The following is a 72,089-nucleotide window of genomic DNA, read 5'->3' on the forward strand; positions in this document are numbered from 1 at the left end:
CAGAACCAGTCAATAGTTGTCATATCTGGACCCCTGACCAGATCCAAAAATGTGCAGGAAACATAATCTCCTCTTATATGTGCTATCTGAAATAAACTACCCTATTAAGTTTATATTCCATCTAAAGTATTGATTGCAGCTGTAGGTGAAGTAAAGTCAGGTGTTCTTATTTCTTCATGCATAAAAAGTATGGTTACCCATCCCCCAAACTGTATATAGCCCCTCAAATGCTATCTATAAATGCTGCTTACAGTAAAAAAAAAAAAGAAACTAATTTATTTTCTTTGCCTTTTCACTCACCAATATAGTTTGGTCTAGGAATTTAGGCTCAGTTAGATTTAAACTATTAAATTTAAATACTTTATTTGTATTTAAAGTTAGCCACATTTGGACTATTACACCACAGAAGCAGACCTAAAAATAAGTGGTTCATTTATCAAAATAATGATGTTTTCCTTTGAATTTGAGCAGGTAAATAAGATTATCAGTTAACGAAATTAGTAATTAAGTTGTTTATTTTAACATAACTCATCTTATTCCTTTGGTAACTTATTTTACTTATGTGCTCTAATCAAGGAAAAATACACTTTAAAGAAAATATAACCTGCTTGTATTCAAATTTTTGCAGTTCAAAGGAAAAAGTTGAAGCAAACACATCTTCTAAAAAAGAATCAACTTTAATGCAGTTTTCATTGCAGTCACACAGTGCCGTAGTAAACTCAAAACACAAACTGTTCATTCCAACAATCTATATACAAAATATTAGTTACAGACTTCAAACAACATTACTCATTCATACACATCATTTCAGCATATTATGGGAGCACATTAGGGTCAAATAAATACAACTTCAGCTTTAAGTAAGTCTGTACTTATGACACAATAAAGGGGTTATTAGTTCTGTAATTAATTGTAGCTGACGGTAGAAGAGGCTGATAGCTGCGATTCCTGACGGGACAGACATTCAGCTTTCCCCTCCTCCACAACGGGACACACGATTTTCCCGTTCTCACTTCTTCCATGCTCCTCAGAAATCCCGGAAGGGATGCTTGCGTCTTCGGTTTCAACTGGAGTCTTCTCCAACATAAGCTTTGTGGGATCTTCCTTTGGTTCAACTTTTGGTCCGATACATTCCACACACACCTGTGTGAAGAAAATCAAAAACTATAATCTGCTATTAAAGCAATACATAGATCCAAGACGCAGGCTAAAAAAAATAGCTCTGAAGATTTTTTTCTATTTTACCACATTTCTTGGTTGAATATTTAAGGTGTTTGTACGGTGGCACTGAAGTGCAAACTGCAACTACAAATCTAAAAGCGCAACTACATTAAGAAAAACAAAACTACATAAAGCAAAACGCAACTACATTAAGAAAAACACAATTACATTAACCTACCGGAAAAGGTAGGTACCAGTGGGAAACATGAGACATCGCTGATTGGACGACGGCGCCGTTTGACCCTTGAACCGGAAGTCATTCCGCCTGCCGCGGCTTTTGAAAACATGGATATTGTCGGCGCCCCAAACATAGCTGCCGTTATCCAGGAATATTTTGAATCAGGACATACGTACGAGGTGATACCGGATATGCTCAAGACTAATCACAAAATTTCAGTTAGTTTGCGTACACTGAAGACACACTTAAAAGAAGCTGGACTGTTCAGACGACGCAACTTTCGGTTCAAGGGTCAAACGGCGCCGTCGTCCAATCAGCGATGTCTCATGTTTCCCACTGGTACCTACCTTTTCCGGTAGGTTAATGTAATTGAGTTTTTCTTAATGTAGTTGCGCTTTGCTTTATGTAGTTTTGTTTTTCTTAATGTAGTTGCGCTTTTAGATTTGTAGTTGCAGTTTGCACTTCAGGGCCACCGTAGCATCATCTAAAGAAACTTTTTTCTGAGAGTTCTGACTTTAATTTATTGACTTTTTTTATTGTCAGAATTCTGACTGAATTCTGATAATAAAAAAAGTCAGAATTCTGAGATTAAAGTCAGAATTCTGAGAAAAAAGTCAGAATTCTGAGATTAAAGTCAGAATTCTGAGAAAAAAGTCAGAATTCTGAGATTAAAGTAAGAATTCTGACCTTTTCCCCCATACTATACTGAAAAAAAAAAAAAAAAAATCAGTTAACTTTTTTTTTTCAGTGGCCCTAACCCTCTTCCGTAGAAAACAGCAGAGCTGCTCTAAAAACATTTTTTTCCATCAAAAGTATTTTCAAAGTTTTATTTCTGGATTGCTTTTTTTAATCATCTCAATTTACAACATAAGTATTTTCTAAATGTCTACTACCAAAATGTATTCTTTGCTTTAAAAAAATATATTGGAACCAAATTTACTCAATGGGTTTCTTTTAATTTAAGCAAATCTGTTTTAGTTTTTTTCTTTATCGGAAATTAAAGCTTGTGCTAATACTTATCATTATAGCGAGCAAAAGAAAACAAAACTTACATTTACCATTTTTTTCCTGTTCTTTAAGCATTTCCTACCTGTTACAACAAAAAGAAAAACACGTTAAGTGGCGAATTACACATAATCTGTGTAACTATTCAGAGTGGAACTTACTTTTTAAATAGAACAGAACCCCTGCAAGTATTAAAGCTATGATGACGACGGTCAAGACAATGGGGAGTATGACATGGCTACGCTGGATCTCTGTGAGCAAAGCAGACAGAGAAACGATTACATCCCGACACACAAAGTCATCCCACAGTCATCTCGGTCATTTACATTTTATCATTTGCTGTAATTTTACTAACAAAGCATAAGAAAGATATTAAAAAATAAGTAAAAAATAAACAAAATTAGGGTTTTCCATTTCATAAAAAGATATGTATTTTTATTGTCGCCTGTCTTGTGCATGAGTAACACAAACATTGCTGCTGCTTTCACACTTGAAACCACACAGCAAACAGGTCTACGGGGCGGTCACGGAGACAGTTTCATTCTGAACAACACAGATAATTTCTAACCGCAGAAGCAGCAGATGAAGGAAAGGTAGCGGTGACTCACCGCATACGGTGTCGGTTTGGGCCGTCCCAGGTACCGTAGCGATGTATCCCTGCGGACATCTGTAAAGAGTTTCACTGAGTTAAAAGTTCCTGATTTCTGTAGTGAGTCATTAAAAATCACATGAATAAAAAACATTTTCACAACCAATGAAATTCATCATATTCCATCAACATTCAGTGTTTGTTTTTGGGATGTGATATAATGTAAAATTGAATCTCCAGTTTTTCGTACCAAATCCGAATACGTGTTTTTTGTAAAACTACGGAGCTCCTAAAGGGACATGGAGGAAAAAACAAACTTTACGAGATTCCACAATACTTTTGCGAGATCTGGCAAAAAATAAGCTTTTGCAAGATCCCGCAATATTTTCGTGAGATTTCGCAAAACGTTTTGCCATGTCCGCGAACTGAAAGTAAAACAAACACACAACAGCAGAGGTGCAAAGTGTACTGCTATGGGAGGCACGACATTATATGAATGAAGAGAGACAAGGTCAGTATGGTCAGTACGCAATCCTGAGGAGCCCCTAAAGGGACATGGAGGGAAAAAATAAAGTTTTGCGAGATCCCGCAATACTTTCGCGAGATCTCACAAAACTATTGCGGCATTTCCCAAAACTATTGCGGGATCTCGAAAAAGTTCTTTTTTTCCCCTCCATGTCCCTTTAGGGGCTCCGTATAAACTATGTTTCAAACCAAACAATAAAAAATATAACAAACTAAAAATGTGCAGCTTGTGGTATCACACAGAGAGGTAGTTTATCAGTTACAAAAATTCATCTAAGAAGAAAAAGTCACTCTGAGCTATGGAAGCTCAAGAGGTCCATTGGTGGAAAGAAATCCAGATATTTCAAAAATTTCATCTTTATAAAAAGAAAAGGTGATTAATCAATATTATCAATTGATCACCCAGCCCTAATTTGCGGTTAAACTCAATATCAATACCCAGAAAATGTTCGATAGTCGAACCATGGGGATAAAAAGATGACATTAAGGTAAACAAATATCTTTATCCACAGATTTTTTTTTTTTTTTAAATCTCAACATGCTTTCTCAACATAATTAAAAATTATCTAGTTATATATATGTGAATAAATTCAAAATAAACACGAAAAGCCCTAAGAGAGCACAGCCCTGTTTTATAACCAAAGTTAATTGCACTGAGAAACATTTTGTAAAAGCGATCTGCTCAGGGACTTTAAACATTTTTTTTTTTACCTGGGGCAAAGCCCCCCTAAATATACGGTCCCAGTGACATCCCTGCCTAAAGCGTGCTGTGTCACTCAGTCACCGAAATTCAGTCACACCCATTCCAGTTATACTGTATATTTTAGGGTTGAAACAATTAATTGGATTAATCATGATTAATAATTATTGAAATAATCCTCAAGTTATTTTGCAATAAATGAATTGTTAACTGGACTATAAAGACTGTAAAACATGCCTTTAGCTGACAGAGTGACCCACTTAGAACAACAATCATTTCAGCTAGCAATGACAAGATAGCCTCGTGAGACCATCCTGATCTCGCCAGCTTTCAAGGTTTCACTCGCTAATCAGTCTGGTGTCAGAGTCTTGGTCTGTTTGTTCCTGTTTTTCTTGGTTATCCATTTGTTGTCCTCTGCTGCCCTCTTGTGTCCTCCCTTGCTCTGTTTCTCTGTCCTGCCAGCACCTGTTGCCAATTTCCTCGTCAGCTCTCTCTTTGTCTCTGTCCCCTTTAAAAGCCCTCCCTCTTCAGTTCCTGTTTGCTGGATCCTCGTCCAATATCTCGTCTATCATCTGCCTGCCTTGTCTCGTCTCTCCCTGGCTTCTGGTTTATGTTAATCCCTGATGTCTCCTTGGTCCTGGTACGTTTGTAATTTTCAGTTGGACTCTGATTCCTGCCCCTGGATCTGTTAACCTGAATAAACAGACTTTAATTCACCTCTGCCTTCTGGTCTCTGCATTTGGATCCTCCATATAAACACCGCTTCATGACATCTGGAGACTTTCCGTTAAAGAAAATTAAGAGCAGTTCACCAAACGAACGTCCAATCAGCGTTGGCTTTGAGGCGGGTTGAGGTGTGACGCAACGAGAAGCGCGACAGTTCAGTCTAAAGAACATGGCGGCTTCAGCGATGAAACTAGCGTTGGCGTGGCTATCGAGCAAGTTTTATCGGAATTAAAGAGTATTTCTTCACTGAAAGAAGAGCAAAACACTGCTCTGGAGGCTTTTCTCAGAGGAAAAGATGTTTTTGCTCTTCTCCCGACTGGTTTTGGCAAGAGTAGCCTGGCTTGTGGTTGTGTTTTCGTCGTCGCTCTGTTAGTACATCATATGCTTCGTTGATCTGATTGTTTTATTTGGGCCGTCTATCACCAACATAGGCCAATCAGCTAACCAGTATTTGCGCCCCTTCCCAAAATTTCTTCAAAGGAAGGTTTCCAGATGGATATGCGGAGCAAATCCATCTGCCGGAGTCAGGTTAATGACAAGATGCATCTATGAACTCACCCAACTTAATAATTCATAGCTGACCTCACAACAATATTGTTAGGCTACTACCATTAGCAATGTTAGCGGAAGATGTATTTGGGCAAAGATGGCCGCTCCCAGACTCAAGTGATCGCAACAAAAGTTATTATTATTTTTTCTTTACAGATTAATGATGAATGCATTAAATCACCGCAAATGTATTCGTTTTAGGTATAGATTAAGATCCATTGATTATTCCTTGCTGACCGGACTTTTCCTTTAATAGGTCTGGAGTTTCGCTTTGAAACTTTGGGTAGCTACATGCAAGCTGGGTTACCACACTTCAATGTTGTTCTTTAAAAAGAGCTCAGCAGCTTTGAGTGGCTGTAATATGACAAAGTGGGAAAAGTTTCTGTAATGAAAACCAGCTAAACTCACCAGCTATGACATTTTTTTATGGAGTAAATGAGGAGCTAATTCATATTAAAAAACATTTGTTCAGAGTAATTTCTAAATAACTTAAAGAATGACTGGAAACTTTGGTAAAACTAAAGACTACAACTAAAACTCAATAAGTTTAAATCCTTTGTGAAACTTCAGGACTTACTCTGTGTGTTTAACACAGCCGTCATTCATGGAGGTCTCATTGGAGAATGTTCCCTCAGGGCAGCTTTGGCACTCAGTGTCATGTGTTGGGCTCCCTGAAAGAAAAGAAAATTATTTTTTAATGGTCTAAAGAGAACATAAAAGTAAAAAGAAAACGAAAGAAAGCAAATCGATGTAGAAAACAGACATCTGTGGACGCACCTTTATGCAGAACTCCCTCTCCCGGCCCACATGTTTTGTGAGGCAGACAGGAAAGGCAAGCTTTGCCCGAACAGTGGAACCCTGGTTTGCACGTGCAGTCTGTTTTCTTGTCTATTTGATGGACCGGAACCACAAAGTTTTTGTCTGAAAGGAAAACAAAGTAACACTCGTAAAAGACAATCAGCAAAAGGAAACAATTAACTAACTAAGCAAAGCTCTTACTTGGGTCACAATATGGCTGCCGTTCACATTTCGCTTTAGTGGAGTATGTGTCCAGGTATTCATCCTTACCACACGGCTCGCACTTCGGAGCATGACAGTTGTTATCTATCATTTTTTTCCCTGGAGAAAAAATGATAATGAAGCGGTTTTAAAACATGAACTGATTCTGATGTAGAGCAGAATAATCTTTTTCTTGCCATATCTGAGAAACTCCTCCCAGCATCTCCTCGACAATTTATCAGTTACCAAAAGAGCAATTAAGCCTTATTTTGAGCAGAATCTCTCCCCTCTAAACACATAATCATCAGCATAACAGTGAACTCTCAGCCACATGGGGTGTTAGCTGGAGTTTGGTTATTACTTTTAAACGCAGAATGAAAAATGCTGATATCTTAGTGGAAAACACGACCATTAAGAGCGGCAAGGGGAAGTTCTGCAACTGTGATTCCATCCATCCATCCATCCATCCATCCATCCATCCATCCATGCAAAAAAAACAGAAATGCCTTGTACGAGCCAACAGAATTTACAAAGATTCCTGGATAGGTGTCCAAATTTCCATTCAAACTTTCCCAAAAAGGACATTTTGAATTGTAAAAGCTCCCTTCAAAATTGGAAACCAAGTCCGGCTGATTGTTTTCAACTTTTTTGGAATTCCCAAAAAAAAAAAAAAAGAGCAAAAGTCTGGTTTGCTTCAAATTCATGTCTGTTCGTGGACTAACTTTGTTATTTTCTGCATTTTACACATCACATTTTTTACACTTCAAGTCCAATAGAAACGCTCGCTGTTGACCAATAAGAATGCTGGTCCTAACATCCATGCAGACTAGGGATGGAATGGTTTATGAAAACCGTCCGAACGGTTCGGTTCGACTGTCTCGGTTCGGTTCGTGCGTGTTGCGTTCGGTTCATGCGCTGCTCCTTTTTCTCATAGGCGAAGCGATTACACTCCAGAGCAGAAGGTGGCGGTACTGCGACCAAAGCCAACCACCAGTAGTAAACAAGAAGAAGAAGAAGCGAAGCAGCTTAGCCGGGTGTAGCAGAAAAAAATAAATAACAGCAACACGACCAACATGTCAGGCTAACCATAAACATATACCGAACCGAAAACCATGACCACGAAACGGTGAACCGAACCAAACCGTGGATTTTGTGAACCGTTTCACCCCTAATGCAGACCAATAGAAATGGGTCTTTACTCCTCAGTCCAGAGGAACGCCTGCAGCCCAGAAGTGAACAGAATGAAATGAAAGAAGTTAAGAAAGAATGCAATTCGTAAAACTGATTCTGAGAAAGAGAAATTTGAAAAATGTAAGTTTAAAGGGTTCATAGAATGATTCTATAGGGTATTTGGTCCTTAAGGCCTCTGGATACGGTGTGTAACAATGATTGGGCTGAAAATGGCATATTTGCTGTTCTATGAGCCCAAATGCAAGCCTGGTTAAAAGCCCTAGAATTAAACGACAGGTTTTCTTCCTTTTATGGTATGATCATGGATATTTATATTTTGCGCTGATTGGTTGGTTTACAACGAGCGAAGCTGCTAGCAACAAGCACTCACTCACTGAAACATCAAATTGTTGATATGGTAGGGTGACCAGATGTCCTCTTTTCCAGGACATGTCCTACTTTTCATACCTAACAAAAAAATGTCCGGGGGGGGGATTTCAAAATTTTCCTTAATTTTAGTCGACTACAGTGCAGCAGAAAAGAGCCGTGAGCTCCGGGGCTGGTCTGGGAACTTTGACGGACGGGGGGAGGGAGCCATGGGGGGACGGAGCAACCGAACCCGATCCGGTGACGGTAGCCTGGGTTTGGATTTCGCCCGTTTTATGGTGGAAGTTTAGAATTGTGAGATTTGCAGAGAAAGCATGTGTTGATGGTACAGAAGAAGATAAGGGCCACTGAAAAAAAAAAAAGTTAACTGATTTTTTAATTTTATTTCAGTTTAACATGGGAAAAAAGTCAGAATTCTGACTTCAATCTCAGAATTCTGACTTTTTTTTATTGTCAGAATTCTGTCAGAATTCTGAGATTAAAGTCAGAATTCTGAAAAAAAAGTCAGAATTCTGAGATTAAAGTCAGAATTGTGACTTTTTTCCCATACTATACTGAAATAAAATTAAAAAACTTAACTTTTTTCTTTTTTTAAGTGGCCCTTATCCTCTTCTGTACGATGGGGTTTGAACTTCATTCTACGTCCATTTTTTTGGCTGCTCAGTGGCACAGTGGGTAGCACTGCTGCCTTGCAGCAAGAAGGTTCTCGGTTCGATTCCTGGCCTGGGGTCTTTCTGCATGGAGTTTACATGTTCTCCCTAAGCATGTGTGGGTTCTCTCTGGGTACTCCAGCAGTCCACAAACATGATTGTTAGGTTAACTGACTTCTCCTTAGGTGTGAATGGACACTCTGTTTTGTATTCCTTGACCCCTTTAAATAATTTACGTTAGAAGAAATACAATATGAGAAAAGACGAAACTTTCCAAATACTTTTTTGATGAATACAGTTTTTCTTTTTCAAAGTTTCATTTCTGTTTTTTTTTTTCCCATTTACAAAGCTTGCCCGTCGGTTGCAACAAAAACGGAACAAAATACCCTCCGTATGTTAATGGTAATTCTAGTACAGTTCAGATTGTTTCACTCAGAGGAACTCTGCTCAGCCACCTCATCCTAAACATATCAACTTTTATGATTCTTCCTCTTAAAATAATCAGAATCCAGAATCAATACCCAAACCTGGAGAATATGGATTGATCCACAAGCCAGGAAAGTGAAAGGGAAGAATTCCAGGAAAAAATAAGTGAAAGCAAAAGTTAAGGGTCCTCTCCCTCCCTTCTTTCTCTTCATCTACAGCATTTGTTTAATTGCCTCCTACTTATTCACACACCTGGTTCGCACATCTGGCAGCACTGAGCACCTTTCTCATACTGGGTGAGGGTGTCACATAAATGCTCTGCAGCTCCCACCACCTGCAAAGCAGAAAAAAAAAAACAATATATCAATGAAGCCCACGCTAGTTATTTACACGCGTGTCCTCATGTGATCTCTGGCGCAGTTTCTGTCAGAGCTTCACTTCCTCAGAAGGATCTTTTCTGTGCAGATTGGAAAGTCCCAGAAATTCAGCATGCGTGGAGCTCCAGGCGCGGCAGGTGGAGGTGGTTTCTCCTGTTTTTCATCTTATTATCAACGTTATTTTACGTTTTGGGTTTCAAGTATCGAAAGTGAAAGTATGAAAAAAAAGGACGGGCTCTAATGCGCCTTAAACATATAAAGGTAATTCTTTACATTTCAAGTTCAGTTATAATAGCCTGTAAATCTCATTTTATATACATATGATACTGGAAAAAAATATATATATGATGTTTTTCATTTAGGTTAAAGGCTGCCCTCTTTTTTTTTTGCTTTTTATCTACGCAAATAAATAAATAATGGATCCAATAATGGACTCACCATCAGAGCGCTCAGTAAGAGCAGCAGGGATCGGAACATGTTGACGGAAACAGACGCGGTCCTGACAGACGCTCCTGCTGCAGACAGACGCTCCCAGACGCTCCTACTGATCTACGATCAGCAATGTTCTGCGAAAGTCTTTTCTGTATGAGTGGGGAGGAGTTGAAACTAGTCCACGTGACTCTCTGATTTCTTGACCATTTCCTGTAAAAGCGACCCCAGCATGACGGGGTTTTTCCCTCCTCACATCCTAGTTTATTCTCACTATGACATCAACCATAACATGGATTTACTGGATCCCAGTGTGACGTAAACACTATGATCAAATTGTTTATGTAATCCTCTCATATGCTTCTATGTCCAGCTTTACTCCATCACTGTACGTTATTTATTTTTATTTATAATTACTATTTTTGTTCAAACCCCTGGCGAGGCGTTGGAAATTGTACTTATATCTTCTTGTAGTACAAAAATTCTCTAATAAAGCTAAAAAAAAAAAAAAAAAAAAATCCGAATGTGACGTCATCCTTCCCTTTTTTCCCCCCTATGTGTGAAAATATGTTATTTGAGGATTTAAATAACTGAAATCCGCCTAAAACCCGTCTGAAGCTGGTTTTAGTTTGTCTAAAAGTCTTTAATCGTGTAATAGAGCGCAGTTTGTCTCTAAACATTTCGCTTCTTTTCTCTCCTTCAAAAAAATGCAACTTGTCCTGACATGTCTGCTTCCTGTTTGGATGAGATTTTCAAACTGTATCATGTTTTCTACACTGCAATACAACATTATAGTGTTTGAAATATATCTTTTTAAATGCACCAAAACGTCACAGAAAGTCTAAAGTGTCTAACTCGTTGCACTTGCAGCCAGATTTAAAAAAATAAGCTTTAAAGTTACTTTACAGTTAATTTATGGATAATAAAGGAACCTTAAAGTGTTTACAACGATATAATCATTATTTATCAGAAATAAAGATGTCTTATGTTATTTTGTCTGAACTTAACTGTGTAAGGATGAAGGGATTCCCCAAAAACTTTTTATTAGGGGGGGTTTCCCAGCTATAGCTGCTGTGAAGGATTCCCCATCAGTTCCTGATACAAGCTTTCTAAAATGCACTTCTGTAATTAACCGGATCATTTCAACAAGCCCAGTTAAGGTCTGCCTTTTCTTTTAGTTCGAGGGAAATGCAGAGGGAATAACTTTTTAAGCACAAGCAAAAATAATCAGGGCTGTATGGAAGTTTCCAGTTTCTGTCCTCTTGTTGCTTGTGAAAAATGAAGTCATTACTGTAGCTGAAAAAATACAATTAAAGTATTGTTTTATTTAAATTTGTGCATTACAAATTCAAGCAAACTGAATGGTTCCTTATAAGCTATTAGCCAATAAATAGAAGCAAGAAAAACATGCTAAACTATAGTGTTTAAGGACAATTGGTATGATGTGTTTTTAACTTAACATTTGCTGTCAGTAAAATAATAATAAAAAAAAAGTCTTATAGGACAAATTAATTAGGATAGAATTTAGAAATTTGATGAATAACCTTGTAGGGAACGCTTAACAAATTAACCTGCATCAGAGATAAACCTCCTTTAAAACAAGGGCATTTAAAATGTGCAATATGTATGGAAGGTCATTTCTGACATAATTAAATACAAAGATAAATATTCAACAAAAAAAATACTAATATGTACAATTAAACATAAAAAAATACAGGAAATACTTAAATATGTCATGTTTGGTTTCAGGTTCCTAACACACATGCAGAACACTCAGACAGGGAAAAAGTTCAAAGGTTTATTAAATAATTAGTACAATAAACAGGTCAGGGGGTTATCAGATCCAGGACTGGTTACGAGTGGGTTCACTGCAGAGGGGGACAGAGGAGTTAGCAGATGTCCAGGTAATTTGCAGGATGTGAAGGTGCAGGTCTGTACCTGTTCTGGAGTTTGAGCAGAGCGGCAGAGGGGGGGAACCAGGAGGGTCCAGAGGCTGTCGGCAGGCTAAGGGCTTGGTTAGAGGCAGAGCTTGGTTTAAGTGCTTGCAGATCACCAGGTTTGAGTTTCCCTTCCAGATTCTTCAGAGAGCAGGCAGGCAGATTTCCAACAGAGAAACTCTTCAGGGTTTCAGACAGGTTCAACCTGGGAAGCAGAGAAGACAAAACAGATCAGGTTCTGGTTTTCAGGGAGTCAAAGATTCAGACAGGCAGGTTGGCTCAGGCTTGCTAACCATATCAGGCAAACACTCTGGCACCGGGATGATGTCCTCTGCCTCCTATTATACAGATCCCCTGATGAGCAGATGAGCAACAGGTGGAAGCAATTGAGCACAAGCCCTCAGGAAGGGATCCTTGGCGCCCTCTGGTGGGCAAGCCTCAGGATCCCAACAAAATATAGACAACAATAAATTAGTAAAATAAAATATAAATATGTAACTCTGTTAACTGGCTCATTCATTTATTATGATTTATTTAAATTTAATGTTAGATTTTAATAAACCCATCACCTCTTTGTAGGGTTTGATATTTTTGTATGTTTTTTTATTTTTTTTAACCAATTTTATTTTTTCATAACTAATTATTTTTCTATGTATTTATTACTATGTATGCCTTATAATGCAAAGGAGAAGGGGGGCTCATAAGGGATAACCTCTGGCTGTTGGTCTAGATACTAGCAGCGCAGCCACAGTCACAACCAAGATGGCTACCGTCTATCAGTGAGCTAAGCTGAGGTATTTAGCTAATTTATTCGAAAACAATGCTTTAATTCCTGACTTTATTTGCCGTGTGTGCGCTCTTGCCAAAATGGATGCTGCAACAAATACTGACTTATAACAGGGTTAAAAAAAATAAAAAGAAAGTGTAAAACACACAAAGCTATTAAAAAAATACAAACAAATGTATTTATAAAAAAATAAGTAATCGATAAATAAAAAGGCTGCGCATTTTTAATAATAATACATAAATGGGTTAATCATCCTAAAGATGAAAAAATTAAATAAATTAATTAAAATATGGAGTGAGTTTTGTTCCCTTTTGTTGCAAGTAAAGAAAAACTTTGTTTAAAAGAGGTTTGGAGAGTATATTTTTCTTTTATTTCTAAACGTACTGTTCATGTTTAATTTTCTTAAATGTATATATATATATATATACATATATATATAGTAAAGCAAGCCACAAGGCCAGAGTAAGAGTTTGCATGCATGTTTGTGATATAATGTATCAAATTTGCACGTACAAAATGTTTAAAATGCGCAGTGAAAAAGGTTTACATGCATGTGTTTTAAACAAAGCTGTGCTGCATTTTAGCAGAATTCTGGCTTCATACTTTTGCTCTAATTCTCCAGTGCTGCAAGTTTGGTTGGGGGCCACAGCATTCCTGAGGATTGCTCCACCACAGCTGGGTTTTCTGAGCCTAAACGGGGTTTGTTGTTCTGACTATAATATGCTGCTAAGTTAATTTCTGGAATGGGTTGAATTTTAGAATTTCACATCCACATGTTGCTTCAGTATGTAACAGAAAATTGACCCAACATTTGGCTAACTAATCAGTCACACACAGAGAATTTAATTTAAAAAATAATGATGCACAACATCTTAGCATTATTCATTAATGTTTAACAATCAATAAATAAATTATTAAGTTTCTGTCCAAAATAGGAAAAATAAAATGCTAATGTAAAGTGTAATAATAACATTGATTGCAGGCAGGGGCGGATTTAGGAAATTTGAGGCCCTAGGCAAAGACATGCATAGGGCCCTCTGAATTGAAAAGACAACACATAAAACAGACCCGTTATACAGATACAGAATTTTATCTTAAATTTTATTATTTATAAATAAGCGCTTTAAAAAAAAAAAGTGATAGAGGGGTCTGAAAAGTTGCTAAATAAAGCGACAAAAGCGCATAGGGCAAAGCTGGCAACAGTACTCTTGGCACCGTTTGTTTTCAGATGCTTTGCTGCTTTGCTGCACTTGCCCAGAAAATGGACTGATCCAATGTGGTGGACACTAAGGGGTTGTTGGGGGGGGACTTACTATTACAAGCATTCTAATGGCATATTAGAGACAGGATTTGCATCAAAAACATAATTAATGTGCACAAATGAGTAATACCTGAATTAACCATACATGTAAAAGGAGGTTTATGGGGCCCCCACGAACTTGGGGCCCTAGGCAGCTGCCTAGTTTTGCCTAATGGTAAATCCGCCCCTGATTGCAGGAATATTTTCCTCTAAACTTGACTAAAATGTCTTCATTTTATCTAGAGTCGTTGACCTCTGCAGCCCCTTCAAAGTTTCCATGAATTCCTGTCTGCTTCTCTCCTCCCTCTTCCTGATTGGCTGGATGGGCGTGTCAATCAAACAGTTTATGGTTTATAGTTTAAAAGACGGCTTTTTACTTTCTGCAGCCTGATCAATGACCTGCAAACTAATATGCTTTATTTATGTCTGAAACTGATCCTACTTGAACTGTAGTAATTATAATATAACTTTATTTTCAAAATGCTTTCAAACAAAGCGCTTAAGAGCATGTGACAGAAAATAATCAAATAAAAAAACCCCAAAAAGGAAAATAAGTCTGCCGAATGTGAAGAGGGAGATTGATCTATAAAGGTAAGGGAAGGAATAAACACTGCCTATAGATTTACTCCTATCTTTAAATTGAGTTCCCACTGAATTTGTTTTTAAAGATTGACGTTAACCCTACATAGAGGGCAGCTAAGGAGCGCTGGGAGGTGAAGTCAGGCGAAGGAAAGGTTTTCTAGGGAGGTGAAAGGTGTGTTTTTGCCAATAACAGCTACGCTGGATCTGCAAAGGTCTCCTGCTATGTGAATTGCTGTCGCTCAGCAGATGAAAAAGCAGGTGAAAAGCACCTGGAATTGAATATTTTTTCACTGGTTTCCAGTTTTATGCAAACGCAACATTAGGAACTTTAAGAAAAATGGTGCACTGAGATCAAATGCACAGGGCGCAGTGGCGTAGCTAGACTTTTCTGTAAGAGTGGCAAGGGTAAGAAGCCACCAGGTCATTTAGGGCCTTTTAGGTGAGTAGCATTAGCAGATAGATTTCAAAATCAGCTTCAAAGTAACTCAGCCACCAGTGAAGAATGTAGTAACTGTGACAAAAAGTTCATATTTTCCTATTGTGATCATGATACAAGCAGCTGTGTTTTTGAACCATCTGCAGGACTCTAAAACTGAAAGGGTCAATGTGCAAAGAAGCAAATGCATGGGTAACAAAGTCTGCATTTATGAAAGATAAACACTCCCTTTTTCCATTTCATCTTTTTACTTAAACAGGGACCGTACACAATAGGCATTAACCTCAGAACGGAGAGCTGCATTACAATAGGTTATAACACATTTATTAATTTCCCTCTCTAGTTCCCGAGCAGGCTCATGTTAGAAAAAAAACATGTCGCACATTTCTCACAAGAGCATAATATTGTAACATATACATCCATTCACAATGACACTATCTTGGACATTCATTTTCAATTAAGGGAACATTTCTGACTTGAAAGAAGTGATTTTCCAACATCATTTGAAAAAGTGTGAACATTTAAACAGGTGGTGAGTTATGTTGGTCCCATATTCTACTCTGTAACGGCAACACATGGCAATGCTGAGTTTCTTAAAGCTGTCTTTAGGTACACTTCACATGCCCTGAGCAGCTGGCTGAGCAACACTTATTAGAATATGCTTTGCAAATAAATGACAATGATGAAATAAGTGAAATTTCTTGTCATGACATACACTAGTCAAAAAAAATGAAAGGAACACTTTGTAATCAGAGTATAGCATCAAGTTAATAAACTTCTAGGATATTGATTTGGTCAGGTAAGTAGCAGAGGGCGTTGTTAATCAGTTTCAGCTGCTTTGGTGTTAATGAAATTAGCAACAGGTGCACTAGAGGGACAACAACGAGACAACCATCAAAACAGGAATGGTTTTACAGGTGGAGGCCACTGACATTTTTCCCCCCTCCTCATCTTTTCTGACTCTTTTTCACCAGTTTTCCATTTGGCTAGGGTCACTGTCACTACTGTTAGCATGAGGTGCTACCTGGACCCTACAGAGGTTGCACAGGCGGTCCAACTCCTCCAGGATGGCTCATCAATACGTGCCATTGCCATAAAGGTTTGCTGTGTCTCCCAGCACAACCTCAAGAGCATGGAGGAGATTCCAGGAGACAAGCAGTTACTCCAGGAGAGCTGGACAGGGCCGTAGAAGGTCTACAACCCATTAGCAGGACAGGTATCTGCTCCTCTGAGCAAGGAGAAGCAGGAGGAGCACTGCCAGAGCCCTACAAAATGAGGTCACTGGTGTGAATGTCTCTGACCAAACAATCAGAAACAGACTTCACGAGGATGGCCTGAGGGCCTGCCCAATGAAGGCCAAGCGGCTGCAAATAAATGGAAAATAGCAAGAGGCCGAGCACACACCCCTGGGGGACCTGGTCTCATTTGACCCGTCCATGTGAAGTGATTGCCTTACACCAACTTCAAGGCCTGGTCATGCCCCTTCCAAATAATAATAAACTCACAGTTTGGATAACGTTTGATCTCATGTCATGCTTTACTGCATACTGACCATGTTTGAAGCTGTTGGCCTTAGGAGTAGTTTGTGAAATTTCCGTATGAATAGAAAGGAAAAATGGCAAAAAGTCCTATGTCTCTTTCTTATGTTTATATTTGATCACTGCTGCACTTTAAGATATGTCCTGAGAACTGTACAATACGAAATTTATTTTCTATACACCCTATGTGTACAAAATGACAATAAAGGTTGTCTAAGTCTAAAAAAAAAACTTTTGACCCAAAATGAACGACTTCCTGTGGTTTTTAGGATATACCTCCAGGAGACTTTTTTATGATTTAGGGAGATCTATTTCTGCACCAAATGTGAAATCTCCATGGTTTCCCACGTCTTACTATAGAACAGATCTACCACGGCCATATTAAATTCCTTTAAAATACATACATTTTTGTCTGGAGAACATTTTCTGTAAAAATTGGTTGTTATTGTTATGGGACTTCTTGCCCCACAGCACTGTTTTTTTCCATCTGTTTTGTTTTTCTTGGCCTCACACAGATTATTTTTCTAAAGCTTACACTTTTGGATCTTCCAGAAGGTTATGATCTCAGCCATAGCAGGTATTATTGCAGGTACAAAGTTTCAAAACTAGTAAATAAATCCTCAAGGTTATGTAGTTATTTAATATTGAATATTTGACAGATCATTACCGAAATTAATGCTGACATTATTTAGAAAGATAAAAAAGGAAACACCATAACACCATAACAATATAACGAGTTTGTTATGCAAGTCAAGACATGTTAGCTGAAAGTTCTCCAACTTCTGTCTGTAGGTGTGGCTGGACCAGTAGAGAAGCTCTCATCTGAAAAAAACCTGTAACCTGAGCTGAAAGAGGGCGGTACTAAAAAAGAGTGGTAGAAATCAGTGCAGTTTTCCTCTTGTCAGGTTACTGAGGAAGATCTGTTGCAGGACAATGAAAACAAAGCCAAACTCTGCACCATTGGAGAAAAAGGAACCTTGATCTGTTGCACTGATATTCGTTTGCGATGCCTGGTTTAGGATCAAAGAAGAAAGACTATGTGTCCAAACCAGACAGACCTATGGGTGACTTGCCCCAGGTAAGATAATAATGCAATTTTCACTTACAAGATCTACCAAACCATTTACAGATTAGTTTCATACTGTTAATACAGTATGTCTAGCTTTGCAGAAGGCAGTCAGCCCCCTGGCTTAAATGTACGTCACATCAACGCAGCAAGTCTTGGTGAAATTTAAGGAGTCCTTTTAGACATTTCTTACTTCCTCAATTCAACCTGACTTCCCCAAGACAAGTACTTTCCCTCAACGGGACCGTTTGCCTACTGAGAAATGTGTCACATGAGGACATTTTTTGAGAAAGGTTCCTGGTAACCATGAGTTTTGTTTTGTTATCTGGTCATGTCATATTGATCCTTCCACAGAATAAATGACTAAAGAAAAATATTGACATGAAAGATGTAAAAGTGCGATACAAGGTCAGTGACTGACTGCAAGTGTTGGATGTTTGCAACCTTGTGTTACAAGATATTTATGGAAAAACAAAGGAGAAATAGTAGTGATGGCGGTGGCCTCATGGTTAGGGCATAGAGCTGGGAATCAAAACCCACACCCCCAGACTGTCACACTGGCTCCCTGACCCTTAACCCCCGCTAGCTCCCCAAGGGGATGGGTTAAATGCAGAGTGAATTTCGTTGTGCTGTATTTCTGAGTGTGTAATGACAATAAAACACTAGAAAAAGAATAAATAAATGTGGAAATCACAATAATTACTCCATATCTTTGCTACTTTGTGTTTTTAATCCCATATTTATTTCTCTGTGTATTCATTTCAGCTGAGCAACGAAATGCAGCTCAGCATCATGAACAGAGTAAAAAATGGGGAGATATCCATCGACGACGCTCTGAACCAGGCAAGAAAGGAAAGGGAGCAGCTTCTCCATGTGAGTAACCGGGCTAATCACTAACAGATAGAGAGTGTCTGTGGTTATAGAGCCATAAACATGAATTAAAAATACTTTTTTTTTTTTTATTCTGCCATATAAATAAAGCAATTCAAAGGCAACAGCAGCTGTGACCAGTGTTGGCCATGTTACTTTGAAAAAGTAATTAGTTATAGTTACTAGTTACTTCTCCCAAAAAGTAACTGAGTTAGTAACTGAGTTACTCTACAATAAAAGTAACTAGTTACTAGTAAAAGTAACTATTGCGTTACTTTTGCGAGTGTATGAAATTAATAACTGGGGATGTCTAAATCTGAAATCCTGTGTTTGGGTTGTTATAGATACTGCAACATGTAGCTATATCTATTCCATCCATCCATCCATCCATCCATCCATCCATCCATCCATCCATCCATCCATCCATCCATCCATCCATCCATCCATCCATCCATCCATCCATCCATCCATCCATCCATCCATCCATCCATCCATCCATCCATATTTCTCTCTTTCTCCATATAGGCTAATGATCGTTCATGCTCTCCATAGTTCCCCTGTGGCGCGAGCACAGGGCGGCTGTTACGCGCCTTTAGCGAGCATGCGCGTTTCCTGTCGCTTGCGCGGTGAATCGTGCCGCTGCACTGTGCGGAGATGCAGGGGAAACCGTATCTGATGGGGAAACGCAGCTCGACGTAACACAAGTATTTCCATCTGGAAAGCGCTGTTTTGCCGCTGGAGTCCTCCTCAATCTCCATCCTCCCCTCTCTCATGACGCGCGCACGAGTCATCTCCCCCCCACCGCTTCTCCCCCCAACAGTACGGCGAGCGTTACGGGACAAAATCTCTTCCACGACGTCCGCATCACATACATTCTCAAGTGATGAGGTTTGTTTACATAGATAATTTTACAGATAGTATTTCATTAGTCTGTGTAGGGTATAGATTTCATGTAGACTTAAGATAATAAATATACCCGTTATTTTTTCTACATCGTTATGACGTTTTGGCGATCTCGCAATCGCTAGTTAGTTGGCTCTGCGCTGCCGTAGTGCAAAGATGTCTGCCTCCATGGCTGAGAGACCCGCTCCTATGTAATTATAAATAACGAATTCTAAGGCAACGCAAATATTAAGGTTAAGAGGCTGAGCTCGTAGATGATGATAAATAACATAGTTGTGTGTAATATATTACATTTCTGACTGTATATCCCTGTAATTATTACACACTGTAGCTTTAAAACCTTATTTTTTAAATGAATTTTTTTTTTCAAAGTTTCATTTTCTGATTGCATAACTTTTTTTTTTTCATTTTAATATACAAAATATGTTTTTTCAAATGTCCATTTACAAAAGATGATCTTGCTTGCAAAAAAATAATGGAACAAAATTCACTCCATACAGTTCCAGTTTATATTCACAAAGAACATCTAAAACAGGAAGGCAGTTTAACAAAGTTATGTTGAGGATTACACGGGTCTTTGTGACTGTGGATAAAAGGGATTGGATGGTTTAACTTGTCGTATGGGTTAATTTGCAGGCAGCATTGTACTGAGACTGTGATCAGATTAAGATGGAGTTCTAACAACAACAAAAGGGATATAATACATATAAAATATTTGAAGCATTTATTAAAAATGAAATAATATAAATTCTAGTTAGGCTTGCCTTTGAAAAGCACCTGTTATAGTGTCTGCAATATAAGCCTGAATTACACTTACCATAGTTTGTTTTCAGGCAAAGGTTTTAAAATGAAGCAACTTCACATGCAAACAAAGTTCTGGCTACATTATTTCAGCAGAAAAAAGCACCAGAACCTGTTTTTGTTCATTTTATCCTCCTGCTAAATTTGTTTTTAACATTGTCTTCTCAAGTATGCAGCTCATCCTGCTGGATCAGTTTGAAACTTTTGGTTTGGATCGTTTCTCCTTTAGCCAGATCTGCTGTTGCGGTGAACAATGAAGAGTCTATGTTGATCATAGCTGTTAGGGTGACTTCCTCTATTCTCTATCATTTCTGTTTCAGGAACAGCCTCAGAACAATACAAACCAGCAATACAACTTCAGTGTTCATAAACATGGCCGCTACAGGTGGCAGAAGCGGGTTCTACAGGTGAGTTTGAAAACCACAGAGGCTTTCCAAGTTTAAGCTGACGCACTTTGCAAAAGTAGCCTTGCCTCTTAAACCTTTTCACATTTTGTCATTTTACAACCATAAACAGCACAATATAGAAAAGCACAATCCCAATAGTTTTCTATCTAAGCAAAACCAGTTGATTGCATTTTCTTATTGACTTGAAGGCAATCCCTCACACTAGGCATGCTCGTAGCGACAGTGGAGAGGAAAATCTCCCTTTTAACAGGAATAAACCATCTGATAAATTAATAAAAATAAAATAAAACATTTTGGTGTCATCTGATCTAAAATGGCAGAACGGCTTGAAATATTAGGATGTTTTCTTTTTTCTCCTACTGGTTCCCACAGTATGTAGGAACAATGTATGTATCGTATGCTTATAAGGATTATGTCTTACTTGTTTTGTTATTCAAACTTCTGTTCATCTAGATTGATTTCAAGACAAAGATGTTGTGCAGTATAGAGAAAGGCATCATCAAACGCCAGCTGCCTTTCATGATTGTCAAGAGCTGTGATGATGGAGTTGGTTCTAGGTTCTCCATTTCTTTTAAAGGACACCATGACTATGAGCTGGAGGCTACATCACTAGAGGACAAACATAAGGTAAACTGTTAGCTTAATCAGATACTTTTAATTAGAGCTGATTAGAAGTCAGTGCATTAAGAGTTTGTATCCTAAAGGTGTCTTCTTCCGGTGCAGATGATGCAGCTTGTGAATCAGATCATTCATGGAAACATATACAGCGGCTCTGAAGATGAGAGTTCAGAATCACAGCAGGAGCCTCAAGCATCGCAGAGCCTGAAAACAGGTGTATTGTTATTGCACAGAGGAGGACTGGCATCTTTTAAATGGGTGAAGTACGGCTGCATCTCGTTTTAACTTTCAATGAAACTTTCTATGAAAGAGCAAATGACAGTTTATTTAGATTTTGATTCAACTTCCTGAAATGGTGATGACTTTTTCCCCTTTGTGAAAAGATACTGTAAATAAACCTTAGCTGATTTTTCTTTTATTTGTTCTATTACGTCTTATATGGAGGGACATTTTTTCCTTTATTTTTCATTTATTGGAAATTAGAAAAAAAATGCAATCAAGGAAGGAAATTTAAAAAAAGTTCTTCATTAATTTTTCTTCAAAAATTTCTAAATGATTTTCATTTAACTTCTTATTTTATTTTATTAAATGTACAGATTTTTTTATTTATTCTGTTTATTACTTTTTTTTCAGATTGAGTTATAAAAATTCCTTCTTTTTAAACTTTTACAAAGTTTACAAATCACATTTACATACACATGCATATATACATACATATATATATATATATTAGGGGTGGAACGATTCACAAAATCCACGGTTCGGTTCGATTCACGGTTTCTGGTCACGGTTTTCGGTTCGATTCCATACATGTTGATTGTTACACCGAAATTCCATAAAAAATTATGAAATTAATGAAAAAATCCCCCCAAAAATAATGGATTGTAATTATTTTAAATGATCCGCGGCCACCCTGGATCATTTCCGCATGTTTTGCTGCTTTGAATTTAATCATCTGGCGCATGCTCTCTAACCTGACAACAGCCAGATGCATGTCTCGCTCCGCCACATGCATCTGGCTGTTGTCAGGTTACATGCTCTCTAACATCTCCAAGGAACTCAGAGGGGAGCGGACGAAGCCACAGTGGGGGCTGTAGGCTTTGCTTTGAGCAGCCGGTCTGGAGCGCAGCGGGGGTTGCTGACGGAGTATGTGGGATTTCGGGGTTAGCATGACATGTTGCTGTTAGCATAAACAAAACGTGTTGCACAATGCTTGCACACTGTTGCACTTTTATCCACAACTTTCTTTCCGCCGTCATCGTAGGTCACTCTAAATGCAAAGTGGTCCCATACAGCAGACCTATAAAGTGCTGCTGGCGCGTCTTCCAAATCCTGTTCTTTCCCACTCGCCAGTCCGACACAATTCTCCACAACAAATGATTTTTTTCCCTGCTACACCCGGCTAAGCTGCTTCGTAGAGGTGGGCGGATCGATCCCAGGATCGATACTATCGATACCAACGCTGGTATTTATATTGAACAATATTCGTTTAACAAGATCGATACTTTTTATCCTCTCTCGCGCGCGCTGACTGCTGCGGAGTCACCAGTTTCCCCATATGTGTAACAGCACTTTGCTCCCCCTCCCCTCTCCTACAGTCACATGGCTCAGCGGCGCCAGCCAATCAGCGCGCAGGCTTAGCTTGGCCTGCCCACTCAGCACTACGTCACACAGACAACCGCGCTGCCGGTTGCTGGGTGAGTGCTCACTCAGACTTGGATGGAGAGAGAGACCAAAGACCCGCCTCCAGCCTCAGACAGACATCTTTGACCCAAGCGTTTCAGTCCTCCAGAGAATATCCAGGTAGATAACAGTGGTCATCGTCTGCAGCACTTCATTATACATCATATATTACTCAGAAAGTGTAGTTAAGACCTTGAAAAAACCCAGTACATTTATCCCATTAAAAATTGTTAGCTAAAATAAGCTAACATTAGATAATCTCTTATTTATTCCACGATTGAGAACTTTATAGAAAAAAAGCAACAGGCAAGTGCAGCTTAAATGTAAAAAGTATCGGTATCGGTATCGATATCGGCGATACTGACCCAGTATTTACTTGGTATCGGATCGATTAAAAAATCCCGGTATCGCCCACCTCTACTGCTTCGCTTCTTCTTCTTCTTGTTTACTACTGGCGGTTGGCTTTGGTCGCAGTACCGCCACCTTCTGCTCTGGAGTGTAATCGCTTCCTCTATGAGAAAAAGGAGCAGCGCAACCGAACGAAACACACGCGAACCGAACCGAGACAGTCGAACCGAACGATTCTGACGGTTTTCATAAATTGTCCCATCCCTAATATATATATATATATATATATATATATATATATATATATATATATATATATATATATATATATATACTGCATTGCACCAGTTAGCCTCAGAGCAGATGCTCTTAGCTTCTCCCTCAGAGAAACAATAGATTACCATGCATACACTTGCCGAGGATCTTTGTTTAGACCAGCGGTCCCCAACCTTTACTGCACCACGGACCGCTATATGTCAGACACTATTTTCATGGACCGGCCGAGTCGGGGGTTCGGGGGGTGGGGGTGCCTGTGTGTGTGTGTGTGTGTGTGTGGGGGGGGGGGGTCACGGGGGATACGACTGGAATAAAATCAAATACAAACAGCATAAAAATAAAACAACAAGCCGGTCCCATCTAGGCATAATCGGAGACAATAACACATGAAGTGTGCTCCCGATTTCCAGTCTGCTCCGTAGCTTTGTTTTGGTCGCTGTAACTGTAGAAAATCCCGCTTCACAAATAAAGGATGTTATAGATAGGATGAGTCTTGAACTGAATTAACCTGATGCACAGACTGATGTAATTGGGAGAGAATACCGCAATTTTTTTTATTTTTCAAAATAAAACATCACTCAGACTATGATCGTCCATAAATTATATATATACACTTTTTCTGTGCGGCCCGGTACCAAACGACCGACCGACCGGTACCGTTCCGCGGCCCGGTGGTTGGGACCGCTGGTTTAGACATTAGGTTTGCACTGGTACCATAGCTACTCTTCCTGATCATATATTAAACAGACATCAGTTCCTCCCCTTTTATTCCTGACCTCTTTGCTCTTTCTTAGTGTCCATGAGGTTTTTTCTTCAGGAATGCTCTGTCTGGGAAATTCACAGAAAAAAAGTATTCATACTTCAGTTGAAGTTAACAGAAAGCCTCTATTTACTAGTTTGTTAATTCTGCATTGCATATAAATATCCTGGAGCAATGAAGCTCTGTTTAGATTTTATTTTTTATTTCCTTTTGCTGTGTTGTGTTGGTCTCTCACCTTAACAACCAATAAAATGCAGAAAAAGGAAATCTGAGAAAATAGTTTTATTGTTGTGATAAGTTTTCAGGGAACCCGATGTTTTCATTTTGCTCCTTAAAGCTACAGTGTGTAATAATTACAGGGATATACTGTCAGAAATGTAATATATTATACATAACTATGTTATTTATCATCATCTACGAGCTCAGCCTCTTAACCTTAATATTTGCGTTGCCTTAGAAGTGATTGCTGCTCTATATGTTTGCCATGAAAATTACAACACATTAAAACATCCAAAAGACGTACAATTGGTTCTTGAAAATGTCTGATCCTCTAGGTTCCAAGGATAAGAGCCATGAGGGGCAGAGCAACAACATATCTAGGTCATAAAGCATCACTCAGAAGGGAGTCCGTTATGTTCGGTAGAGCCTTAAATTACAGATAAACTCTGTATCTAAAGTTCACTTAAAGTCAGTTTATCTATATGGCACCAATATAAAAGGCATGCAATTTCATGGCAGTTTACAGAGAGAATTTAATCAGATCATACAGTCAGATTTGTGTAATGTTTCCCAAAGAAAACCAGCTGGATCCTGTCAAGGCAAATGTCTATGCAGGTAGGGTAAACTAGCTACCAGTTAAACATATGAACTCTGAGTCAGTTTACATCTCAAAAGCTATGAAATAGGGCACATATACAGTAGATAATCACAGTAAAAGCTGTGAAAATTTACCTACGTCAACTGGACTAAACACTTAAAAACTGACCAAACTCCATCATCTGTGATGGGAATTCTTGATGGCAGCAGCCAGCTGGGCTGGATGCCCCCTTCAGAATGGTGTCACAGCTTACCAGGCCAGATAAAGCTACTATAAAACGAAAAAGTAAAGAGAATTTAAGGTTAGAGGCTTAACTAAATATTGTAGAATTGTATAACAGAAGAAGACTGAAACAGAGTGAGGAAAAGTTGTCCCCATGTCCTCCAGCAGCCTAAGCCTATATCAACATAAGATTAAGATAAGACATAACACATTAATTTCAGCTACTTTTTTAAAGAAGCATTAAAGCCTCTTCCTTTAAATGGTTCTGGAAAAAAAAATACGACCATGTTTTTACCAACGTTAACAAAGGGTGAAATTTGTTCAGGATCCAAAGGGTATAAAGTAAACAAAGTAAAAGTGATAAATTAGCTTGGGAGATACCACATAGTTATTTTTAAATAATCTATTATATACAGGTACATGAATCAAATCTCACAGCTTTAGTATGAAACAATAGAGTGGATTTTAATGGTGGCTGTTTTCCCAGTGCATAGCAGTTCGTTTAAGATAATAAACTGGCGGTATTGTTTTGTTGAAACTTACAGTTAATCATTTCACCGCATATTTCCCCTTGTTGTGTTTCAGATACACAGCTCAGCTGCACCCAGGGGAGCTAACACTGCTTCCAGTCAGGCAGCAAAGCAACATAGATGGTGACGTGACATCCTCGGTTCCTCTTTCCATTGTAATTCATTTATCAGACGGTCACACCAGCGTACAGAAACCGTATAGCCCTGACACCTTTGTTCTCAACACCCACAAAAATGAGTACCAGTGAGTAACAACATGAGCGCCTTTTAATTCTACCCTGACATTTCAGTGTCACAGATTGAGATATTTTTTTTTTTGCATGTCCTGTTCTGTGTGATTTAGAGTGTTATAAACAGGGTGTAATTAGTGTTACTTATAAGAGTTTCAGCTAAACAGAGAAGATGGGTGAAATTTTATTGATATGTTTCAGGTTTAGAGTCCCTGCCTCGGAGGAAGCAGGTTCTTCTAGCACTGTGCGTGAGCGGGATGCCTGGGTCAAAGCCATCCATAAACTGTGTTCACATTGGAAGAGGAAGTCCAGGTCTGAAAACATGTTTGTGGAGTCCAAGACATTACAGCAAATCAGCATACCGGAAGATGTGGATGACGACGACTCAGATCTAGAGACGAGTGACCATGAAAATTCAGATCCCGCATCCAAAGGGAAAGACATCTCGTTATCAGGGGAAGCAGGTCACAGTTCTCCCTCGGCTGAAACAAAGCCGGTCCCCAAACCTCGCATTGGAAAGAGTGCTGTTCAAGTTACTGCTGGGTCAGATCATTTGAGTCCCATTCCGTCTCCAACCTCTCCCTGTGCCTCTGTCCCAAACTTACCCTCCTCTCCTCCACCCTCACCCTGCCATGTAGGGGTCACTTCCTTATCGTCCGGCCCGGAGTCTCAAAAACCACCCTTCCCTGTTGTGAAAAAACCTCCACCCTCAGTAATACCGGCTCCACCACCTCTGCCTGTCAGAATAAGGAAAACCTTTAAAAAATCCCGGACAAAGGCTTTCCACTGGGACCTCATCGGCTCTGAAAAGGTAACAGTCATTTTTTTACTTTACCAGATACTGAGGTACCCCTAAAATAAATCGAGTTTCATTTTAATTCAATTCATTTTATTTAAATAGCACCTACTCACAACACATGTCATCTTAGGACACTTTACAGAGACAGATCATCCTGTCAGACTGATTAAACGTTTCTATCCAAGGAAAGCAAGATGATTGCGTCTAGTCATTGACTTTACAACATACACTCTTTCTTGATGAGCAATGTAGCAACAGGAGATATTAGATTGCATTACTGACATTGTTGGCATTGTTATTGACTCAACAACAATCCCTCACATCGAACTGCATGCAGTGATAGTGGAGAGGAAAACATGAAGAAACCTCCAGTAGAATGAGACTAAGGGCCGGATTTATCAAGATCCAATTTTGCGTGCAGTAATTTGCGCTCACAAACTGGAATTTTGCACGAGGGGCTGAACCATGGTTTGCGGGTGATTTAACAAGAGCGATTGCGTAACTGGTGGCAGGTGCAAAACTGTTGGAGACGCCCTATTTAAATGATGGTTTTGTGCGTTTTGTGGTTTGCGGCAAAGTAGTTTGTAGTTTGTGCAAGGTAGTTCATTAAGAAATTTTAATCTTACAGTGACCCCCCCACCCCCTCCAAAAAAAAAAAAAATATATATATATAAACTTTGGCAACCTTTATTCCCTAAGGTGGTATGTGGCTGAATTTCTACTTCACTGCAGTAAAAAAAAACAAAAAAAAAACAGGTGTTTTGTATTGGCCTGTAGAAATATGCACATACCAAATGGCTCACAAGAAGTGACTGTGGATGAGATTACTGTACGTACGCATCCCCGCAGCATTGGCATGTTGCTCCACAGGCGCAAGTGGGAGGTCGGGGTTCTGCGGTAGGGCGTCAGGGCGACATGGCATTTAGAATGTCGGACAGCACTTCTGAAAAGCGAGATTGGGAGATCCCAGATGCAAAAAAGTGCAACGTTGCAAGGAGTTTTGTGATATCTGGTATTGCGTGGGTCCTCCTTGTGGCTGGCTCCAAATCCATTCGGAGTTCCCCCAACAGCTCCAAAATGGCAATGCTGGATAAACGATATGTTTTGATGATCGCTTCCTCGTTCATTCCAAAAATATTCACACGGAGTGAAAAAATGCGTTCTCTGCGTCTCCTTGCTTCATTTCCATGTCTCCTTCTTGCGACAATAACCGCTGCCATGTGTGCGCAATTACGCATACAGACCATTTGCACCTTCTTTTGAAACGTGTTAAATATAGAGTCAGATACCGTTAGCAAAATTGCTTTCAGGTTTAATAAATCACTTTGCGAGTGCTAAATTAATATATTTACATGTTCTCCTCCCACAAGACGCACTTTTGCGTGTAAATGCCCCATGTTGCATATTCATTGCAGAAAAAGTACTAAATGGATAAGAGGCGCTATTTAGCACGTTTTGAAGACCAAATCCTTTTAGCACGCTGTTGATAGATCAGTTTGTACATTTTTTAAGCGTGCGCAGTGAAATAGCTCACGTTTTTATACACGCAAACCTTTGATAGATCCGGCCCTAAGTGTGAGAAATCTTATGCTGAGGCCAACAGAGGGTTCAAGGAGAGAGAAGCAGACACACAAAATGAACATAGGAACATTATCTATACAAATTTTCTAATTTATTAAAATGAAGAATAAACTAGCACCATAGGCTCTTAAGAAGAAAAGCCATGAGCCAGTTTTAATGTAAAAATGGATTAAAGAGAGAACATACAGCTAGTCACATTATAAGCTGAGCCCATAGCCCTGTCTAGGACAGATACAGGACTAAACACAACAAAAAGGCCTAACTTGCTCTAAAACGGAGTCACCACCAAACAGGACCAGATTAGATGAAGCTAATATGACAAGGAAATGCAGAGAGGACATAAAGTTTAGTCAATTAATGCAGACTTGGAGAACAGAGATAGAATGAAGCAGAATGATGAAAAGTGGTCCCTACGTCCTCCAGCAGTCTAAGCCTATAGCAGCATAACTATAGAGATAGCTGAGGATAACCTGAGCCCCTCCAACTATAAGCTTAATAAAAAAGGAAAGTTTTAAGCCTAGCCTTAAAGGCATACTATGCAACATTTTTTAATAAATTAATGTGTTCCATAACGTTTTGGATGATTAAATGAGTCATTTCAGGTGGAACAAAGGTTTTCTCGGCCGCCCTGGTGGTCTGTAGAGAAAAATACCGTATTTGCAATTGCAGGAGCCCTCGGCCGCACCCACAGGCTCAGAAGTCTCATGCATCGCGAGATTCGGTCTTGCTTTACGGCGAGAACTGCTACACGCCCCCAGTGAAAGGCATGCTTGTTGCTAGCGCACTGGCGATATTTGTGCAATTATCATGGTTAGTTAACATGCTAAATTTTCAAACTGGAAAATTGGAACAAAATAGTCACTCACCGCAGTAGACATGGCGATTTGTTGCGTTCGCCTGTCTGCTAAGCGCAAAACAGCCGCGCCTGGCTTGACGGAGAAACCAGGAGAACAGCTGAGCATATTTACGACAGTGCACTTTTACTTTCGCCCTCTGGGGGGAGCATCGCTGGAAAATCAACACCGGTTGCATAGTATACCTTTAAAAGTAGACAGGGTGTCTGACTCACGGACTAAAACTGGTAATTGGTTCCACAGGAGAGGAGCCTGATAACTAAACAATATGCCTCCCAATCTTCCAGTAGAATAGGAACCACCAGTAAACCTGCATTGAGAGTGAATAGCGTTGTTAGGAACATAAGGACAAATCTGATCTGTGATATAAGATGGAGCTTGAATATTTAGGGCTTGATATGAATTTTAATTCTGGATATAATGGGGAAACAATTTAAGGAAAACTAAAATGGGATAATGGTGATCTGTCCTTTGAAATGTCATCATTTGTAAGAAAAAAACAGTTCAGATTAACATAGATTTTCCTCACTTCTCTCCTACTTTTCTTAGTAATAAAGTCTACACCATTCTCCCTGAGCTAGTAAAATGCAATTAGTTACACAAACTCTTGTAAGGTTATAATAGATTTCTACTTCTTGCAATGGTTTTATGGGACTTCATCCTCCATTCATTCATCCTCTTCCACTTACCGGGGGGTCAGGTCGCAGGGGTAGCAGCTTCAGTAGGGAGGCCAAGACGTCCCCCTTCCCAGCCAGCTCTGGAGGCACCCAGTGTGTACTGTGTCTCCCTCATGATGTCCTCTCAATAGGACATCCAGCCATGAGGCATCCTAACCAGATGACACCTCCATGGGGCTGTGCTTTTTAATTTTACTTGAGCACATTTATTTTGAAGAAATAAATAGTACAATTATTTGACTACAAATTCTAGCTGGTGCACCATATTTTTTTCACTGAAAGAAGGACAAGAATGTCATCCACATAAAGCTACATCCACATAAAACTACACAGACCTGTTTATAGACCCAATTCCTCACATTTGTCGTGTCCAGATACTTCACTAAAATGAAAGAAAGGTTCATTTATTCTATTGGATTATTCTTTTACTTCATTGAAATCAATTTATCTTACACTGATTCCAAGTAAAAACCGTGCAAAAGGAATGTATCCTGGTTAACAAACAATGCAGTCAAATTGGGTAAAAAGGTTTGTAGTAGCAGTTTTATTGTCTTGTATCAGAAATCAGAATCAGAATATATCCTACAACGTGGCCCTATACTTACTTAGCAACAAAACAGTACATCTTGAAGTTCAAGTATGAGTCTTAGCAATAATAAAGTCTCTAATGCTGGCTGGCTTGCCAAACAAGGAAGCAGTTGTACTGCATTATGTAGTCCTGTTTCTGACCTTATGCCCACTTAGCAACACAGAGCAAGCAGGTTGGAAGTCATGCACCAATCTTGGCAATAACAACATGTTTACGAACTAGAAGTCACAAGTCTTTGCAAAACAGGGTCTTTAAGGCCCACGCGCATGCAATCGGGTCACAGGACAAGAACTTCCAGAAGGTTTTTCAGAGCGTCCAGTCGTGCGCGTGCATCCACACAGTGCGTTGTGGAGCCTATGAAAGGCCGCCCTCAATGGATTGAAGGTGGGGAAAAAACTACAGATGTGAGGACATAGCGCTGAATGTATGAAGTGTTTAAGACAGCTGTATGAATTCGGTTTTGTAAATAAATATTTCCCCCCTCCGGAGACAATGGAGTGAATCGTCAGCCTTCTTTCTGTCATAAGAGAATTCTACCAATGAGCTTCCACAATTGGTGCATTTTGGCCGGATTGAATTGAATCAGGACCTCCCGGGTGAAAACAAGGAAAACTAAGGAAAAGGAGAGGTGAGTTAAATTTACCCTCCTACTTATTAATTAGTATAGGCAGAAAGCTCTAACTGGCCACTGAATTAATTTAAGCGATTCACCTTTCTGTCACCGGATGTGCTGCAGCATAAATTGGCATCTTGAGATAAATGTAGCTGTCCAGACCTGGCTCAGATTATGGAATCATTAACAGTAATCTGCTGAAGCGAGATTGCACCATAACTTTAGAATTTGGTGGAAACTAGCGGTCACGGATTATAAGTGATGTATCATTATGAATGATGCAACTATTAATGAATAGCTAACCCTAGTGACGAATTAAGTTTCGTAGAATATGTCTCTGAGTTGCAGGTCGACTGAGCCTGAAGGGCTATTGTTGTTGAAAAATAGGCCTGAGTCCAGAGGGACTGTATTGAGATCTCGTATGTTGCTGTTGTTTATCTCCGGAGAAAGAAGCAACAGAGAGCAGTTTGGCTCTGTCATAAGAGAATTCTACCAATGAGCTTCCACAGGTTTCCATCAAAGGAAATCTAGCAGATTGCATCAAGCCCCTTATTTGTATGTTGCTTAGAGCAGCGGTTACCAACCTTTCTACAGTTGAGGGCTAATTCAGGGGCACTGAGTCACAGGAAGGGCTACCAATACTGACCTATGAATGGCAAGGGTCAACGTTCACCTAAACTTCATACATTATAAACATATCTTTATGGTTTCTTTAAATTTATAATTTTCTTTTAGACATTTTCATTTTGAAATCTCTCTAAATGCTTAAATGCCATATATGATTAAATGATGAAATGTTCTATAACCCAATTAAAAAAAGAAGAGCAACAGAATACAGTTGTCATGGTTTTGGTTATGTTATGCTTTACTTTGCTCCTTGTTTACTAGTTTTTATTGGTTTAATTCCTATTTTGTTGTAATTTCTAGATTTGTTAGTTCTCATGTTGTCCTCTGTTGCCCTCTTGTGTGTGTGTGTTCCTTTCCCCTTGGCTTCCTCGTTGTCTCCTCTCACACCTGCTCCTTGTCAGCTCGTTAGCCCTCCCTTTGTCTCTCTCTGCTATTTATGCCCTCCCTCTGCTCTCACTCTTTGTTGGTTCCTTGTTGTTGCTGGTCCTGTCTTGTTGCTGTATTGTCTACTCTGCTCGTCTCTCCCCGGCTCCTCAGACTCATTTTTTCCCCTGATGTCTCTATGGTTTTCGTTTGTTTAATATTTTAAGTTGGACTTTTAGATTTCTGCCTCTGCTACCTTTGGTCTGCCATTAAACCTCTCAGAACTCATCTCTGCTTCACTCGTCTCTGCATCTGGGTCCTCGAGCAACCTCACCATCCATTGTTGACAACAGTGAAATAACAAACGTAGCTCACTGTTGAGTTGTTCTATTTTCAGAAGACTCTAATGCCCCGTCTACACGAAGTCAAACCCTGGCCTAAACGCACAAATTTTTCACCAAACCAGCCTCTCATCCATACGAAGCCGGCGTTTCGGGGTCTGTAAACGACCTTTTTTTTATTCAGCCTTCAGAGTGGGAAGATTTTGAAACGCCGTTTTCGCGTTTCCATCTTTAAGCTCTAACCGCATTTTTTTTTTTTTACACGCATGCGTCATAGCGTCGCCTCTAAACACGCATGCGCGACACAGTATCACAACAACAATGGCGCCGTACTGTGTTGAATGGTTGCTGCTCATGCTACTCACCCTGCTGTCGGGCTTACAACAGAATCTTCTTCTTCTGGAATATCTCCAGGAAGAACAGAGCAATATCGACAACATAGTTCAGCACCTGAATTTGACTGAACCACAAAAATGGACCCGCAGGGCAACCATGTATAAATATTAGTGCGCATGCCCAACATTTCGTCGCCTATTTTTGCTTTGGCACCACAGCGCCACTTATAGGCCTGGCATACATTTTGCAGCGTTTTCATGCATTCGTGTGGACGATCACATTTATTTTACGTCTCCGTCTTTACGACAAACGTTCTGGAAAATATCAGCGTTTCGTGTTCGTTTTGACTTCGTGTGGACGGGGCCTAAGGGCACCCCTTGTGTGCTCCTTGGTGCCTGTGGGCACCATGTTGGTGACCCCTGGCTTAGAGCATTGACTCCCATAATTCGGGTTGTGATCAACAAATATGGGGTCTTAAGAGCCTCTAAAGCAGGGGTTCCCAAAACCTTCAGCCTGCAATCCCCCAAAATAAAAATGCAACAAACTAGAGACCCCATTTAAATACATATAATTACTTCATATATGTATTCATACATATAATGTATATTTATTGTTCATTCTTAATTGTGTAGTACATAATAGATAAATAAATACTAAAGTAATTTATTTTATTAACATTTATGTATTTCATGATGTATTTTGGCCCTCCATATATACTTCAAATTTGACATCCTAATAATTGTAAAAAAAAAAAAAAAAAAAAACATCTAAACACCCCTCTAAGTAGGTATTGCAACCCCTACTTTGCAAACCTCTGCTAAAGAGGACAGTTAATTATATTGTGTTGTTAACTTTCCAGCATTGCCTTATACCTGGCAGACATGCAGCAATCTTCACTTGTTACTTTCCATTGTTCTAACATCTGTTTATAGTCGTTAAGTATTTGTTCAAAGGTTTAGTGTAACTAATTTATTGGTTTTGCATCTTTTTGCCTGAATTATTGTTTCTTTTTTATTCTTTAAAATACCCATATTTGCTCTTTATATTCTTGTCCATTTGATTTGGTATTTTTTCACAAAAATACTTTTCTACTCTTACCCTAGATATATGTATATTTGTATGAATACTTTTAACACCAGCTTCAATAAAATAATGTTGGAATATTGCCATTTTTATTTAATATTTTTTGGTTTTGCTACTCTGCCAGATTTATTATTCATTGTTGTTTTTTACACATGTTCTGTCTCAGTACCAATAAATTACCGGTAGCTTTTCTGTTGATGATGTTTTTGTTTCAACAGATTGCAAAAACATTTTGGGTTCAGGAAAAGAGCAGAGGGCCTGAAATTGACACATCGCGTTTGTACGATCAGTTCGCAGTCAAGGATCTGGGAACATTTGATACGTCTGACTCCATTAGTTCTCAGCACATATTGCTCAACCAGAAGATTGCACACAACTTCAGTAAGTACATCCAGTCTGTCTGCACACTGGAGTTTAAAATTTATTTTATATGCAACAAGATGTTAATGGAAAGATTTTTTTGTTGGGAAACCAATAGGCTTCCTTTTCCCACCCAATGGTGGGCAGCAGCAAAGAAAATACCCTTTCATGTGCAAAAACATAGCTCAACCAGAAAAAAAAATGTATTATACAAACAATTTAATGATGTTCTGGTAAATTCTTGGTTTTTTTTGTTAGTTCTCTTTGAAAAGTGGGAAACTTTGGCTGTAAAGTCAAATCCAGTTAATAGTCATTCCAAAACAAGTTAAAAAACAATCCACTGGACTTTGTTTCCAAATTAGAAGACGCTTTGCTTCCCATCCAGGAAGCTTTTTCAATTCAAAATGTCAGAACTCAATGCTATTTCTGACAGTTTGAATTAGAAAAGCTTCCTGGGAGGCAAAACATCTTCAAACCTAAAACAAAGTCCATTGTTTTTTTTTTTCTTATAGCTTTTTTGGAATTTGGCTGTAAAGCCAATGGATGGTTGTTCTGTATGATCACCAGCAGGGGGCAGTGTTGTACCGATCTTAAAGCTGTGGAGGGAGAGTCACAGTGGATTTTAAGATATTCTATCTCTCATTTAATGGCTTTTCACTTTTGATTACCTAAAGCTTGTACATTTCAAGACCTCACCTGAGGGAGAGCATTTCCAGACCTTCCCCTCTGAGGTCCCAGTCAGTCCTAGCTGTCAGGACTTACAGATGTGGCTGCGGCCGACTGCTAAATGGGATCAGACTGAATGTGCAGACTGGCCATGTAATTGGAGTTCACATGTTGATGAAAAATAAATAGGCGCGTATGTAAGATAAATCCTACCGTTATGCAGCAGACTATGGTTTGCTGATAGTGCTTCTGGACTTGTTAACTTTCGGTTGTTTTATGAAGTGAGTGATGACAGCCTGCAGGCATCCCGGGGCCATGCATCCTTCTGCTCACAGCTTTCTGAAAAATTGTGACACTTTATAACCAAGAGAGTAAGGCCTGGTTTGATGTTTCTCCTTCCTTTGTTCCTCATCACATCAACGCTGAGAGTCACATCTTTACTTTGAAGTATAATAATGAATCCTGGCAAAAAAAGTTAGTTTACAGGACTAAAAAAATGACAGTAAACTTATTGCATGAGAAAAAACACAGCTAATTTGAATCTCTCAAATATTAATATTTAAAAACATTTTCGAAATTTTTCGGAATGTTTTAAAAGCCTATTGTAATGACGGCTATGATTAATTAATCAATCTATTATTTTTTTATTAATTAATCTAACAAAGAGATAGTTAACATTTCTAAATAAGAAGCTGTTTGGAAATAAGATGATAAACCTTAATTTTACATTTTAAATGAAATTTGAAATTGCATAAACATGTACGAAATGATTATACACAGGAAAAAATCAAAATCTAGAGAAGTAATTTTTTCTTAAAATAAGTGCATTTGTTCTTGGATTGAGGAAGTAAAAGAGACATTTTGCCAATAGGAGAAGATAATTTACATTTGAAATAAGAAAACACAATTGCATTGCCTTATTTCAAGTGCATGTTATCCATTTATCTTATTTTAAGAGTAAAAATACTCATTCCATTGGCAAATTAGCTCATTTACTTACTCAAAATAAGGTTAAATAAATTTTCTTAAAGACATTTTTACTTATTTCTAGATTGTTTTTACAGTATATATATATATATATATATATATATATATATATATATATATATATAATATAATATAAGAGGATCTTCCTTTATCTTCAATAAGAAATTATTTCTTATTTCTAGAGTTTGCCTAGAGTTTCTAGAAGTTGATTGCCTTTCAGAAAATGCCTGCCTTAACATTTTAGCCTGTGACCCCAAAAATAAGAAAGCAACAGACTGATGACCCCCTAAACTATTACTTCACTCTGTGTTAAAATACTGACATAATCAGCTTTTATAAGATTATAAAACACCTTCAATATATCAATCTCACCTTAGTGAAAAAACTTAAATAATACCCGTGAAACAAGAAAAACTTCAATAACTCTCAAATATAAATGCAAAGTTTAGAGCATTGGCAGGAGGTAACTTTTAGACCTTGCTAAGATAAATAATCAGCAGATCTTCCAAAATTAAGAAAACCAAGGCCGATTGATTAGTGCATCTTTACTGATGATTATTTCAATATTCTATTGTTCATTTATTAGGCTGATTAGTAGTTTCAGACTTATTTATACTACAAAACACTTTATGTGTCAAAACATCCTTTAGAAAGTACAAAGTGACAGAAAAGGTGTAAGAAAAATTGCTAATTTAATGTCTTTCCAGATAAGGTCTAATACATTTTCTCATTTTTCTCTATAATCACAAATTATAATATTTAATTTATATTTTCCTATAATAAAATATTGAACAAAAATGTATGTTTTCAAAAACTATTTAAAAGTGTTGCATCTATTTGTATCACTCCGTTTTATTTTGATGCCTCAACAAAGTCAAATCGAAAAACTGTCTTTTCTTACAACTTGTGAAACACAGGACCTAAAATTTCAGTCAGACTCACCAGGACAGGTTTAAATGTTTTGTGGAAAAAAAAAAAGGCAGTGAAAAGCAGGTACCCCCCAGCAAAGGGATCAGGAATCACAGCACTGGGAATCAAGACTCCTGTTCTCTATGTTTTAACTCAGGCAGCCCCAAAGTCGGTCCTCGAGGGCAACTGTTCTGCAGGTTGTAGAGGTTTTACCTGCTTTAGTACAATTGATTATGATTATCGCAGTTGAGCAAAAGCCTAATAATGAGCTTTAAATTAAAATCAGCTGTGCTGGAGAAAGGAAACCTCTAAAACCTGCAGGACAGCGGCCCTCGAGGACCGACTTTGGGGATGCCTGTTTTAACTGTTTCCTTGTCCCATCAGACCAGAAATAAATGGATTATTAACAGGCTTCTGAATTGCAGAGGAGGAGCCCTAATCTGAATCAGGTGTGCAGGAACAGAGACATTTTTTAAACATGCAGGGCAGAGGTCCCTGAGGACCAGGGTTGGGGACCACAGCCTCAGACCAGTAGTTTTCAAACCTGCTCCTGAAGCACTACTACCTTGCATGTTTTAGATTTGTCTCTTCAGCACGCCTGATTCAAATAATTGCATGACCTCTTTTGCAGGCATCAGTGCTGCAGAAGCCTGTTAATCGTTCAAAGTGAGGTAACGGGAGTTAGAAGACATCTAAAACTTTGGAAGACAGAAGTTAGAAGACCAGACAGAAGTCAGGACGCAGAAATGTGGTCGGCGTCCAGAGCGCAGGAAGTTGTCCCCGTGTGCAGAACAGAAGTCATGATTAGGCAGGCAGACAAAGAAGGAATGCTCTAAACACACAAAGCCTTTCGATAATCTTGCAACATAAACTGGTCTGAAGGCAGGCAGATAGGCTGGGATGCAGGTGACGAGCATTAAGGGAAGGGGCTGAGCAGCACAGGTGGAGATAATGCCAAGGTTTGGTTGTGGTTTTGAACCCAAATGCAGAGGCAGGGAGGCAGGGGTGAGGTTCTTGAAGATTTAATGGAATAAACACAGGTAACAGTAACAAAGGCAGGAATCCAACAAATCCAAAAATTAAACTTGAAAATGTAAAACAAACTAGAACCATGGAGACATCAGGGGAAAACAATCACAAGGAGCCAGGGTAATACGAGGTAGGACAAAGTAAGACGATGTTAGACAAGGAACCAGCACTGAGGGACTGCACAGGGAGCGTATTCATGGCTGTCTGACAAAGGCAGGACTAACGAGCTGATAAGGAGCAGGTGTGAAAAGAGCGGTAAAGGAAGGAGCTAAGGAAACAAAAGACCAACAAAAGAGAGCAACAGAGGGCAACAAATAAAAACCTTAGAACTCAAATATACCCAGAAAATACAACAAAATAGCAATTAAACCAATAAAACAAGAAAACATGGAGCAAAAGTAAACACATATAGCGATTTTTTATGTGTTTTGTTTTGGTGCAAAATAAAAAAAATGTGGGGGGAGAGGGGAGTTCAGGCTGCTTTTGAATTTGAATTATTCAACAGTCAATCTCTCTCTAATAAGTCTAATAAGAGCACCACATTTGACAGAGTGCAACTATCACAAGGAAGAGAAAGATGATCTGAAAGCAAAATGTGATTCTTGTAATCTTTTAAATGAAATCATACCTGAATCCGGGTTCTAAAGACTCTGGGCTAAAGCAGAAATGACACCAGGTCAAATCTAGTGTTCTAATGAAACTCTCAGGTAATAAACAAGACTGGCTCCTTTTAAACTACTTTATTATTCATTTTTTGTTGGTCGAAATAGAAAACAAAACAAATAAAAATGTGTTGTTAATCCTTTTTTGACACAGAAAAAAAAAGAAACATGTATTTCTTTTTTCAATCAAACAGCCAGTTGTTTTCTGGAACTTGTTTCTAAAATGAAAATCAAACAATCAAAAGATAAACTGACCCTAAACACATGCAAGACTTTTTATAAATTACAAATCTATTTTTGCATGTAGGATAATAAAGCGCATAAAGTTAAAAGAGTATGAATACTTACACAGCCTTTGTGTTCGTTTCCCTACATGCCACCTCACAGACTCCCTCACACAGGCTCACACATATTCCTCGTTTCTGCTCACATCTTATCACTCATAAAACCTGACTGGATGTGTGCTTTTCTAGCAGCTCAGGTATCATCCCTTCACACACTGATCCCTTAACACTGAACGCAAGAAATCTCTCCAGCTTTTTATCTACACTCACAGAAACGCCTCGGCCAACAATGCGACCCCATCTTGATTAAATAATATTACAAATGAAAAGTGAGGAAAAAAACACAGAGGTGATAATTAGTACAAGTATGGAGCGTCTCACCCCTGCTGCACTCACAGTTACGTTACAAGACACCAGAGTGTGAGGATAAAGAGGTGATAGTCAGCGTTGATCAAAGTATTCATTTCTCTGGAACTAAATCAACACTTTTTTTCTGATTAAAATCATAAACTTCAACTTATTCCATCATATTTTATGCAATAGACCAACACAAAGTAGAGCATAATGAAAGCAAAAAAAAAATAAATACATTTTTTTTTTCTTCATTCAAATCAACATCTGAAATAAATGTTGTGCATTTGCATTCAGCCTCTCTGGCCAATCTCTGCTGCAATCACAGAGGTTTGTGGTTTAGAGTTTGTTTCTTAAGACTCTGCACATTTGGAAGAAGCAGCTTTTATCCATTTTTCATGACAGAATTAGATTAGATTAGATTAGATTAGGTTCAACTTTATTGTCATTACACATGTACAGGTACAAGGCAACGAAATGCAGTTTAGGTCTAACCAGAAGTGCAATAGCAGCAAGTGCAGGATAAATAATAGTTCCATAAATACAGGACATGGGTTTTCTACTGAATGAGTATAGAGATGAATACGGAAGAGGATTAGGGCCAGTGGAAAAAAAAAGTTAACTGATTTTTAAATTTTATTTCAGTTTAGTATGGGAAAAAAAGTCAGAATTCTGACTTTTTTCTCAGAATTCTGACTTTTTTTTTCAGAATTCTGACTTTTTTCTAAGAATTCTGACTTTAATCTCAGAATTCTGACTTTTTTCTCAGAATTCTGACTTTTTTCTCAGAATTCTGACTTTAATCTCAGAATTCTGACTTTAATCTCTGAAGTCTGACTTTAATCTCAGAATTCTGAGAAAAAAGTCAGAATTCTGACTTTTTTCCCATTCTAAACTGAAATAAAATTTAAAAATCAGTTAACTTTTTTTTTTACAGTGACCCTAATCCTCTTCCATAGATGAATACTTATTATAAATAATGAATATAATATATAGATCACTAGTGATCTAAATTAAAGCGATCTAAATTTACAGCTGGATATGTACCGAATATAATATACAGGTGGATATTACTATAGAAAAAGGTTTTTACAGTTATGTAATAATAACCCTCATTCCATTGGGTTGGCTGGAGAATATGTCAGTATTCCTGTTTCGGCACAGATTTTAAATTCTGTGCTGGTTAGTGCTTTAACTAGGCCATTCTAACTCATGAATAGACTTTAATCTAAACCAGGGGTCTGTAACCAGTGGTTCTAATAAACTGCGGTTCTAATAAAGCTGATTAAGAAATTATTTCAAATGATTATTTATACATTTTCAAAGGTGCGAAAGATAAAGAAATTAATATAATCTTCTTTCCCATACATGCCTGTGCCTTTGTTGGATATGAAAATGAGTTTTTCTCCCCACAGCAGTTACCTCTATAGGCTCCATCAGTCAGTTCACGGAAGCGTGATTCAGGTCGTATTCTCAGAGCATCCACATTATTGTGACACGCTTGGCGCTCTGGTTCACCGGGATACTATTTTGAATCTCCGACGCTGTTGACACATTAGTGAGAAAACACAGGCAACTTTTTAATCCATTACTTTCATACCTTAGAAGACATGACGCCTCTAAACAGGAGACCTGCGCTAACGCAGCAGCTTCTTTTTTCTTTTTATACATACAAGAGAAGAAATGTCTTTGTATCCAGAGTTTGGTCTGCTATCATTTACACTGTTTGATGGAGAAAGGGATGCAGAATTAACTTTTTGTGGTTCTCTTTGTTAAAGGTATAGTGGAGGAAATTTTTGAGAAGACCCACCATCTCCACTTTTAAGAAAAATGCACATGCACAACCCTGTAATACGAGAGGGAACGCCTATTAATAGCGTGCAAGAGCATGCACGAGCCCTTTTTTCCTCGTCCACGTTCTGTTTAAAATTTGCTGTCTGCATCGCTCATACAAGCTTACTTTCCAAAAGATTTGCAATTTTTCCACTATGTCAGACTCACCTAACCTGACTCAGCATATCCATCTGGAAACCTTCCGTTGAAATAATTTTGGGAAGGGGCGAAAATACTGGTTAGCTGATTGGCCTATGTTGGTGATAGACGGGCCAAATAAACCAATTAGATCAACGAAGCACATGACGTACTAATAGCCAGGCTACTCTTGCCGAAACCAGTCGGGAGAAGAGCAAAAACGTCTTTTCCTCTGAGAAAAGCCTCCAGAGAAGTGTTTTGCTCTTCTTTCAGTGAAGAAATACTCTGTAATTCCAATAAAACTTGCTCAATAGCCACGCTAACGCTAGTTTCATCGGCTGAAGCCGCCATGTTCTTTAGACTGAACTGTCGCGCTTCTCGTTGCGTCACACCTCAACCCGCCTCAAAGCCAACGCTGATTGGATGTTCGTTTGGTGAACGGCTCCAAATTTTCTTCAACGGAGAGTCTCCAGACTGATCTGCGAGTGAAACCTTGAAAGCTCGCAAGATCACAATGGTCTCACGAGGCTAAGACTCACCACCGGTAAATGAAAATGGCGACGAGCACGTAGGATGGCCTTATGTAAACACATCACTAGAATGACTGACAATCAGGAACACCATCCTCCACTATAACTTTAATGTAAACTCTTTAAGTTATCATCTAAATAGCGCCCATTTAGCCATACTGTATGGATAGTGGCGTAACTTCTCTGTTGTTATTTTAGGGTGAGGAGGTGATTTTTAGAAAAGTGGAGGGCATTATGCAAAACGTTTGATACATGATAAAAAAAAACACATTCGAGCAACAAACACAGTAGAACAGTGGATTGGCAAGGCTTTAGTAATTTACTGCACTTCATGGTATCTAGTTTGGCCATTTCTCCGAAGGCAAACACAACATCCTGTTAAAAAGCACTGCTAACTGTCATGATTTTATCTAAAGATCTGACCCACATGCAGGAAACCAAACAGAGAGACCAGGGAAAAGTTTTACAGGTTTTATTGAGAGTAGGTTGAGTGGAGTCCATTGTGCTCTGAACACTGTCGAACCGGGACTGAACGATGAAGGGGAAGATTCTGCGGGTAGTTCAGGCTCAGTGGGAAAATTGTGTCTTCGATTTGAAGAAGGGAATAAAGGCAACAGGACTCACGCTTCCAGAAAAATTTGCCTCTTGTTGAATCCAGCCGGTGTGGGTTGTTCCAGTGAATGGCTTGCTTGATAGAGGGCGGACAGGGTTTACACAGGCTGCGGTTTTTCCTTGAGGAACGGAGGAGCTGACTGCCACTTAGTTTTCCTGCGGTACTTGAACGGTTTCTTGTGGAGATGAAACCCCTGCTCAGAGGGACGCCCAAACAATCCTTGGGGAAAAGTAGACCTAAACCACTAGCTTGAATCCACAGCTCAGCTTGATGCTCAGAGAATCCTTCCAGGGGGGAGAAGGTCCAAATTTTTGCAGGATGACTTCCTGCCGAGATGCAAAGACAAAAACAGGAAGGTTAAAAGTCAGGTAGACAAAAACTCAGCAAATCTCTGCGTGGCTAGAGTACCCAAAACTGGCAAACACTCTGGAGTTGAGGTAGTGGCAGTAGGCAGCAGCACCTCCGGTAATGAGGCAACCATCCGCAGGTGTGTGAGGAGGCTAACGAAAACCAGGCGCCGCCTGGTGGTGGAGGGAAGACAAACAAAAGCACAACTGGATTCCTGACACTAAGAGTATCAAGAGCTATATCACAGTTCACTGGTTAAGCCAGAGAATGTTTACAGGAGTTGCCAGACAGGGACCAATGTGCACTGAGGGGTGGCTTGAAAAGGGATTGGTGCCAAAACCAGATTAGGGTCAGTCTACACAAAACTGAATCACAAAGCATCCATTTTGACAAAGTAAATCGGTAAAGACAGACTGGATTTTCCCACTGCAAAAAGGATGTAGAAATAAGTCAACATGTCTTAAATTAAGTGTATTTTCCCCTAATTTGAGTAGAAAAATAAGATAATTTTCCAATGGAATGAGTATATTTACTCTTAGAATAAAATGGGCATCTCTGCTTAGACTGCAAATTCTTTGACCCGGCCCCAGATAAGTGGAACAAAATGAATGGATGGATGGAAGTAATCACTATATGATATGTGGCTGCAGTGTTAGCAAATCTAAACAAATTCAAAGGCCTTGGCTACTTTGGAAAAACACTGAGTGATATTTTTGGCTGTTTTTATTTAAAAGACTGAAACACTCTCTACAGGCAGGCATTAATGACAGTATCATCAACGTTCTCACACTTAAAAAGAGAAGATGTAGAACTTAACAAGAAGCAGAAAGGTTTCATAACAGTTATTATGCAAATGGGTTTGATTTTATTTAAATTCTGACAAATTTGCTAAAACCGGCCAGATGACAACTGGACAAATGATCAACGTTTAATCTAAACTAGTAAAAAAAGCATTCTCCCTTGAAATCTTATCCCTTTCATACATTAAACTACCTTAAAAGATCTAAAGCAACAGAGCCATTTATTTAAAGCTTGATATTTAATATTGATTAAACTGAACTTACTGGCAATCAGTTTTAATTTGCTTTGAAACCAAGGTGGTCTTTATACTTCAAAGCAAAACTTCACTACAGGTCTTTCATTTAGATTTTGATTTCATCGATTTTAGTAAGTCTACATGACCACTGCCAATGTCAATTTTTAGGGAGCAAAAAATATCATAAATAAAGCAAAACAGCTTGTGTTTAGAATTCCCCAATCACTACAGTCTTGCTGTTCTTCATCATTACAACTCTTGTGATGTTCTTCTTCAAATGGAATCTATAATCACATCTGTAAAATTCCTAAAATAGTGAACTGTCAGGGTCTAGTAATGAGAAAATTGAATAAATGAACCACTGGTTTTACTTAACAGAAAAACAATAGCCTGCATGATGACGTTCCTTCTGCAAGTTAATCATCAGAAAAATTTTGTCCCAAAAAATGATTTGCTCTTGTAAAAGTTCTTGTAACTACATTGAATAAATGACACTTTTTGAAAAGTGTTTTAACAAAAAAAAAGTAACATCTGTTACATGATAAAATGAACTGTTCATATTACAGCTATGTCACTTTAAAAGAGATAGTTTTATGATTTAAAGGAAATTGTGGTTTATTTTATTTCAATATACACAGTTGTGCTTGGAAATGTACTGTACATATCTCCCATTAAAGAAATTATAAGCTATATTTACACTAGAGATTCAAATAACACAAATTAATAATTAATACACATTTACTCAATGATTAGATTTTATTTGAATAAATAAAGATCTTGAATTTTTGTTTAAAAATAATAATTAAAAAGAAAAATGAAAGCACCTTCCTGATGAACAGTGAACCAACATCCCTGTCTACAGCTGCAGAAGTGTGACTGAATATTTCCTGAACATTAAAGAAAACAGTGATTTCCTCAAAGTGTTGCTCAACAACATTTTATTTCAGGAGCTCCACTAGGCTTGATTTATTTATTAATACATACATATGTAAAAATGTATATGCATACAGTTGTGATGAGAGTATACAAACCCTTCCTTTGAAGGCTGTAAAAAATAGCTGCAAGTGAATTAAATTAAAACTAATGAAAGCAATAATAAATAATAAAGATCAAGAAGCACAGTTACACAACCCATGAATAGATACCCATTTATGACACGCTGGCTCTCAAAATAGCAACAAAGATCAATCATTTTAAAACACATTTCCTTAAAGCTAACCTACTGTATGACCTTTCCAATTTGAACTAAATATATATATGTATATATATATATATATATATATATATATATATATATATATATATATATATATATATATATATATATATATATATATATATATATGATTCAATCAAGATAACTTTAAACTAGTCTTAACTTTAAAGAAATACACTCTATACATTGCTAATGTTGTAAATGACTATTCTAGCTGCAAATGTCTGGTTTTTGTTGCAATATCTACATAGATGTATAGAGGCCCATTTCCAGCCACTATAACTCCAGTGTTCCAATGGTACAATGTGTTTGCTCATTGGCTCAGAAGGCTAATTGATGATTAGAAAACCCTTGTGCAATCATGTTCACACATCTGAAAACAGTTTAGCTCATTACAGAAGCTACAAAACTGACCTTCCTTTGAGCAAATTGAGTTTCTGGAGCATCACATTTGTGGGGTCAATTAAACGCTCAAAATGGCCAGAAAAAGAGAACTTTCATCTGCAACTTGACAGTCTATTCTTGTTCTTAGAAATGAAGGCGATTCCATGAGAGAAAATGCTAAGAAATTTAAGATTTCCTACAGCGGAGTGTACTACTCCCTTCAGAAAAAGCACAAACAGGCTCTAACCAGAGTAGAAAAAGAAGCGGGAGGCCGCGTTGCACAACTGAGCAAGAAGATAAGAACATTAGAGTTTCTACTTTGAGAAACAGACGCCTCACAGGTCCCCAACTGGCATCTTCATTAAATAGTACCCGCAGTAGCTTGTTTGTGCTGTCCTCTGAAGGGAGCAGTACACACCGTTGTAGGAAATCTTCAATTTCTTAGCAATTTCTCGCATGGAATAGCTTTCATTTCTACGAACTTTCAGATGAAAGTTCTCTTTTTCTGGCCATTTTGAGCGTTTAATTGACCCCACAAATGTGATGCTCCAGAAACTCAATCTGCTCAAAGGAAGGTCAGTTTTGTAGCTTCTGTAACGAGCTAAACTGTTTTCAGATGTGTGAACATGATTGCACAAGGGTTTTCTAATCATCAATTAACCTTCTGAGCCAATGAGCAAACACATTGTACCATTAGAACACTGGAGTGATAGTTGCTGGATGTAGATATTGCACCAAAAACCAGACATTTGCAGCTAGAATAGTAATAGCAATGTATAGATCCATCCAAGTTCATCTTAAAAGGCCTCCGATACGCTAGTTGTTTGTTGTGCGCAGGCGTTTGTTGAGCTGTGACTTCATTCAGATGACCCTGTTTCAACCCACCTCCAGCCCCTCCTCCATCATCATAATCAAAGATTCATCAGAGTTTCATTCCTCCACACTTACTGCGTTCCCTGTCTAATTTTAACCTGTCCAGCAGAAGAACGCCATGGTGAGCCTGGTTCTGCCAGAGGTTTCTTCCCAAAGGGGAGTTTTTCCTGCCCACTGTCGCTTCATGCTTGCTCATCATGGACAGGTTCTCTCACCTTGCGTTATCCAAACCAGACCTCCATCTTCCAGGATCCTGAGTGAAGCTCTAGTATCAGCTCATGCAATCCACTGGATCTCGCTAACCAGCAGTCTACAGACTGACCAGCTTCATCTATCTCCACTCCACCACCAGTTCAGGCCTGGAGGGGAAACCCTGCTCTTTGTTTCTATACATGCATATCTATCAAAATTAAGCGCTGTGTTTCCTTCCAAGGTCTGACCGCCAAAGACAAGCAATTGTATCAATTAATTTCTCTTAATTGTCTTTTCTCATTGTCTGAGTTTTTCAGATTGAAATATATTAATATACATATATATGTATTAGTGCTGTCAAAATTATCGCGTTATTATCGCGTTAACGCGAGGCCATTTTAACGGCGATAATTTTTTTAATGTGAGATTAACGCTATGTGGTTTTATGGTACAATTTTCCAAGTACATCCCGGTGCAGCCTGCGGGAAGGCGGGGCTATTTTCCCCCAGTGTATGAATTTCTCATAGGCTTCAAGAGCGGAGCTCCTCAAGGAAAAAAGACGCTCATACACTGGGTAACGCTAGTGCCTTTTCTTTAAGCCCCACCACCAACAAACAAGTTGAGTGTCTGGTAACTAGTAGCAACCTGAAATACGCTGAGAAAACAGATTACTGAGGTGAAATGGAATCTGCTACGGCACTCTTGCTGTCTGTGTACGCCACAGGTCGGTATCGTGTGTGTGTGTGTGTGGGTGGGTGTGTCTGTGTGTGGGTGGGTGGGTGTGTGGGTGTTCTCATTTTTGTTAAGAGGCTGAAAAGTAACTTTCTAGAGCATAGACTACCTCCATCTAGTGATGTCGGTCTATTGATTTTGATGTATTGATTGAAAATTGTTTATTATTATCTTGGTTAATTAACATCTAATGTTAACAGTACTACATTTTATAGCAGTAGGGTAAAATGCTTGTCTTTGTTCAAAAGACTGTATTAACTGTAAAGACTGTCTTTTACATCGGCCTGTTTTCAGGGCCTTTTTTTTGGCTACATATTTGTTATTTTTTGCTACATGCCTCCCCATCTTCTTGCCATATGTTTCTATGGCATAAATCGGTGTCTGTGACCTGTTCTCATTTAAAAAAAAGAACATTGGCACAAACCTAGCCTGTATGTATTTTTTGTATGTCATCGAGAGTATTTAAATGATTTTCAATCAGAAAAAAAATTTGCGATTAAAATGCGATTAATCGCGAGTTAACTCAGGCATTGATGCGATTAATCGCGATTAAAAATTTTTAATCGATTGACAGCACTAATATGTATACATATATATATATATATATATATATATATATATATATATATATATATATATATATATATATATATATATATATATACATACATATACATATTTATAAAAAAAATTAATAAAAACAGTAATAGAATTAAAAGGCTACATGGTTGGTTGATGATAGTAAAACACATTTGCAGGAAAATATAACTTGGGCTCCGAGAAAAGAGACAAAACAGAAGTAAACTAGAGTTCAGAATTAAATCTTGTGAAATAAGATCTGTTGAGTTCCCAAAAGTTACAAATTATGTCCTCACAATCTTATAAATCAGAGAAACATTTAATAAGTGCAGCAGCTGAATAATGACAGATGATATAGGCTGAATCAAATCTAATAAAACAAAAGTATCTCTTTAGGATCGTGTGCAGTTACACAACCAGGTTATTAAAACAGTTTAATTCAAAAAGCTTAGCCCCTAATTAATATGTTTATTTTTTAGTTAAGTTATACCATTTTATGCACATCACATGAGCCTGGTATTAATAAAAAAAAGTGTCAAGGCACTTGTTATATTTAATTAAGTAACCAAAGGTATAGAATATACCACAGTAGAAGCAAACTGAACTTTAGGTTTCTTGTAAGAAATCAAATAAAATATTTAAATGAAATATAGAGAGGAATTTTGTTTGAAATACTGAGGCTACTGTTTGTTACCATGCTTAAGAAAGCAGCAGGTCCTATATTCTGGCTTCTTAGTAATGCCATGTCATCCTTAAGCCAATTAAACATGTGTTCAGAGGGCTGCAGCACCATGCAGGCCAGCCAAAAAACAACACCTACAGAGCAGATGACAGGAGGACCAGGAAGGTTTTTGCGTGAATGTGTGAGGACCGCTGTACATTACGTTCCAGCACTTCTAAAAGCCGAGTCTGCTTTCATCTACATTAATGTTTAAATCAGTTAGATGATTGAAAATCAAAGCATTTTGATTCTATATAGGTTCCCTTTTTGCTTTCATCTGGATTGATGGGGAGAGGGTATAAAAGTTAAAGCAATGAGGTAAAAGGACATGACTGCTTGTTTTTTTTTAGAATCAAAACTTTTCCACTTTACATTTTTATATATATATATATATATATATATATATATATATATATATATATATATATATATATATATATATATATATATATATATATTTGCTTTACATTTGAGCGGGATCAGTTTTCTAACATTCTATAATTCCATCTAGTTTCATTAATAGAAGTCATCAGAATTTCAGTAAATAAATTCAATTCAATTCAGTTTATTTATATAGCACCAAATTCACAACACATGTCATCTCATGGCACTTTACAGTTCAACCAGATCATACAGTCAAATTTATTAAAAGTTTTCTATCTAAGGAAAACCAGTTGATTGCATCGACTCATTGACTGGAATTCAATCCCTCACACTAAGCATGCTTGTTGCGACAGTGGAGAGGAAAAACTCCCTTTTAACAGGAAGAAACCTCCAGCAGAACCAGGCTCAGTGTGAGCGGCCATCTGCTGAGGCCGACTGGGGTTCAAGGAGACAGAAGCAGAGATACAAAAAGCAGCTGTAAAAGGCGGCCCCGTCCATGAAACACACAGCCAGGCAGACGAGTTACGAGCAAACTCCCATGCCAGAGGACGAAGAGAGCACATCCAGCCAGTCACGGTCAGAGAAACAGGACTACACTGGAAAACAGGCCGATCTCCAGCATCTATAAACAAAGGTGTTGATGGAAGCAGCACAGCTAATGTTTCTTTCCAGGATGGAGTCACAGCCAAACAGGAACAGACGAGGCAAAGCAGAGACAGCAGAACGTTAGAGACTGAACTAACAGATTCTGCAGAATAGGAGAATAGAGATAGAATGAAGCAGAATGATGAAATAGGGGTCCCTATGTCCTCCAGCAGTCTAGGCCTATAGCAGCATAACTATAGAGATAACTCAGGATAACCTGAGCCACCCTAACTATAAGCTTTATCAAAAAGGAAAGCTTTAAGCCTAGCCTTAAAAGTAGACAGGGTGTCTGCCTCACGGACTAAAACTGGTAGTTGGTTCCAAAGGAGAGAAGCCTGATAACTAAAAGATCTGCCCCCCATTCTATTTTTAGAAATTCTAGGAACCACTAGTAATATAGTAAAATAAATGACCTCTTAAGTACAAATGTGAGGAGTGGTTGAAAACGTATTTGTAAAGATTAATTTAGGTTTAAATAATTCTTTGATGAGAAAGTGTAGATGTCATTAAATAGCTCAGAAAACAATCGTGTTTCCTCAAAGAGGGAAAAAAAAGAAATAGGATGAGTTTTTTCTATTGTTAATAATTAGGTGAGTTTCAGTGTAAATTAGTATGATCAGAGTGTATTTCTATTTGGAACGTCTGTTTTGACTCATACGAATACTTACCCCTCTGCATGCGGCCTTTATAAAGGCAGGAAATGTCGCGGCGCTAAATTAAAAGTACACCTGTGGCTTCCTGCCCTCAGTGGGACAGCCTCTCTGTCTCTGTACTCCAATTTACCAGGACAAAGCCCAGTTTGTCTGAGTGCCAGTCGACAAAGGGTTTAATTTGCACCTACATGTTAGAAATTGGCTGGGAGAGGTGGATGGGGCGTGCAGCGGGACTGTGCTTAATGCACATTATAGTTCAGATGTTTGATAATGAGGTGCTGCATTTAAAAAATGTGACATGTAGACTTTATCTGCCCGTTCGAGGGAATTAATCCCAAGCTTTGAATATCATGGACTCAGAAACATGCTAAATAAAATTCAGTTTCAATTTAGTTTTATTTTAGCAATCTGTCATGAGTTTGTATTCTACGCTCTGAAAAAAAATTAGATGTAGAATTTAATTAACCATGTTATGTCAGCTGGTTCAACTAACCTTGACTGAAACTTAAACATAGTAATTAAAGATAAATAAATTAAGATCACTAAAACCCAGCATTATAAACTTAAGATTGTATAAGTTAATGCTGTTTGCTGTTTATGGCAGTTTAGTTCAGTTTGATTCCTTTTATTTAGTTACATTAACCTTATGTTGCAGTTAAACAATCTAGTTTAGTGAAACCAGTTGACATAACTGGCTTAGAAGCATCAAACATCCTTCCATCTTTCTTACTGTGCTTTAGAGGATACAAAAACATTCCTGGGAAATAAAGTAAAGTCCACTTTCATTAACTGTTTCATACATTGGATTGAGCCGAATAAGTTGAATCAGTGAGGAAAGTTAAAGTCGTAGGGAAGTCATATTTAAATGTCATGTATATAATGCATATACATGACATAATACATGTATATAAATGTGCTCTTTATCAGACGATATTGTCCCAAAAGTAAGAAATTTCTATTTAAAAAAAAAAATCCTGTCTTAAAATCTGTGTGTTTTTTTCATTATCTTCTGCAGGCCAGTTATTAATACTTCAGCCTGAACACCTAAATTCTGCCAATCATATATCAATGGTCATCTGTCAATCAAATTTATTAGGTCATACCATCTTGATTCATATGTAGCAGCTAACGGTTGAAATAAGAAATAGGAATGTTTTACTTTCCCATTGAGTTATGTCCCAGTTTTCATTGGGATGGACATCTGTAGCCTCGTGAGACCATCCTGATCTCGCGAGCTTTCAAGGTTTCACTCGCAAATTAGTCTGGAGACTCTCCGTTAAAGAAAATTTGGAGCCGTTCTACAAACGAACGTCCAATCAGCGTTGGCTATGAGGCGGGTTGAGGTGTGACGCAACGAGAAGCGCGACAGTTCAGTCTAAAGAACATGGTGGCTTCAGCCAATGAAACTAGCGTTAGCGTGGCTATCGAGCAAGTTTTATCGGAATTACAGAGTATTTCTTCACTAAAAGAAGAGCAAAACACTGCTCTGGAGGCTTTTCTCAGAGGAAAAGATGTTTTTGCCCTTCTCCCGACTGGTTTCGGCAAGAGTTTGATCTATCAATTGGCTTGTGCCTGGCTTGTGGTTGTGTTTTCGTCGTCGCTTTGTTAGTACGTAATAGGCTTCGTTGATCTGATTGGTTTATTTGGCCCGTCTATCACCAACATTGGCCAATCAGCTTACCAGTATTTTCGCCCCTTCCCAAAATTACTTCAACGGAAGGTTTCCAGATGGATATGCGGAGCAAATCCATCTGGCGGAGTCAGGTTAGGACATCTGTGTCTTCGGTAGGCGTAGAGCTAACAGAACTGGCAGCATTGTGAGGCAAGGGCTCAAACATGTACGGCTGGAAGCCTTCTACACCAAACCAAGCTTCTGCCGCCCTGGCGTCCTCTTCCACAACATCTTCGTCCCCACTTTCCTCCTCTAAATAAAAAATGGATGACGGAGGAGACTCATCCACGACCTCCGACACTAAACTCTCCTCCTCTTGCATGTTTCCGCTGTCCATAGCGTTCCTTGACAGCGTCGTTTCTAAGTCACCAATTTAGTGCTACTTGGTCCCAATGGAATTTGGCATTGGGAACCTACTAGCATTAAGTTGCTAACTGGTTAGCAAGATGCTTCCAACAAACCGGCTGCAACCAAACTTGCTTGCAAACCTTCCACCACAACAATCCCACCCCCTTGATAAACGATCAAACACGTTCACTTTATTCATTTTTGTGAAGTCGGACACCACTCAGGAGAATTTGGAAATGAAACGGTTGAAACAGCCGTTTCCCTACGACTTTAAGCCTGAAAGGAAGTTCGTTATTACCATAATAAACGCTATCCGAAAATCTTACACCTAAGCCAACATGCTGGGAGACACATTTAGTTTGCAATAATTATCTGGTCCATATTTAGCTCTGATATTCTAAAACTTAATACTTCTGGACTTTTTTTTAGTCAGATTCTGAAGCTGTCAATAGTCACTGTTGCTCATGACGCACACATGGACCCCAAAAAATGCTGTTGCATCGTAAACGCAGACCAATAGAAATGCATCTTCGCTCCTCACTGGAGAGGAAATCCCGCCCCCAGAAGTAAAGAGAATATGATCTGGAATTTGAAGATAATGAAATTAATAAAACTCAATCTTAAAAGAGAAATTTGAAAATATAATACATAACAAAAAATAGAAATAAAATAATTTGCAAAAAAATAAAATTTGTGAAAACAAGTAATTCTCAAAACAACTTTTTAAAAATAGAATTTCTTCATAGCTTAATTTCTATTTTGCATTTGTTTTACTTTTCAAATTTTCTTTCTTAAAAGGTGTTCTTTGACTAGAACAATACTGTAACAAACTTCCCTCCATATACCGGTACCTGAGGTATTGGCGAGAAAGTTGAAACAGTTGAATTCTGTTAGTGGTTTCATCGCTGGATAAGAGGACTGTGTCGAGAGCAAAGCTTTCATGTCCATTTAAGTGTGCTTACTTTTTCCGCTTGGTTGTTCTTTCAGACATTTTCCTCAAAAGTTTCCCAGTGCAACCAGAGGAGCTGAAGGACAAACTGTTTATTATTAACGAGGAAGAAGGAGGCCTGTCTGATGAGCACATCACCTCTCTAAGAAGGTACGACTTCTGCCAAAAACATGCTAATTAGTATGCAATACCCTAACTCCTCTCTTTACAACCGAGTTGAGATTTGATTGATATAATCAGCTCATGCCTGAGAGGGTTTGTCATTTTTTTTTATCTGCATTAAACAAAACTTGCAACTCACCAATCATAACCAAGAAAGAATGGAGTTTGCTGGTTTATCTAGGAGATATGAATAAAGGGAAAACAGGACACATGGTTTACACAAGAGCTTTCACAATCTTTTAAACTAAAAAAAACCTTTTATCAGAATGGCCGACTAATAAAAGTTTTATTTATGGCTATTTGTGGAGATGGAAACTATTGACATACCCCCAGGAATAAGTCAGTAAGAGGAAATGGAACGCTTCCTGACTCTTACCTGCAGTTTACTTGGTAGCTTGGGACATTTTTCCTCCTGTAAGGCAAAAGTGATCTAAGGTACTCTGATGTAAAGGATTTTATTTATTCTATGAAAACGTAATATATATTGTAATGCGCCCTGGCATAAGGCCGAGGGAAGGGACTACTCCCAACAGGTGCTGCAATATTAATGGCCACTGCTGTGCTCCACTGGCACAGCGGAGGACTTCTCTTGTTGAGAGGAGAATCCGTTTGGTTTCGGGGTCAGAACATCACTGAAATGACTGGAAAAGAAACTCCTATTGAGAGAGTTCAGATTCAGTGCCAGCGAATACACAGCAGCTCCCATCAGCGTCTCGCTGCTTTACAGATCCTGACAAAAACCATCAACCTAACTTGGCTCTGAATAATTCCTCCGGGCCTTTGTAAAGCAGTCTAATAGCCTGCAGCCTTAAAAAAAAAAGAGTCGTTTGAATACAGAGAGGGAATTTTTTTATGAATTATTTCTCACTAAACAACCTTAACATTACAGATGTCAGATTCAAATATGATTAAAGGCTCTGTTCTTACATGGAAAAAAAAGAGATATGACTTAAAGTTGTAGGGAAATCATATTTAAATGTGAAATCATTCTGGCTTAAACTTTATCAGACCAAAAATTTGAAAATTTCTATTTAAAAAAAGATCCTGTCTTAAAATCTGTGTATTTTTTCCGTTATCTTATGCAGGCCAGTTAATTATACATCAGCTTGTACACCTAAATTCCGCCAATCATATATCAACGGTCATCTGTCAATCAATTTATTCGGTCATAGCATCTCGATTCATATCTCGCAGCTAATATACGCTGAAATAAGCAACAAGAATCATTTCCTTTCCCATTGAGTTGCGTCCCAGTGTTCAAGGGGATGGACGTCTGCGTCTTCGGCAGGCGTAGAGCTGACAGAACTGGCAGCGTTGCGAGGCAAGGGCTCAAACAGGCTGGAAGCCTTCTACACCAAACCAAGCTTCTGCCGCCCTGGCGTCCTCTTCCACAACATCTTTGTCCCCGCTTTGCTCCTCTAAATAAATAAATGTATGACGGAGGAGACTCATCCATGACCTCCAACACTAAACTCTCCTCCTCTTGCATGTTTCCGCTGTCCATAGCGTTCCTTGACAGTGTCGTTTCTAAGTCACCAATTTAGTGCTACTTGGTCCCAATGGAATTTCCCATTGGGAACCGACCAGCACTAAGTTGCTAACTGGTTAGCAAGATGCTCCAACAAACCGGCCACAACCAAACTGGCTTGTGAACCTTCCTCCACAATAATCCCGCCCCCTTGATAAACGATCAATCACATTCACTTTTTTTCACTCGTGTAAATTCGGGCACCACTCACGAGAATTCGGAAATGCAACAGTTGAAACAGCCGCTTCCATATGACATTAAAAATGATCCGTATTTTAATTTATCTGCTACGAATGTCACTTCTGAAAATCACATGTGAAACCCACATACCACTTGTAAAAGCACATGTATATGTGTGCATCTGGACAAGCCATACAACTATGCAGAAAAATATTATTAAATATACATGCTAAAGTCACATGTGAAACCCTTGCATCAACTGTGATATTAATGCACATGTAAAAGCACATGTATATGTGTGAATTTGGACAAGCCATACAAAGTCTGCAGAAAATAGCATTAAATATACATCCTAAAGTCACATGTAAAACCCTTTCATCACGTGTGATATTAATGCACATGTAAAAGCACATGTATATGTGTGAATTTGGACAAGCCATACAACTATGCAGAAAAATAACATTAAATATGCATGCTAAAGTCACATGTGAAACCCTTGCATCACCTGTGATATTAATGCACATGTAAAAGCACATGTATATGTGTGAATTTGGACAGGCCATAAAAAAATATGCAGAAAAATAATGTAAAATATCCATGCTAAAGTCACATGTGAAACCCTTGCATCACATGTGATATTAATGCACATGTAAAAGCACATGTATATGTGGGAATTTGGACAAGCCATACAAAATCTGTAGAAAATAGCATTAAATATACATCCTAAAGTCACATGTGAAACCCTTGCATCAACTGTGATATTAATGCACATGTAAAAGCACATGTATATGTGTGAATTTGGACAAGCCATACAACTATGCAGAAAAATAGCATTAAATATACATCCTAAAGTCACATGTGAAACCCTTGCATCAACTGTGATATTAATGCACATGTAAAAGCACATGTATATGTGTGAATTTGGACAAGCCATACAACTATGCAGAAAAATAACATTAAATATGCATGCTCAAGTCACATGTGAAACCCTTGCATCAAATGTGATATTAATGCACATGTAAAAGCACATGTATATGTGGGAATTTGGACAAGCCATACAAAATCTGCAGAAAATAGCTTTAAATATGCATGCTAAAGTCACATGTGAAACCCTTGCATCAACTGTGATATTAATGCACATGTAAATGATCATGTATACCTATGTGGATTGGGAATATTCTCATGTGCAATTCACATTAAAAGCACACGTGGTTCACATTTGAGGCAAATGTGTATCACATGTGAAAAACATGAGAATCCTGATTTGAAAACATGTGAATCACACGCACTTTTAAACTTTCCAAATTCACACAGGAATTTCACATGTGATATTGAAATGTGAAATTCATGGTATTTCTTCTTTAAAATTTTTATTTTCTGTTGCCATATTGAACACATAATATCCTGAATCGGTGTCAGCATTTACTTTTTAAGAATCCTTACATACAATTGCATAACGATAAACAATACATAGACACAAGTACTTTGACTTCATGACTAATTTAAAAGGGCCTTACACAGAGCATAACCTAATCATATTCACATTGAAAGAAATAAAACCTAAATATGTGGTTCACTTCTGAGAAATATGCCTTCACTAGTTCCACATGTGATGGAAAGTTGAATGAAACATGGAATATATGAACCAAACTCTTGATCATATGTAGAAAATGTAACCCACATCTGGTTTACATTTGATGGGATTCACATGTGTGAAAATCTATTGTAAATAGGGTGTTTACAACCACACATTTGGACTGTGTTTAGTTTAGTTAAAAAAATGTATTTAAATATTTCTAAGATAAGTATTATATCTGCATCAAAATAAGAACCAACATTGTTTGTTTCTATTTTTAGGTACGTCCCTACCCAAGATGATGTGGAAATGTATAAATCCCACAAGGGGCCAGTGTCAGAGCTGCATATTGTGGATCAGTATATGATGGAGGTATGCACTTTATTTATATAGCATATTTCAGTTGTAGGAAAATTCTTAATATTTTACATGAGAAAGAGGGAAAAAGAAAAGCACATGCAGTGACTTAGAGACAACACGAATACAAAGAATAGAGGTTAATAATTAAGAGAAGATAATCATACATAGAGAAGATAAACTGATGGATTAAAAAATGGAAAGTTGGACTGAAAACTTTATTATTAATGTGTAGATATCTCAGTCAAAGACCCGTCTTTAAGAAATATGTTTACAAACTGTCTTTAAAGCAACTATGGTTTTAAGCACTTAAGAGTTTTCTGGGAGTTTATTCTAGATTAGCGGAGCATAATAACTAAAAGCTGCTTCTCCATGTTTGGGTCTGGTTCTGCAGATCAGATTTGATCCAGAATACCTGAGAGGTCTGGCTGTTGATTCACTGACAGCACGTCTGTAACATATTCTGGAGTTAAGCCATTCAGTGAATTAAAAACTAACAGAGGGATTTTAAAATCTATTTTCTGAGACACGGGGAGCCAGTGGAAGGACTTTAGAACTGGGCTGATATTCTGCCCTTTCTTAGTTCTAGTGAGGATGCAGGCAGCAGCGTTCTGGATCAGTCTGATCCACTGTTTAGGCAGACCTGTGAAGGAATAAACTCTACTAAAGATGAACCAGTGAATTAGTTTATCAAGGTCCTGCTGAGACATTAGTCCTTTAATCCTGGAGATGTTCTTTAGATGATAGAACCCTGACTTTGTTTCTGTTTCCATTAGGGTTTCGCCGATGCCATTTTTTGGCCCCGATACTGATACCCGATACCTGGCTATGTAGTATTTGCTGATACATCATTAATCTTTAAGGCCTGAACACAACAGCTGCGTAAAACTTTTTATTCTCCAATATTAAACTTTTGGAATTATATTTTCAGAGAAAACATTCTGTTCATTTGAGGCCCAGTGGAAACACCCACTGTTTTCATCCGTTGGGTCGAGGACGTATAAAGCATAATGCCGTCACACATTAACGTAAAGAAAAGAAATAGAGTGAGGTTTTAATAAATGTGTTGGACTTAGGCCACTTGCGTTGATTTCATAATTTTAGCTACTATTAGAGTTCTACTCACCTTCTGAAGGTGTGCGATTATAAGAGTGTGATTTTTAAAAAAAAAAAGTCAAAAACAACCTTAAACAAACAAACAACCATATACAAACATGAAAGTTTTTTTATTTGAATTTTGCTGTTTTCCTCAAACTCTTCTTATGTGATATTCCTGTGTCTAAATGTGCTTTACAAAATGCTAATGCTAGCATGTCTAATATCTGGATTTGCAAACCTGTAGAAATGCAGCTTTGTCCTCAGGGCCGAATCTGTAATCACTGCCATAGTGTTTGGCAAAGTTAGTCTAAAAGCACAAGTAGCCTAGGGTGACCAAACGTCCGTATTTCCCGGGACATATCCGTATTTCACGTCCTGTCCCGGGCGTCCCGGTTTTTTTTTAGAAAGTGAGGAAATGTCCTGATTTCACTGCGCACGACGCTCCGTGTGACGTAATCCCTGAGCCGCGTCAGTGCGGGCAGCCCTGCTCTTAATAGAGGCTCTGTTCGCAAACCTGGGCTGCATCCTCCAAGGACGCGGTCTACCTAGACTGGATGCTTCTTAGTCCTTGAAAATAAGGAGGCCGGAAGAGTTTTGGCTGTAAATTTGAACAGGTCCTCCCTTCAGCGGGTTTTAGCGCCGTATGCTCTGTTGCTTAGCAACCGTGAAAGTTGACACACAAAGCAGGAAAAGAATGAATACCGAGGTTTTCAAAACTGTTTGTTTATTTATTTATTTTTTAAAAAGTTAAAGTGAACAAAGACTGATGAGAATCCAGAGTGGAATAAAGATTCCAACCACCGGGAGCAGGAACAAATAAAATCAAATGTAATGATAGAAACCTTAGTCAGTTAAATAACCTGCTGCTGTCATTCTGCACATCTCTGATGTTGCTGCTATTTTCAAATATCCATCACTGTAAAAATGTCCATAGCTGCATATTGGTTATTTATTCTCCAGTTTTATATTGTTAAAACACTTTACAGAATTGTATTTTTTTATATTTTAACTCTTCCCTATTATGTTATTCTTATACATTTTTCTAAGGTCCACATTTGTGTGACCATTTTCAATAATCTTTTTGCTGCTGTAAATTTGCCCATTGTGGGACAATAAAGGGATTTTCTATTCTATTCTATAAAAGAGTTAGAAATATATAAGTAAATCTAAACAATGTATCTACAAAATATATCTGCAAAATCTCTAATATTCAACAACAAAAAATACTTAGTTAAGCATATTGTGCAAAACAACAATAAAAAAATTAAAGATTTATAGTTCCCACTCTGCAGATATATTAGAATCTGTCTTTAAATTACAACCAAACCCATTTACATAGTAACAGATAAAAACCTTTAGATAAATCAAACATTACCGCCACATATCTGACTCTATAACCATTAAAACAACGATTTTCATTCATTTCAGATGGAACTATTCACAGAGTTGTATTGTAGTAAACTGAACTTCCAATTTTCACCACTGTTCTGCGATGATGAGACATTTGTTCTTTCAATCAACCCCCCCCCCCCGCTCCAAGGTGTCCTGGTTTTCCTAAATGAAAATATGGTCACCCTAAAGTAGCCGTTTCTATCAGAAATGTTACATCAAACATGAATAATTGGCAAAAGTGACAATGCTCTTTCTTTATTTAGAAACAAACAGATTTGTTCCTCTAACAATTGTGAAATCAGAACAGAGTAATTTTTCCTTAGGACTGTATTGGTTTTGTAACGTCTAATAATTAGTAGTGTCGCGCTGATGCCATTTTTTGGCCCCAATACCGATATCTAGCTGTGCAGTATTGGCCGATACCATACCAATATCATCTGTTCTAAATTGATGTGTGTATATATATATATATGAAAAACTGCGTACTACTTGGGTGCAAAATAATTGCAACCATGGCTTAATCAAGCTGCTGCCTACCTTTGTTAAGCAGGAAAAAAAAAAAAGACTAATACAAAGTGAATCCAGTAGAACTTTTTATTGCCTAACTGGAATAGATGACAATAGTTGAATAAACTTTTGTCTCTCAAAATGGAATCGGTGCTCTATTTGTTCGTAGTGGCCGATACCGATACCACCATTTTAGTGCTGGATCGGGGCTTTGCCTGATACTGGTATCGGTGCAACACTAGTTTTAATGAGCCTCTGCAGGTTCAGATCTGAGTCCATCACTACACCCAGACCCTGATTGGTGGTTTCTAGCTTGATTAACTAGAGCTGTCTGCTTTATCTTTTTTTCATCACATCAATGGGTTCATAATGACCTTCATAATGTACAGCTGTGTACCTTTTTTAACCTATGTACAGCTTTTTGCTTTACAAAGCTAAAGCTGGTAAGTTAAAGGAAAAAGCATTAGATGAATGGAGTAGATGTGGAATAAAAAGGAGTAAGAATCAAAAGAAACCAAAACTCTTTCCATTACTGGATAGAAATTAATAGTTATTAAAAATGTGTCACATAAACATGTCGGTCGGGATATTCTGATTGTGTTTCGTAGGATCGCAATGAAAATGTAATCCGACTGATTTGGGTGATTTATGCCGATAGACAATCAGATCAACCTTCATGTAAACTTTTGACAGGATCAAAATTTTTTGTACAGTTTTTATTTATTTTTTCAGATTCGGTTTTATGAACTCTTTTCAAAATACGTTATCTAGATCACATTCTCTTCATTTCTGGAGGCCGACTTTCCTTTATGGTGAGAAGTGAAGACAAAATTATATTGGTTAATGGTTAATTAATTAGTTAATTAAGAGTGTTCTTGTATTGGCCTTGAAGTGAACAGAACTTGACCTGGGAATTTAATTTGTAAAGCAGAAATTAAACAAAGAGCTTAATATAAAATATGTAAAAAAAAAATATTTAAAATGATAATTTAGAAAATATAAGATTCAAACATATAAAATAAGAAATGTTTTTGAAAAGATCTGAAAGGTTAAAATTAGAAAATGTAAATAAAAAAAAAAAACAAACAAACAAAAAAAAAAAAATCTATGAAAACAGTAAAACTTACTCTCACAACCTTTTATTTCAAGCCAGAAATTAAACAAAGTCTAAAAAAGGAACGTAATATAAAATATGTAAAAAAAATATTAAAAATGATAATTTTGAAAATATAAGATTCAAACATATAAAATCAGAAATGTTTTTGAAAAGATCTGAAAGGTTAAAATTAGAAAATGTAAATAAAAAAAACAAACAAACAAAAAAACAAACAAACAAACAAACAAAAAAAAATCTATGAAAACAGTAAAACTTACTCTCACAACCTTTTATTTCAAGCCAGAAATTAAACAAAGTCTAAAAAAGGAACATAATATAAAATATGTAAAAAAAATATAAAAAATTATAATTTTGAAAATATAAGATTCAAACATATAAAATCAGAAATGTTTTTGAAAAGATCTGAAAACTTAATATTTGAAAATGTAAATAAAAAAAACAACAACAAAAAAAATAACCTTAAAAACAAAGTCTATGAAAACAGTAAAATTTACTCTCACAACCTTTTATTTCAAGCCAGAAATCAAATAAAGTTTAAAAAAAATAAATTAATTAATAAAAAAAAGTTTTATTTCTGGGTTGCATTTTTTTATGTCAGTTTACAAAGCATGATATTTCCTTTTAACAGTAAGGAAACAAACTTAAGTCCGTACACTGATACATTTAATTCATGCTTACATTAACAATTTCCTTCAATTTATTTGAGGTAAAATATCTTATTCTTTTTATTCTGCTGCAAAAATAACACAAAATGCACAAAAAAAAGATTTTTCAAGCACAGAAGCTTTTTGTTTAAACAGAGCAGATCTAATCAGGACGCCACATTTCTGCAGCGATTAGACTGAAACCTTAATTAAAGCAGGAAGCACCTTTCATGAGCTTCTTCACTCCTGCTTTTTGAGTCATCATCATTCACCTGCCTCCTCATTCACACACAGTGGGTGTTATTCATTTGGTAATCCACCTTCTAGAAAATCAGATGATCATCTGGCAAATCTGTGGAAGATTGGATGAGACGGAAATAACAGCCAAGAACCATCCAACACCTGACATAAGGGCTGTCGAATGCAGAACACGGGTTCTGCTCCTTATGGATATATATGTATTCGGTTGTAGTTTGAAGTTGAATTCAAAGATGAATAAATGCAAAGAAATATAGAAAAAAAACTAAACATTGACCATTCCTTTAATTTAGTTTAATTTGACATATATCAGAATTAAATTCACAAAGTTAAGTGCGAATTAGTTATTTCTCTTAACTGTCTTTATGTCTTAAACGCACAATAATACGTTCCAAAACTGAAACGCATTTCAAAAACGAGGAAGGGAACAAAGGAGAGAAAAGATAAAAATCTGAAGTCTTCTTTCGAAAGAAGAACCTTGATCCCGGTTTGTTTTAATCTGTTTCGAGGTTTATTTGTTCTGTAAATGCACCTCTGTAACCAGTCCTTTGAAACAGGCACAAAAAGAGGGTTTTATTTTTCTTATTAAAAAATATAAATACATCTGTTTTTTTTAATTTAGAATAGAAAGAATAGAATATAATAGAATAGAATAGAAAAAAAGGTATTTTCTATTCTATTTGATTCTTTCTGAATCTAATACAATAGCAATATAAGTTGAGATAAACCTTCAATTCATTTCCTTAATGCTGACATCACTTTTCTAATACCATTAATGCGATGTCCTTCTGATGAAGCTTAAGTGAAAATTTAACCGTGAAGACTCTTACCAGCTCCACCTGGACAACCTGCAATGTCCCTCATCTTCAGCCAATCAGCATCAGGACAGCTCCTCCACCAAAGCCAATCATCTTTCCAGATCACCTTCATTTAGCTCCATGCCCATCTCCTCCTCCATTCTCAGTCCTACTCACCATCTGGCTTATTCCATCACCAGTGTCCGATTCAGCAATTTATCATTCACAACAATCTAAAAATGGTAAATTGCATGTACTTATATAGCGCCTTTATTCAAGTCAGAATACTTGACCAAAGCGCTTTACACTACATTCATTCACCCATTCACACACACTGATGGTGGCAAGCTACATTGTAGCCACAGTTGCCCTGGGGCTCACTGACAGAAGCAGGGCTGCCATACACTGGCGCCACCGGGCCCTCTGACCACCATCAGTAGACAATGCAGGTGAAGTGTCTTGCCCAAGGACACAACGACAATGAAAGTCAGAGCCGGGGCTTGAACCGTCAACCCTTCGATTTCAGGACAAACTCCTACATCCAACACCACTGTTGCCTACTGCAATTAAAGAGGAATGGAGCCTAGGCCGCCTTCATTCGCCTTCGACACAGCCAATCAGATTTAAACCACGCCTCTACGAAAGCCTATCAGCATCCAAAGTTCATCGTAAAAGGCCTCCGATCCCCAACTCGTCTGCTACCTTGTACGCAGGCGGTGGTTGCTCCGTGTGACTTTATTCAGATGACCCAGTTTCAACCGTCCTCCAGCCCTAAAACTCTAAAACTTCATTAGAGTTTCATTACTCCCAGACTCCGCATCTCATTTCAACCGGTCCAGCAGAAGATCGCCATGTTGAGCCTGCTTCTGCCAGAGGTTTCTTCCCAACAGTGGAGTTTCTCTCCACTGTCGCTTCATGCTTGCTCATCATGGACAGGTTCTCTCAACCTGTGTTATCCAAGCTGGATTTCCATCTTCCAGGTCCCTGAGTGAAGCTCTAGTATCAGCTCACGCAGTCCATTCACTGCAAAAACCATCCAGAAATAATTAAAAAAATGTCTTAAATTAAGTCTATTTACCCTTAAAGCTACAGTGTGTAATAATTACAGGGATATACAGTCAGAAATGTACGATATTATACATAACTATGTTATTTATCATCATCTATGAGCTCAGCCTCTTAACCTTAATATTTGCGTTGCCTTAGAATTCGTTATTTATAATTACATAGGAGCGGGTCTCGCAGCCATGGAGGCAGACATCTTTGCGCTACGGCAGCGCAGAGCCAACAAACTAGCGAAGCAGCTCACCAAAGCGTCAAAACGATGTAGAAAAAATAACGGGTATATTTATTATCTTAAGTCTACATGAAATCTATACCCTACACAGACTAATGAAATACTATCTGTAAAATGATCTATGTAAACAAACCTCATCACTTGAGAAGGTAGGTGATGCGGACGTCGTGGAAGACATTTTGTCCCGTAACGCTCGCCGTATTGTTGGGGGGGAGAAGCGGTGGGGGGGAGATGTTCATGTTGCTGCGGTCTGCAGTCTGGACATTAGATGTCGCTGAAAATTACACACTGTAGCTTTAATTTGAGTAGGTAAATAAGATGATTTGCAAATGGAATGAGTATCTTTACTCCTAAAATAAGATTATTAGATAGTATGCACTTGAAACAAGACAATGCAATTGTTTTTTGTTATTTTAAATGTAAATTGTCTCATTCCATTGGCAAAGCTGCTCAATTACCACCTCAGTTCAAGAAAAAATGCACTTATTTTAGGAAACAATTACTTTAGATTTACATTTTTTGCAGTGCTGGATCTCCCCATAAAGCTCAGCATACCGTCTCGCTAACAGCACACTGCAAAAATGATCTCAAAATTAGTAAAAAATGTCTTAAATTGAGGGTATTTACCCTTATTTGAGCAGGTAAATAAGATGATGTGCCAATGGAATGAGTATTTTTACTATTAAAATAAGGTATCTAGATATTATGCACTTGAAATAAGACAATGCAGTTGTTTTTCTCTTTTTTTAAGTGTAAATTGTCTTGTTCCATTGGCAAAGTGTCTCACTTAAATCCTTAATTCAAGAAAAAATGCACTTATTTTAAGAAAAAATTACTTATTTAGATTTCATTTTTTTGCAGTGCAGTCTACAGACTGACCGACTTTAGATTTATGTCCAATATTGAAGCGTGGTCTGCCCTATGTTATTCCGCGCCACAACGGATTCTAGATACGGCCGAGGCGGTGAGGAAGTCGGGGTAAGTTTTTGCGACAAAGGAGGGACATGAGGGCGAAAAAGAGCGGGGATCCACACTGGAAAAACGATCTACAAATAAGTAAAAAGTTCTTAAATGAAGTGTATTTACCCTTAATTTGAGTAGGAAAATTAGATGATTTGCCAATGGAATGAGTATTTTTACTCTTAAAATTAGATATTTAGATAAAATGCACAGATTTGACCAATCAGGGGCCTCCTGTCTGCAGGTACCTACAATTTTGGAGAGGTGCAGCAGGTTGTCTGCGGAAGAGGTGCAGGCATATCTGCGTTAACTGCAACACACACGCAGACGACCTGGTTTCTGAGTATAAATCAGCCTTTACACTGCAATATTTCACAGCTCTATTTGGTTTGCTTATAACCAGTGAAATGGCTAATATTAAACGTTTGTCACAACAAGATACATGTTGTAAGTCCGTGTTAGATTAGGACAGTCAGGAATTTGTTATAATTATATATATATATTTTTCCTGTCTGTTCAGTTTTTTTTATACTGAATCTGAAACACACTTTAACATTTAACAATTCACAAGGTCCTCTTTTCATCAGAAAGCTTTTCACTTTTTCCTTCAAGCATAACTTCAGTGATTGTACCCAAAGAACTCAATCTCGTCTCCATTCAGTTCAGACGCTGACTTTGTGATGAGGTTGCAGGTATTGTGTCCTTCTGACGGCGCTGCGACACAGAACCTGTTTGTTCATCAGAGCTTCATAGAGGGAAACACTCGCTTCCTCCTGCTGCCTGTCCTGTGGCTCCTTTGTCTTCATTCCCACCAAACAGAGAGCTTTTAAAGTTCCCTGCTGTTCCTGAGTTCTAGACCCCTACCGATTTCAATGACTGCTTTAGTAATAAATAAACACTATAGCTATGTTTTTACACTTCAAGATGTTATGGACATCCCAAATAAATGCCATTTGTCTTCGAATCACAAAATGTAAATTATTTTAATGATCAGCCGGTCTCTTGTTAATCTGCGTTCTGAGCAGAGCATAAGTACAAAACACATTGCATTGACCTTTAAATATAAAAACAGCCTTCAGTTTAAGTGAATTAATTTAATAAGGGAAAAATATCCATCTTATTAAAAATGTGTGTTAATAAATCCACTGCTACCTGTTTTTAACTCTACTGACTATTTCTATAAAACCAGAGGTGGAAAGAGTACAAAAAAAATTGTAATTGAGTAAAAGTATCTTTACTTTCCCTGAATTTTACTGAGCGTAAAAGTAAAATTACCCATCTCAGAATTTACTCAAGTAAAAGTACAAAACTACTTCATTTAAAATGTAATTTGAGTAAAAGTTACTTAGTTACTTTGAGTTATTTAATGCAAAAAAGGATGAGTCATGAATCGAATTTGACCACAAGGTGTTTTAATGGATTTCAAGGCGTATTTCAGTGGACATCCACACTTGCAAAAGATCAGCTGGGGTAAAGAACATACTTCCTCATAACACAGTCACAACCTGAACCATAAAGTGCAAAACAATTTTCAATCCTACTGTCCAACAGACAACTACGGAAGAGGATTAGGGCCACTGGAAAAAAAAAAAAGTTAACTGATTTTTAAATTTTATTTCAGTTTAACATGGTAAAAAAGTCAGAATTCTGACTGTTTTTCTCAGAATTCTGACTGAATTCTGACAATTAAAAAAGTCAGAATTCTGAGAAAAAAGTCAGAATTCTAAGATTAAAGTCAAAATTCTGAGATTACACTGCAAAGATGAAATCTAAATAAGTCAATTCAACCCACCCCCATCCCCTTCTCAAGAATCGTAGTTAAAGCTTTATCAGGGTTTCATTGCTTTCAGACTCTTGCTGCCTTCCCTGTCTCATCACAACCGGTGCGGCAGAAGGCCGCCATGTTGAGCCTGGTTCTGCCAGAGGTTTCTTCCCAACAGGGAGTTTTTTTCCCCATTGTTGCTTCATGCTTGCTCTTCATGGACAGGTTCTCTTAACCTCTGTTATCCAAACTGGACTTCCATCTTCCAGGTCCCAGAGCAAAGCTCTAGTATCAGCTCACACAATTCACTGGAGTGGAGCCAGCAGTCTACAGACTAACCAACTTCATCTATCTCCACTCCACCACCAGTTTCAGGCCTGGGGGAAGCATCCCTGTTCTTATGGTCCTGTTTATGCATATTAAAGCAAAATTTAGCGCTAATGTTCCTTGCCCAAGTCTGAGCACCAAAGAGTTAAGTAATTGTATCAATAAAATTCTTCTAATTGTCTTTTTTTTCCATGTGAGTTTTTCAGATTGAACTACTATTTAAGCAGGGTTTCATACTGTGTGCGCTGCTGTTGGTCAACAAAGTTCATTTGTAGAACTTCCTAAAACGAAAGGCTTTCATTTCTTAGTCCAGCATAATTTCCATCCTGATCTCGCGAGTTTTCAAAGTTTCTCTCGCAGGTCAGTCTGGAGACTCTCCGTTGAAGAAAATTTGGAGCCGTTCACCAAACGAACGTCCAATCAGCGTTGGCTTTGAGGCGGGTTGAGGTGTGACGCAACGAGAAGCACGACAGTTCAGTCTAAAGAACATGGCGGCTTCAGCCGATGAAACTAGCGTTAGCGTGGCTATCAAGCAAGTTTTATCGGAATTACAGATTATTTCTTCACTGAAAGAAGAGCAAAACACTGCTCTGGAGGCTTTTCTCAGAGGAAAAGATGTTTTTGCTCTTCTCCCGACTGGTTTCGGCAAGAGTTTGATCTATCAATTGGCTCCTCTTCGTCGTCGCTCTGTTAGTACGTCATATGCTTCGTTGATCTGATTGGTTTATTTGGCCCGTCTATCACCAACATAGGCCAATCAGCTAACCAGTATTTTCGCCCCTTCCCAAAATTACTTCTACGGAAGGTTTTCAGATGGATATGCGGAGCAAATCCATCTGGTTGGAGTCAGGTTATAATTTTGCATAATTTAACTTAAAATTCAGGGTTTTTTAAAATGTTTTTTTTTACAGCAGCTTTCTTAGAACATTTAATAACTTATTGAAAAAAAGAAATGGTTTGGGGTCTGAAAGAAGGTTAGAATTTAATATGATATAAAAACAAATACTATTTAAATTAATACTTAAATCTGTTTATGACATTAAATCAGTGTTTCAAAAATATTTCCGGCTCTGACCCCAAAATACTAAAGCAGTAGGTTAGTGACCACCTTAAAACAACTAGAAATACTTTACTTTTTATTTATACTAGTTATAACTATATCTAACATTTCATTTCATGCATCTTTGTGTATTTCGATTATTTAACTGCATATTTAGAAATTTAATGGTGTAATTATTAGTGAAAAGTAATAAAATTAATATTTGAATCATGTCTTAGATAAATGCATAAATAAATGTTAAATCTATGCTCTCATTTATGTATTGCATTTCATATTTTTTCCCTCCGTATTTCTCAGGGATCACAATGATTGTGAAAACTATAGATAGATAATAAAAAAATGGAAAATGAAGCTATGTTTACATAGTTTGGATGAGTGTTGTTGATTTTACTGTCCAGATATTTTTAACATGAAAAAATAATCTGTGAAATATTTTAATCTTTCAACTGAATTCTTCTTCAACCAGTAAGAGTTTATCTCAGCTCTAAAACCAGTGATTCTATTTTTCTAATAATTCTGCTTTACAGCATCTCCTTCATATTGTATAGCATTTATATACACTGTGCCCTCATATTAATAAAAATGAAGTCTGTGGTAATTGTTAACACATTTCTAGTGTTATAATTATCTATAGAAACATTAACACCTCAAGGATGATTATAACGTGTGAACATATTTGATCCTTCAGAGGTTTGAATATCTGCATTACAGCTACAGCATCTTTAAAGTTATCATTAAAAAATAAATGAACCATTTTTTAATCAAATGGTTTTACACATCACAGCATCGTGGAAATGTAACCTGTCGTGTGAAAAAAGTAAAAAAGTAGTCTTGTTTAATAAATGGAGATTGATGGATTTCAGTTATTTTATTTTGAAAGAGAACATGCCTCACAGTTTGCAGTTCTGCCCTGTTCTGATCTAGACAGTGTTTGTCTCACACACAATAGGGGAAAAGCTGTGAAGGTTGTGATAACAAATTACAGGCTCTGTTTGAAAAATAACATTATGAATAAACCTTGAGAAAGAACTTGGCTTGTTATATGAATAGTATTTCTTTTCCCTAATGACTTCTCCCACTCAGACACTTTGGGGGCCTTTCAGGTGAAACAGACTGAATAAAAACATTTTCAAGTAAGTAATCAGAAAAATAATTACTCATAAATCAATATAAGAAAAGTGAAAATTATTAGGATTCTAAATTTTCCAACCACAAGCCCTAAATAGCTTGTAGTATTATTTCAATCAAACAGAAAGTTACACAATAATACCAGATTTTCTTGTGTAAATAAACCCAGTGATTCAGCTGCTTGTAGAACCGTCTTCAGTAGCAGCTCCTCATTGTTTCTTCCTGCATCCCTTAGACAGGTTTCCTATTTTACTGGATATTTTGTTCTCATTTCCTTTCAGCATAATTTTCTTCATTCACACAGCAGCACTTTGACCAGGCGAAGGTCTGGACTTTAACTGGGCCATTCTTGTTTTTCTGCTGTCTGGCTTTGAAAAGATGGACTTAAATTTGACTCCTCTTTACTGACAGGAAGCTTTGAGGGAGACTTGATGTCAAATGCAAAATATACAGGTTCATTAAATCGCAAACGAGCCCAAATCATCAGCCTTCCACCGACGGTTCTAAAATGCAACAAAACTTGATTTGTGAAGCTCTTTGACCAAAGCTCTGTAAAAAAAAATACAGTAAATCTATGACCACCTAATACAGGATAAAAAAAAACTCTGATAAGAAATAGATACATTAAAATAAAACCAATCTTTCAAATTGATTTAAAAGATAATGAGTAAGAATATTTTTTAGGAACAGATTTTTTTTTTAAGGAAGTTAATTTGAGATGTTTTTGTTGATATGCTGCGTTTACCTTTCACCAAACAGGATGCAGTGCATCATTATTAGATCTAATTATTTCAAAAGGAGGCTGCTCTAGATACCTTGTGGTTTATTGCTTATTTACTCCTGTTACTATTGATATTTTTGTTGTTGAATACTTATTGTCGCAATTCATATTGTCATCATAAAGCTGGCTACAGCAATGACTGTTAAAAGGACTGCTAAAAGAAGTTAGAATTGCTCTAATTATATATAAAATTTATATATATATATATATATATATATATATATATATATATATATATATATATATATATGTGTGTGTGTGTGTGTGTGTGTGTGTTTTTCCAATTGGATTAAGTTTAAATAAAAGTTTCTATTCAATCTGAACTTTGCAAATATATACGTATATAAGTATAGGATTCTTCATAGCAAACCTTTAAAACAAGCTATTCCTATTATCTATTAGAAACTTAAACATTTAAAGTCATTGGGGGAGATGTGAAGCTCCTCCCAGGAACTTTCTGAACCCATTTGCTTCCTTAATTCTCATCAACATTAAATATATTGACTAATATTCACTAATATTCTTAGCTCCAACCAGAGATGGCAAAAGTACTCACTTTCCATACTTGAGTAAAAGTACAGATACTTGTGTTAAAAAATACTCTGGTAAAAGTGGAAGTACTGATTAAACTTCTTTACTCAAGTAAAAGTAACAAAGTACAGGCTTGTAAATTTACTTAAAGTATAAAAGTAAAAGTAGAAACCACTTTTTTCATGCCGTTGCCTACATTTTAAATGGATGTCTGCCAATAGGACTAGATCTCCGTTGTGTTCATTTTTAAGCATCTCGTCATCCATGCTACTATGCTAACGCCACCGCCACCAAGCTGCAATGATTTGCCGCCAATGAATACCGCCGAATCTGTCGATTCATCTTGTAGTGGTGCGTCAAATGCAACGTAGATTCCCATCCAATTAGATTGAATTTGGTATTGATGACGGGAAAAATAATAACGGTAACTCCATTGAAATGATTCAAAACTAAAGTAACAAGCCAATTTTTTAAAATGTAAGGAGTAGAAAGTACAGATATTTGTGTAAAAATGTAAGGAGTAGAAGTAAAAAGTCGCCATAAAAATAAGTAGTAAAGTAAAGTAAAAATATCAGAAAAATCTACTTGAGTACTTGAAGTACTTCCCATCTCTGGCTCCATCACTGAGCAATTAGCATCTGGTCCATGTGTCCACATGACTTTAACCTATTTCTATAAGTGCAGCTGCAGTTTGTGTCAGTACTGTTTTGACTCGTTAAAATTTGTCTAAAATAATTATTTAGATCCTTATTTTTCAATAAAATAATAATAATAAAATAATGTCTGTTATTATGAGATGAGTAAAAAGTTTTGCTTTCTGCTCAGGAATGACTTTCCACTCCTTTAAAGACTTTATGCTCTGCTAAATATTTGCTACTAGTGAATAATCCTTTACCTTTAATATGGTGAAAAAAGAATATACCCTACCTTTCATCAAATCACGAAAACCACGCCCACATTCCAAAGTGACAGCCGGAAGTCCCGCCTCAATTAATATAAAATTAATATAAAGTTAATATAAAATTAATATAAAATTAATATAAAATTTATATAAAATTAATATAAAATTTATATAAAAATGAACTATGTTATTTTAATGACGGTTATGATGATTAAATTATTATTTTTAAGTATTTGTATTGATTTCTTATATAATCACTGTTAGCATTCAGCCTCTGCCTGCAGCAGCAGCTGGAGCAGCTTTGTGATCTCAACTCACTCACACTCACACCGTGCAGCCATCCCACCAACCCCCACCCCCAACCCCTCGCTGCAGCGGCTGCGGCCCCCTCACTCTGCCCTGTGCCTTTCTATGTGGCCCTCTGCCTCACTGACTAGGATCCATATATCTATATATCTAAATATATATCTAAATATATATATAGATATATATATAGATATAGATATATATTTATATGTAGATATATATACAACCAATCATGATGCACATGTATATTTATCGGTCTATTAAAAAACCAAATGTGTAATTTTGTCCATTCATACGGTTTAAGCGTCCCACATGCGCAGTAGAGACTTCAATAACGTCACAAGCCGCCTTGCTCCACGTTTACGGAAGTAAACATGGAGGGAAGGTTTAGCTTGCATTTAGCAGTCTTTCTCAAACTTAA

General features: G+C 37.6%; 2 protein-coding genes across 2 annotated transcripts; one reads left to right on the top strand and one right to left on the bottom strand.

Moving 5' to 3' along the window:
* Positions 1–661: 661 nt before the first annotated feature.
* On the bottom strand, positions 662–9,478 carry cd40 (CD40 molecule, TNF receptor superfamily member 5). The gene is made up of 8 exons (XM_038309205.1): positions 9,378–9,478; positions 6,493–6,612; positions 6,271–6,414; positions 6,071–6,164; positions 3,013–3,071; positions 2,566–2,655; positions 2,458–2,489; positions 662–1,143 (listed from the first exon to the last, which is right to left on the bottom strand). The coding sequence occupies exons 1-8, from the start codon at positions 9,388–9,390 to the stop codon at positions 907–909; spliced, it is 789 nt and encodes a 262-aa protein (XP_038165133.1). The 5' UTR covers positions 9,391–9,478; the 3' UTR covers positions 662–906.
* Positions 9,479–17,392: 7,914 nt separating this feature from the next.
* On the top strand, positions 17,393–56,853 carry LOC119799359 (formin-like protein 14). The gene is made up of 10 exons (XM_038309200.1): positions 17,393–17,589; positions 18,343–18,450; positions 20,472–20,558; positions 21,012–21,185; positions 21,282–21,439; positions 25,868–26,056; positions 26,244–26,853; positions 34,124–34,286; positions 53,038–53,149; positions 56,727–56,853. Exons 1-10 carry the CDS (start codon positions 17,518–17,520, stop codon positions 56,836–56,838), a joined length of 1,785 nt encoding a protein of 594 aa, XP_038165128.1. The 5' UTR covers positions 17,393–17,517; the 3' UTR covers positions 56,839–56,853.
* The last annotated feature ends 15,236 nt before the right edge of the window (positions 56,854–72,089 follow it).

The sequence above is a fragment of the Cyprinodon tularosa genome, unplaced genomic scaffold, assembly GCF_016077235.1.
Source record: "Cyprinodon tularosa strain WSP-4 unplaced genomic scaffold, ASM1607723v1 ctg66, whole genome shotgun sequence".
In the NCBI taxonomy this organism is placed as follows: domain Eukaryota; kingdom Metazoa; phylum Chordata; class Actinopteri; order Cyprinodontiformes; family Cyprinodontidae; genus Cyprinodon; species Cyprinodon tularosa.

What these genes read in the sequence shown, in the direction of transcription:
- cd40 (XM_038309205.1), bottom strand. An exon ending in GGTTCTGTTCTATTTAAAAA is followed by an intron (nt 2,490 to 2,565) that starts GTAAGTTCCACT and finishes TTGTTGTAACAG; the next exon opens with GTAGGAAATGCTTAAAGAAC. An exon ending in TAAAGAACAGGAAAAAAATG is followed by an intron (nt 1,144 to 2,457) that starts GTAAATGTAAGT and finishes TTCTTCACACAG; the next exon opens with GTGTGTGTGGAATGTATCGG.
- LOC119799359 (XM_038309200.1), top strand. Translation starts at nt 17,518, where the DNA reads ATGCCTGGTTTAGGATCAAAGAAGAAAGACTATGTGTCCAAACCAGAC. An exon ending in GGCAGAAGCGGGTTCTACAG is followed by an intron (nt 20,559 to 21,011) that starts GTGAGTTTGAAA and finishes CTGTTCATCTAG; the next exon opens with ATTGATTTCAAGACAAAGAT. An exon ending in CACATCACCTCTCTAAGAAG is followed by an intron (nt 53,150 to 56,726) that starts GTACGACTTCTG and finishes TTCTATTTTTAG; the next exon opens with GTACGTCCCTACCCAAGATG.